Source organism: Zingiber officinale, chromosome 4A, assembly GCF_018446385.1.
Source record: "Zingiber officinale cultivar Zhangliang chromosome 4A, Zo_v1.1, whole genome shotgun sequence".
NCBI classification, from domain to species: Eukaryota; Viridiplantae; Streptophyta; class Magnoliopsida; order Zingiberales; family Zingiberaceae; genus Zingiber; species Zingiber officinale.
The window spans coordinates 4642077-4712813 of NC_055992.1; the positions used below are offsets into that span (position 1 = coordinate 4642077).

General features: G+C 38.5%; 4 protein-coding genes and 2 long non-coding RNA genes across 12 annotated transcripts; 5 read left to right on the plus strand and 1 right to left on the minus strand.

The window, feature by feature from the left end:
- The first annotated feature begins 18061 nt into the window (after positions 1–18061).
- LOC121973078 (NAC domain-containing protein 2-like) lies at positions 18062–19382 on the plus strand. Its single transcript, XM_042524669.1, has 3 exons — positions 18062–18376; positions 18492–18772; positions 18854–19382. Exons 1-3 carry the CDS (start codon positions 18199–18201, stop codon positions 19127–19129), a joined length of 735 nt encoding a protein of 244 aa, XP_042380603.1. The 5' UTR covers positions 18062–18198; the 3' UTR covers positions 19130–19382.
- A 1357-nt stretch (positions 19383–20739) lies between these two features.
- Positions 20740–25354, plus strand: LOC121969343 (leucine-rich repeat receptor protein kinase HPCA1-like). 4 transcript variants are annotated; one of them, XM_042519389.1, is made up of 20 exons: positions 20740–20875; positions 20970–21056; positions 21176–21299; positions 21373–21444; positions 21541–21615; positions 21717–21788; positions 21874–22035; positions 22118–22192; positions 22273–22344; positions 22413–22484; positions 22562–22630; positions 22712–22789; positions 22876–22947; positions 23017–23151; positions 23230–23663; positions 23757–23888; positions 24027–24166; positions 24237–24456; positions 24539–24774; positions 24854–25354. In XM_042519389.1, the coding sequence occupies exons 2-20, from the start codon at positions 20972–20974 to the stop codon at positions 25193–25195; spliced, it is 2667 nt and encodes an 888-aa protein (XP_042375323.1). In that variant the 5' UTR covers positions 20740–20875; positions 20970–20971; the 3' UTR covers positions 25196–25354. The 4 variants fall into 4 exon arrangements, with proteins under 4 accessions (XP_042375323.1, XP_042375325.1, XP_042375324.1 ...); XM_042519391.1 differs by having other exon boundaries at positions 20825–21056; positions 21189–21299; XM_042519390.1 differs by lacking the exon at positions 20740–20875 and having other exon boundaries at positions 20915–21056.
- On the minus strand, positions 21833–22836 carry LOC121969344. Its single transcript, XR_006108548.1, has 2 exons — positions 22696–22836; positions 21833–22628 (listed from the first exon to the last, which is right to left on the minus strand). It is a non-coding gene; the product is annotated as an uncharacterized LOC121969344 (long non-coding RNA).
- A 2679-nt stretch (positions 25355–28033) lies between the features above and the next one.
- LOC121969345 (protein PIN-LIKES 6-like) lies at positions 28034–37355 on the plus strand. Of its 2 annotated transcripts, XM_042519394.1 has the most exons (12): positions 28034–28160; positions 28656–28869; positions 30382–30461; positions 31547–31671; positions 32310–32431; positions 33195–33386; positions 34069–34143; positions 34647–34747; positions 35245–35297; positions 36305–36499; positions 36753–36899; positions 37011–37355. In XM_042519394.1, the coding sequence occupies exons 2-11, from the start codon at positions 28684–28686 to the stop codon at positions 36893–36895; spliced, it is 1272 nt and encodes a 423-aa protein (XP_042375328.1). In that variant the 5' UTR covers positions 28034–28160; positions 28656–28683; the 3' UTR covers positions 36896–36899; positions 37011–37355. The 2 variants fall into 2 exon arrangements, with proteins under 2 accessions (XP_042375328.1, XP_042375327.1); XM_042519393.1 differs by having other exon boundaries at positions 28040–28869.
- Positions 37356–38182: 827 nt separating this feature from the next.
- Positions 38183–39912, plus strand: LOC121969346. 2 transcript variants are annotated; one of them, XR_006108550.1, is made up of 4 exons: positions 38183–38413; positions 38783–38892; positions 39034–39096; positions 39351–39912. It is a non-coding gene; the product is annotated as an uncharacterized LOC121969346 (long non-coding RNA). The 2 variants fall into 2 exon arrangements; XR_006108549.1 differs by lacking the exons at positions 38783–38892; positions 39034–39096.
- A 7694-nt stretch (positions 39913–47606) lies between these two features.
- Positions 47607–70267, plus strand: LOC121969348 (ABC transporter B family member 25, mitochondrial-like). 2 transcript variants are annotated; one of them, XM_042519395.1, is made up of 20 exons: positions 47607–48163; positions 48674–48901; positions 50583–50769; positions 50927–50988; positions 54099–54142; positions 56304–56406; positions 56629–56736; positions 56885–56968; positions 57053–57113; positions 59314–59459; positions 59773–59889; positions 60382–60467; positions 63262–63350; positions 65148–65203; positions 65877–65957; positions 67943–68008; positions 68083–68175; positions 68633–68697; positions 69635–69770; positions 69858–70267. In XM_042519395.1, exons 1-20 carry the CDS (start codon positions 47885–47887, stop codon positions 69996–69998), a joined length of 2232 nt encoding a protein of 743 aa, XP_042375329.1. In that variant the 5' UTR covers positions 47607–47884; the 3' UTR covers positions 69999–70267. The 2 variants fall into 2 exon arrangements, with proteins under 2 accessions (XP_042375329.1, XP_042375330.1); XM_042519396.1 differs by having other exon boundaries at positions 48032–48163; positions 48596–48901.
- Positions 70268–70737: the final 470 nt, after the last annotated feature.

Here is a 70737-nt window from a genome sequence, read left to right on the forward strand (position 1 = left end):
CCTCTGGTCCTTAGAAGGTTCCACGCTTTGCAAGATTCGATCCGCGACATAAATAGAATTTTACAATTTTGATCCTATATTCCATAAAAGGAATGTACATGTATCTAGATCAAAAATAAAATCCTAATAAAACTAAATACAGCTCCTGCTATATTTTATAATACAATCATGCACACACATATAAATGCCCTTGACATGTCCAAGGGTCCAATCACACACATAAAACTATAAGCCATAATAGTTGGATCCTGCATCCACAAAGTTAGCACATCCTACTATTATCCTGCCTAAATTATGTATGGCATGTGCATAATTAAACTAATACCAAATACACAGAGGCAAAACCCTAGCTCTGATACCAATTGTTGGTTGCTACTCGGAAAGCCTAGAGGTTCCACTGTACAAAAATTTTGTATAAAGGTCTGAACCTTTTCCTAGCTACCATGTGTTCTTTTAAATTAAATTTTGGATCGCCTGCGGAACTTAACACGTTTGATCCAAAACTTAATCTATTTGTTCTTTTAGGTTTAGACTTGGATCTCCTGCGGAACTTAACACGTTTGATCCAAATCACCTAAGTTATTAATTCCATTAAATATTAATTTCCATAATTGGTTCCCAGTACTGACGTGGCGAGGCACATGGCCTTCTTGGATATGGGAACAACCACCACCGACTAGACAAAACCTTTTATGGAAAGCTAATATTTAATTTCCTAAAATAACTTTAGGTCAACCGAAAGGAACAATCAAATCACAAGGAAAAGAAAAATAAAAGAACACTATATCGAAAACATATTCGAAATACTCGAATCGTAAGCCTCTTGTATTTGGTATTATTTCCATAAATAACTAGTATGATGCGGAAAGAAAAATTACTAGTTATACCTTATAGAAAAACCTCTTGATCTTCTACCGTATTCCTCTTCTAACCTCGGACGTTGTGTGGGCAACGATCTTCCGAGATGAGAAACCACCAAAGCACCTTCTTCTCCTTTCTTCAAGTTTCGCCAAGCACTATGCTTCCAAGAGATGAAGATCTTTTTCCATCAATCAAGCTCCAAGGGATGTAAGCTTTCTCTCCTTCTTCTCCAAGCTAAAATCCGCCACCACTTGATCTTCAAGGAGGAAGAGAGGTCCGCCACAAGATGGAGAGAAGAGAAAGGAAGGAGGCGGCCACACCAAGGAAGAAAAGAGGGAGAAAATAATAGAGGTTGTTCACCTGAAGGCTCCTCTACCTCCTCTTTATAATCCTTGGTCTTGGCAAATAAGGAAATTTTAATAAAACTTCCTTAATTCTTTTGCCATGAAAAGGAAAATTTTATTTTAATTAAAATAATTTTCTTCTCACTAAAACATGGCCGGCCACTTATTTCCTCAAATCAAGGAGAGTTTTAATTAAACAAGAATTAAAACTTCCTACTATGATTCTGAAAATTTATAAAAATTTCTCCATTAATTTTTATCCCTTCATGATTGGTTTATAAAAAGTAAATTTAATAAATCAAAATTTTTCTTTTAAACATGTGGATAAAAAGAAAGTTATCTCTAAAATTAAAATCTCTTTCAATCTACAAATAAGGAAAGATATCAAATCTTTTCTTAATCTTTTGTAGAAACTTATAAAAGAGAATATTTAATTTTTAAACTCTCTTTAAATCATGAACATGTTTAAAAGGAAAGTTTTCTTAAAATTTAAAATCCTCCTTTAATCAATAAATAAGGAAAGATTTCAAATTTTAAACTCTCTTTAATCATGTAGATGATTTACAAATAAGGAAAGTTTTTACCAAAATTAAAACCATCCTTTTAAACTACAAATAAGGAAAGAGATTAATCTCTTTTCTTAATCTTTTGTAGAAAGTTATAAAAGGAAATTTTTAATTTTTAACTCTCTTTAAAAACATGATATCCACATAAGAAATAATTTTAATAAAAATCCTTTTAATATTCTAGTGGCGGCCACCTAAGCTTGGGACCCAAGCTTTGGCCACCTTCATGGCTCATCCACTTGGTCTTGGCCGGCCCTAGCTTGGGTTCCAAGCTAGCTTGGCGGCCCCATTGGATGGGTAAGAAGGTGGGTATGCGGTGGGTATAAATCTCTATATACTAGAGGCTACGATAGGGACCGAGAGGAGGAATTGGTTTTGGTCTCCCGATAAAATTAAGCATCCCGTGTTCGCCCCGAACACACAACTTAATTTTATCAATAATAATTCATTCCACTAGAGAACTATTATTGAACTACCGCACCAATCCCAAATTACATTTTTGGGCTCCTTCGTATTATGAGTGTGTTAGTCTCCCTGTGTTTAAGATAACCAATGTCCACTAATTAAGTAAGTTACTGACAACTCACTTAATTAATATCTTAGTCCAAGAGTAGTACCACTCAACCTTATCATCATGTCGGACTAGGTCCACCTGCAGGGTTTAACATGACAATCCTTATGAGCTCCTCTTGAGGACATTATCAACCTAGTATCTCTAGGACATAGTTTCCTTCTATAATCAACAACACACACTATAAGTGATACCATTTCCCAACTTATCGGGCTTATTGATTCATCGAACTAAATCTCACCCATTGATAAATTAAAGAAATAAATATCAAATATATGTGCTTGTTATTATATTAGGATTAAGAGCACACACTTCCATAATAACCGAGGTCTTTGTTTCTTTATAAAATCAGTATAAAAGAAACGACCTCAAATGGTCCTACTCAATACACTCTAAGTGTACTAGTGTAAATATACAGTCAAGATAAACTGATACCTAATTACACTACGACCTTCTAATGGTTTGTTCCTTTCCATTTTGGTCGTGAGCTACTGTTTATAATTTATAAGGTACTGATAACATGATCCTCTGTGTGTGACACCACACACCATGTTATCTACAATATAAATTAATTGAACAACTACATTTATCACAAATGTAGACATTTGACCAATGTGATTCTTATTTCTAGATAAATGTTTATACCAAAAGCTAGGCTTTTAGTATACACTCTAACACCTAAAGAATTCCCCTTCTATTAGACCATGAGAGAAAGCGCTCATGAGTATTTCCGATGTGATCGAGGGAACATCCTGAGCCACTTGATTGAAGTGTTTGATATAGCTTCTTAACAGCTTGGAGGGCCCTTGCTTGAGAGCAAACAAGCAATGGTCCATCTTTTGATACTTCCTGCTACTGGCAAAGTGGCTGGCGCCGTCTGTGGGAACGCTCCTGCATCCGAGCGGAAGCAATGGACGAAGCTGGATGACAACACACGGTGACGCTTTCCATGGAGGAACTCGACGCTCTGATCGAGTTGAGGGCCGCCAAGCTTGTGGAGCAAAAACAGAAAGCAACAGCCGAGCGGCCTGAGCAGCAAGCAATGTCAGCATCTGGTGGCCGAGCGGAAGCACCACAGGCCACCGTTGCTTTCCATCGGGCCTTATTCCGCACCCCTGAAGCCACAGCAACTAATCGAGATCGGGGATCATCTTCGGATGAAATGCCGAGACGAGATGACAGAAAAGGGAAAGCCCCCCGAGCGGACGCATCGCCCGAGCGGATTAATCGCCAATTTTCAGAGGCTATTCTACGAGACCCTCTGCCTAAGCACTACGTGCCTCCGACGATCGGCGAATACAATGGAACCACAGATCCGGATGATCATTTGGGCAAGTTTGATAACACGGCAACCCTGCATCAATATACAGATGGGGTGAAGTGTCGGGTTTTCCTCACCACCCTCTCTGGATCGGCTCAACGGTGGTTTCGGAGGTTACCGGACGGATCCATCGCCAGCTTCAAAGACTTCCGAACGGCCTTCCTCCACCACTTCGCCAGCAGTCGGCGCTACCAGAAGACTAGCGTGAGTCTATTCGCCATCAAGCAAGAAGCTCGCGAGTCGCTCCGAGCCTATATCCAGCGGTTCAACAGAGTGGCCATGGATATTCCAACGGCCACCTCGGAGACCATGATGAATGCCTTCACACAAGGCCTTGTGGATGGGAATTTCTTCCGATCACTCATTCGGAAGCCGCCCCGAGATTACGACCACATGCTACACCGGGCCAACGAATACATCAACGTGGAGGAAGCGCAAGCGGCCCGGAAAAAAGAAACTCCAGCCGAGCGGGCTCCTCCTGCCGAACGAAAGCCTCACGCTGCTCATCAGCCGCCCAGAGGACCACGGGCCGAAGCGATTCGTGCTCATCCAAGACCTCATGTCCAAGAAGTAGCAGCCGAGCGGCCCAGGACAAAGAAGAGATGGACCCCAATGTTCTGCTCCTTCCACCGGACGGACACACATAACACCAAGGATTGCCACAGTCTTCCTCTAATCGCCCACCCCGTTCCCAGAAGCGGTGGTCGTTGGTCGCCATCGGCCGACAGGCGGCAGAGGCCCCATGCAGCCGATCGGACGGTAGTGGACAGACGACAACAACATACTCCCGAACGGCATCGCTCTCCGAGGCGGGAGAATCTCCGAATGTCTAGGGAACATCCTCGACCGTCCACTCGGGAAGAAGAAAATAGGAGCAATACTTCCCGAGGCGAGATCGACATCATAGCTGGTGGGCCGACCGGAGGAGATTCCAATCGAGCAAGAAAGGCGAGCGTCCGGCAGCTCCAGATCCATGCAATCGGCTGCAGCCGAAAGCGGGCGAGTGGACACGAAATCAGTTTTGGGTCCGGGGACTTGGAAGGAGTTGAAGTGCCCCACGACGACGCTCTGCTCATCAAAGCGGTAATAGCCAACTACACTATTCACCGCGTTTTTATTGACACAGGAAGCTCGGTCAACATCATATTCAAAAAGGCGTTCGATCAACTACAAATTAACCGAGCCGAGCTGCTGCCCATGACAACCCCCCTCTACGGGTTTACGGGCAATGAAGTCCTACCGGTCGGACAAATCTGGCTGGCTATCTCATTGGGAGAAGAGCCGCTCAGGAGGATGCGGACAGCAAACTTTGTGGTGGTCGACTCTCCCTCATCATACAACGTCATTTTGGGACGACTAGCGCTCAGCGAGTTCCGGGCGGCCGTCTCCACCTTCCACCAGAAGATCAAGTTCCCCGTCGAAGACAAAGTGGGAGAAGTACGGGGAGATCAACTGGCAGCTCGGCGATGCTACGTCGAGATGGTCCGAGCAGAAGCAAATTCCACTCGGAAGTCGCCACGGATCGAGGTGAATACTATAACTGAAAAGCCTCCCTCTTTAGTTTATGAAGAAAAAGAGGAAGTGCAGATACACCCGACCCGATCGGAGGCCACGACATTCATCGCGTCCGATCTGTAGGCGAATCAGAAAGAGGAGGTGATCCTATGCCTCCGGAGAAACCATGATGTCTTCGTCTGGTCGACCCATGAGCTGCCCGGAATTTCGCCAAGTATAGCGCAGCATGTGCTCCACGTCCGACCGGACGCTCGGCCAGTAAAGCAAAGAAAAAGGGACTTCAGCGCCGAGCAGAATGCTATCATCCGAGCGGATGTGGAGAAACTCTTGGAGGCCGGCCATATACGCGAGGTCCAGTTCCCGAGCTGGCTGGCGAATGTGGTGCTAGTTTCCAAACCCGGCAACAAGTGGAGAGTGTGCATCGATTTCCGGGACCTCAACAAGGCGTGCCCAAAGGACTTTTACCCCTTGCCCCGAATCGATCAACTGGTGGATTCTACGGCCGGCTGTGAGTTGATGCCTATCAGGGATATCATCAAGTGCCGCTCGCCCGGGAAGATCAAGAAAAAGTTAGCTTCGTGACGGCCGACGGCACCTACTGCTATAATGTGATGCCGTTCAGATTGAAGAACGCGGGAGCCACTTATCAACGCTTGATGAACAAAGTGTTCAAGGAGCAGATCGGGCGGAATTTGGAAGTTTATGTGGACGACATTCTTATCAAGTCCGTCCGAGCGGTCGATCTCTTCAAAGACATGGAGGAAACCTTCCGAACACTGCGGAAATATGGAGTCAAGCTAAATCCCCAGAAGTGCTTGTTCGGAGCAAAAGGAGGGCGTTTCTTAGGTTACATAGTGACCGAGCGGGGTATCGAAGCAAATCCCAGCAAGGTGAAAGCTCTACAAGACATGCCGCCTCCAAGAAATATGAGGGAAGTGCAGCGTTTGACCGGTCGGATAACTGCTCTGTCCAGGTTCATTTCCAAAACTGCCGACCGGAGCCTTCCTTTTTTCAAGATCTTGCGCAAGGCCACTAAGTTTCACTGGGACGAAGAATGCGATCGGGCGTTCGAAGATTTGAAGGCATATTTGAACTCTCTCCCGGTATTAGCCAAGCCGGCTGCGGGTGAGCCACTTTGTATCTACTTGTCTTCAACCGAGCAAGCAATCGGCTCGGCACTGGTGAGGGCGAGCGGAGAAGAGCCTGTGTATTTTCTTAGTCATATTTTAAAAGATGCTGAATCTCGCTACACTGTGCTCGAGAAGCTAGCTTTCGCTCTGGTCCTCGCCGCTCGGCGCCTTCATCCATACTTCATGGCGCATACAATCATTGTCAAAACCAATAGCCCGCTCAGGCGTGTATTACTGAATCCAGAAGCGTCCGGGCGGCTCATCAAATGGACGACGGAGTTAAGTGAATTTGACATCCAATACCAGTCCCGCTCGGCAATCAAAGCGCAATCCTTGGCAGACTTTGTGACTGAGGTGCAGAATTCAGAGCCGGAAGCTATGTGGAAAATATTTGTGGACGGATCATCCACTCGCCTCGGAAGCGGGATTGGAATACTGTTGCTCTCCCCTCAAGAAGAAAAGATGCACTTATCCGTCCGGCTGGATTATAAAGCTACAAACAACGAAGCAGAGTATGAGGCCCTCATAGCCGGATTGCAGACAGCACGGCATGTGGGAGCCGGTCGGGTAACGCTCCATTCGGATTCGCAGTTGGCCGCTCAGCAGCTCTCTGGCACCTTTGAAATCAACAGCGCTCGGGTCAAGCTCTACGCTGAAGCCTTTGAGAAGCTCAAAGCCAATTTTAGAGAAGTCATTGTTCAGAAGATACCCCGAGCGGAGAACCAAGCGGCCGATGAGTTAGTCAAACTCGTAAGCTCAATAACGCCGGTCGCCATCCAGCAGCCAATTGAACAAGTTTCGCTGGTGGCTCACGTCGACCGGATGGAGGGCCTCTCGTTTCCGAGTGACTGGCGGACACCCATCATGGAGTTCCTCCGCTCGGGTTCTACGTCGTCCGATCGGGATGAGTCCCAGCTACTAAGGAGGAGAGTCGGTCGGTTCACGCTCATTGGAGATCAACTATACAAGAAGGCTTTCTCCCGCCCGCTTCTGAAATGCGCGAGTTCAGAAGATGCAGCATACATCCTCCAAGAAGTGCATCAAGGGTCGTGCGGGGGACATCCGGGCGAGCGATCACTAGCTAAAAAGATACTGCTGGCCGGATACTTCTGGCCAACTTTACAAGCAGACGCCGCTCGGACCGTCGCGACGTGCCTTTCTTGTCAAAAGTATCATAATTTCTCTCACCGACCGGCGGAAGAAATGAAGGCCGCTACTGTCTCTTGTCCGTTCGACCAATGGGGAATGAATATTGTGGGTCTGTTTCCCATGGCGACCGGGCAGCGGAAATTTTTACTAGTAGCAGTCGATTATTTTTCCAAATGGGTGGAGGCCGAGCCGCTAGCCAAGATCACCGAGCAGATGGTCAAGAAGTTTATCTGGCAGAACATCATCTGTCGGTTCGGCATCCCCCGACGACTTATTTCCGATAACGGGCGGCAGTTCACAGGAAAATTGCTTGAAGATTGGTGCAAAAGTTATGGCATCGAGCAACACTTCACATCTGTAGCCTATCCCCAAAGCAACGGTCAAGCTGAAGTAGCCAATCGGGAAATTCTTCGCATTCTGCGCGCTCGGCTCGACCATTTGGGAGGAAGTTGGGTGGATGAAGTGTCGGGCGTCCTATGGGCCATCCGAACGACCCCAAAGGAAGGAACGGGCGTCACGCCTTTTCATCTGGTATACGGCGGCGAAGCGGTGATTCCCGTCGAAGTTGGTGTCGAATCCGTCCGGATCCAGAATTACGATGAGGGCAACACCGAGCGGAGGAACATGGAGCTGGATTTGGTTGATGAAGAGCGAGCCAAGGCGTCCGTCCGGCTGATGGCGTGCCGTCAACGGATGAAGCAAAACTACAACAGACGCGTAATCCCCAGATCATTCCAGGTCGGCGACCTTGTCTGGAAGAAAGTCAAGCCGGTCGGCGACGTCGGCAAGCTGGAAGCTCCCTGGGCGGGCCCCTTCAAGGTTATCGAAAAGCTCCGCTCGGGCGCTTACTATTTGGAGGATGAAGACGGACGGCAGCTGGATCGGCCATGGAGCGCGAATCATCTCCAGCCTTATCGAGCCGGATGAGAGGTGCACTGATGTAACTCATTTTTGTGTATATTCTAGCCGCCCATGTCCTTGTAATGCAGGAAGCAGAAATGAATTAAAGGATGGCTAGTGTGTCCGCCGAGCGGCTGTGTTAAAGATTAGCCTGTAAGGCCGTCGAGCTCCGACGTTAAAAATCGAGAGACGAACCGGCGTCTATAAACCTTCCGAGCGGAAGACCGTCGAGCTCCGACGTTAAATATCGAGAGACGAGCCGGCGTCTATAAACCTTCCGAGCGGAAGACCGTCGAGCTCCGACGTTAAAAATCGAGAGACGAGCCGGCGTCTATAAACCTTCCGAGTGGAAGACCGTTGAGCTTCGACGTTAAATATCGAGAGACAAGCCGACGTCTATAAACCTTCCGAGCGGAAGACCGTCGAGCTCCGACGTTAAATATCGAGAGACGAGCCGGCGTCTATAAACCTTCCGAGCGGAAGACCGTCGAGCTCCGACGTTAAAAATCGAGAGACGAGCCGGCGTCTATAAACCTTCCGAGCGGAAGACCGTCGAGCTCCGACGTTAAAAATCGAGAGACGCACCGATCTAAACCTTCCGGCGGAAGACCGTCGAGCTCCGATGTTAAATATCGAGACGAGCAGGCGTCTATAAACCTTCAGCGGAAGACCGTCGAGCTCCGGCGTTAAATATCGAGAGCCGGCGTCTATAAACCTTCCGAGTGGAAGACCGTCGAGCTTCGACGTTAAATATCGAGAAACGAGCCGGCGTCTATAAACCTTCCGAGCGGAAGACCGTCGAGCTCCGACGTTAAATATCGAGAGACGAGCCGACGTCTATAAACCTTCCGAGCGGAAGACCGTTGAGATCTGACATTAAATATCGAGAGACAAGCCGGCGTCTATAAACCTTCCGAGCGGAAGACCGTCGAGCTCCGACGTTAAATATCGAGAGACGAGTCGGCGTCTATAAACCTTCCGAGCGGAAGGCCGTCGAGCTCCGACGTTAAATATCGAGAGACGAGCCGGCGTTTATAAACCTTCCGAGCGGAAGGCCGTCGAGCTCCGACGTTAAATATCGAGAGATGAGCCAGCGTCCATAAATCCTTTGAGCGGAAGATGCCCATAAAAAGGATGCAATTGCCCCAGAAACTCGCCTTCAATATCGTTAGATCGTCTCTACATTCCGCTCGGCCCAACACCCAAAGGTACTTCATCGGTATTTAGCGAGCGATCTCTGCTATCAACGCGGAATATTAAGTAGTCGAAATATTACATATTAAGCCGAGCGGAAGGGCAATGCCAAATACTTAGTAACCTTTCGAATACCAGAGAGGTGATAATAGGCGAGCGGGCAACACACATATTCACCAGCAAAAGGACAGAGTACATGAAAGAAAAACATTGCATTAAAATTAAAATTTTAGGTCGAGCGGCCTAAGTACAGAAAAGATCATTTTTTGGCCTAGCGGCCCAACTACATCTACCGACGTCTACTCAATATAATCATAAAGGGTCTTGGGGATGTTATCCAGAAGCGCCACCTGATCGCCGGCCGGAATAGCAGTGGACTCCAGAAGAAGACCCTTAGACTTCAGATATGTCATGGTGGCGGTCATAGCCAAGTCGAAGGCTGTGTACATCCGCTCGCAGATTTTCTCCGAGAATTCGGGCGAGCGGATATAGCCCTGTCTCAGAGTAGCAACCCGACTCGGCTCGGCCTCTTGATACTCTTTGAAGGCCAATTGAGATGCAGCGAGGGATTCCTGCAAAGTGGTCAGCTCGTCCTTATGCTTGGTGGCGTTGGCCGAGCGGCCCACTTTCTCTCTGTCAAGCTGCTCCGTCAGCTCCTTTACCTTCAGCTCCAGGCCCCGAGCCTCCACGTTCTTCTTTTCTAAGTCGGAAATGGCCGTGTTTTTCCGAGTGGTGGCCAAGGTTATTTTTGTGTCGAGCGACTTGACTTGTCGCTCGGACTCGGCCAGGGCGTGGGCCTGATCGGCCGTCTTTTTCTGCTCGACCGCCAGCAAATCTTGAGCCTTCTTAAGCTTCTTCTGCAACTCGGAGTACGACGGGCCTTGAGAGCCGGACGGACCGCACGCCGCCTTCAGTTGCCTTAACTCCTCATCCACCATGGCTAGGCGGTTGGAGACTGCAATCTCCTCTACCCATCTCTGACAAAAGAAAATTAGAATTGTTAGTGGCCGATCGGAAAGAATGCATACAAAACTTCGGAGAAAGCGAACTTACCCCCATGGCCTCCTGCATGTGGCTATTGGCCAAGTTTCGGAGGGGGATCAGCGCGATGCGCGCCCGAGCATCAGCCCACATCTCGGCTAGGGGCCCTTTCAAGGTAATGGTGTGCTCGGGCGCGGTTGGTCGGTCGGCCTCTGGCAGCAGCTCTTCAGTCGGGAGATGAAGAGTGACCCGAATCGTGCGGCCATGACCGGGGGTCGTCCGATCGACGGTCGGAAGGGGATTAGAAGTCGGCGCAGAAAACTGGGAATGAATGGTTGAGCGCTGGACCGAGTGACGAGCGGGGCGGAAGGGTGCTGACCGGAGTAGCCTCAATTGGAGCAGCCGGCTCGTCCCATTCAGAAGGCGTCCGGTCAGACGAAATGGCTTCGACCTCTGGCGCCTTGCCCCGAGCAGTCGTGTGACCCGCTCGGATGGTTGGACCGCGGAGGTAGCCGACCGAAGGGGAGTCTCCACTCGGCGCCTCTTTTGTAGAGGTTGTCCCTCTTCCCGAGCGGAACCTTCTTCAAGGGCAGCTTGTCCTCCGCTGGGAGTGGCTACGCTTGCCACGTTCTGTTGAGAAGCCGGAGCGGTTGACTCAGCCTGAGTCTCGCTTTCTCCTTCATGGGATCCGACCGACTGGATACCCAGCGCTTCCATTTCTTTGGCCGCCGCGGCTTCTAGCGCTGCCGCATTTCTCTTCAAAACGCCGGCCATCACCGAATCCATGACGATGTCCGCTGCAAAGGAAAGAAAAGAAATCAGTTAGCAATCAAAGCAAATGCCCAAGTAAAATTCTTACCGAAGCCGGTCGGAAGAGGAGTCCGTATGGGACTCAGGCCGAAGATGTACATCACTCCTTCGTTAAGAAGCTTATTGATGTCAAGTTGCAGACCGGCTAGCATATTTGCAGCATGGAGGTAGTCCGGTCGGATCTTGAATTTCTTCAGCTCGGGAGTCGGGGGTAGGTTGACCTGCCACTTGGTTGGGAAGTTGGCCTGATCGGGCATACGGATGTAGAAAAAATAATCCTTCCAATGTTTATTGGAAGAAGGTAGTTTGTTGAAGAAGACTAAGCCGGGCCGAGCTTGAAACATGAAGGTGCCCAGCTCGGCTTGCTTGGGATAATAGAAATAAAAAAAGACCTCCGGTCGGAGGGGAATGTTGTGAATCTTGAACAAAACAACAACACCACAGAGGAGACGAAAGGTGTTGGGTACCATACTGCCGAGCGGAACACCGAAAAAATTAAAAACATCTATGATGAACGGATGTACAGGGAAACGCAGATCGGCGGTAAACTGGTCGCGGAAGACACAGAAAGCTCCACGCGGCGGCCTGTGCGGCCGGGCGGAAGGACCGGCTAAAAGAAGTTCAAAATCTTCGGGGATTTCAAAATTATCGGTTAGAGTGTCAAAGTCACGCTGATCAAATCGTGACTGCATGGTAGTGTACCAAGGGTCAAGGGACTGGTCTTCGGGATGGGAAGAGCTAGCCATGGGTCGATCGGAAGAAATCAAAAAGGCAAAAAGGTAGGAGAAAAACAACAGCAAGCGAAACTGGGGAGACAAATACGGAGTAAACACCGGAAACAAGAAAGAAAAGGTATAGAGCCTTACTGTGAGGAAAAAGGATCAAGGAAGAGGCGCCGGAAAGCGTCGGAAAGCAGGAATGGAATCGCCGGAGCACCGAAACACCAGAGATAAAGGTAGAAATCGCGAAAGCAAGTGAGGGGAATAGGAGAAAGCGAAGATTTTATATAGCGGGGGACGGGCGGCCTCCGCCGTTGGATCCAGGTCACGGGAATCAAAGTGCACATCGCACCATCCATTTCGAACCGCCTCGATCCCATCAAAGCACCACACCGCCGCCGACGTACGATGACGACAGTTCGCCACGTGGCGTTCGGTCATTCGATGCATTTAATGAGCGCATGCTCAGCCTTAATGTCGAAGATTGGCACGGGTTACGAGGAGATCCGAGGAAGGTTGCTGTTGACTAACCTTAAAGGCCATCCCTGTGAAAAGCTGAGCGGATTAGGTGTGCCTGAAGGCACCGCCCGGCTAGGCTAACAGTCCAGTCAGTCGGACTAATCACCTCCTTCGACTAGACTTGAAGGGGAGGCAAGTGATCCGGTTGTAAGAACAGGGGCCCCCCGTCCGGTGGAGTCAACGCCACGTGGAAGTCAAAGTGGCAGGTGGCCGGCCGGAGAGGGGTGGGTTCGACTGGCCGGGCGGCCGGCCGGTGTCTAGTTGATGGTTAAAGGCGCCCTGTCGAAAGTCAGGGTTCCGGCGCTCAGCGGACAAGATCGCAGGGCCGATCGGACTGCACGCTCGGCCAAAGCCATCAGGTAGCATACTGCTAATAGTCTCCACAAAGCACGTGATTGAGAATCTCCCTAAGTAAACCACCGTATACGTCCGGCCGGATGTTGCGGAAGCTGGCCGGTCGGACGCTCTCCAGGGAGTAAGGGCAAAAGGACAAGTGACATCTTTTTCTGACAGCGGGTATGTTCCACATGTAGGCCATACTCCAAATCTTATGACAGGGGGTTCCGCTGTCCCATCGAGGACATGCTTGGACTGTAGCAGTATGGGTCAGGTAAGCTCACTGACAAGCCCTTACTGGGGTATGGGCCGCGGACACGTGTACACCTCGATATGTGTACACTCGCTTCTCCGCTGCCCTATATAAGAACCCTCATCCTTCGCCGGAGGTACGCATTCTAATATTTTGAGAGCCACTTTTTCTGTTTTTCACTGCTTGCTTACCTGACTTGAGCGTCAGAGGGTCGTCGCCGGGAACCCTTTCCCGGCCCGACTTTTGTGCAGGCTCGCCGGAGATTCGTGCGACCAGACGGAGGCCTACGTCATCGACTAGGAGAGCGCCACGTGCCCAGCGTCCGTTGGTTCAGCGATTCGGGCAGGATCAGTGGCACAGGAATGCGATCTTGAAATCGGAGAAGCAGGTGATGGACCCATGCGGTAGTCCATCGAACCACTTCTGGGCATAGCCCGATAAGGTATTCAGGAATAGCCGACATTTAACGGCATCGCTATACTGGTGTAACAGAGCCGCGTTCCTGAACTTGCGAAGGTGGTCTTCAGGATCTTTGATCCCATCATATTCCTTGATAGCAGGGGATCGGTATCCTTTGGATAACCTTTCCTCCAATACTTTCTCCTCCAACTCTACACGACGTTCTTCTCAAGGGACAGTAGTCTTTCCCCTTTTCGAATCCTTGGTCTGAGAACTTTCTGCCACAGAAACTTACGGTTGCTCCTTGTGGCTGTAGCAACCAGGATCTGGCTGGTAATAACCCTGGTCGGGCTCTCTATAAAAGGCAGGAGGAAATTGCATGGGTTGTTTTCTCTTGGAACCTCGATCCGAGGCGTGAGCCGGTTCTATAGAAATCTCAGGTAACTTTCGCGGTCTGGAGGCAGTAGTTTGTTGCTTTTCAGAGGTCGCCCGCCTTTTGGCTTCTTTGAAGAGTTCGTACTCTCCCGCTGTCATGGTTACATTGATTCTGCCAGAATCCTCCATCTTCACGTTCTGGAGCAGGTAGCTGTGTTCCCACAGACGACGTCAAATTTGATCCTGTCCGGAAGTTGAGTCGGATAGAGGTTGGCTGCGTTGTCCTTGGTGTTGATGGAAAATCGTGGAAGCGCCTGGTTGATCTAACACCTACCGGAAGGGTTCTCACGAGCGGATGACAGGGGGTGATGACGGGGACGACGACGTGAGGGCTCTGTGCACACTCAGACAAGCTGCCTCTACGTTAGAGACCAAGAACCAGGGAAAAAGTCCCCGGGTCAGGCGCTCAAGTCAAGTACATTTTTCCCAGAATCACAGTGAAAGGACGAAAAGTAAAAGACAAGTGCGAAAAGATGAGTGAGCGTACCTGCATAGAGACAAAGCTCCCATTTTTATATGGCTATGCGTACTTCCGGAGTCTGACGGGTGTCAGGGAATGTCGGGTGTCAGGATTTGTCTAGCGGTGAATGACACATGACATCTTCCTATAGGTTTAAGGAGGAATCGGTGGCCGATGAACCCTAGACCGTTAGCATATTCCCTGACATGCAGTGATTATTCTCTGACGGATTGTTACGATTCCCTAGCTTGCTTGTCGTATAGCGTAAGCTCGCCCTGGTCTGTTAACTCTCGACTAGGTCCTCATACCTGCAAGTCTCGACCTGTATGCACAGACCTGCCTTTTCTTTGTGCATTCCCTGGCTTGTTTGTTGTCCCGTAAATCCAGATCTGTATGTCCCGCCCTGCATTTGTCATTTGGTCTATCCCGGTAGATCCAGACCTGCGCCTACCACCCTGCTATTCGAGGCCTTCGCTTATCGTTCCTCAAGTCTCATCCCGTATGCACGGTCTTGTTCTGTATCTTATCCTGACATGTAATCCTTGGTTTGTATATCCTGACTTGTATGTCTTGATCCGTGTTTCCTGTCATGTCCGTCTTGACCTGTGTCTCCTGTTTTACCTGTCGTATCCTGTGAGTTCCTGACCTGCAAACCTTAAGCCGTCTATCCTATCATGTCCGTCCTGATCTGTATATCCCGACTTGTACGTCCTGATCAGCGTATCCTGTGCCGCAAGTCCTATAAGTCCTGACCTGTAATCCTTGGTTTGCATATTCCGATCTGCACGTTTTGGTCCGTGTATCCTGTGTCGCAAGTCTATAAGTCCTGACCTGTATGTCTACCTTCCGAGTTCTTACTTGACATGTAGGCCTAACTCTGGAATGTCACTTGTGTCCGACCAGGACCATCCTGTAAATTGACCCTTTGAACCCCACGTAGACCGGACTTTTGACCTCCACGTAGGCCGGACTTTTGACCACCACGTAGACTTGACTTCTGGCCGCCACGTGAGCTTGACTTTTGACTGCCTCGTAGGCTTGACTTTTGGTCGCCCCGTGGATTTGACTTCTGGCCACCCCATGGGCTTGACTTTCGATCACGTCCGTTGTCCGACCCCACTATCATGCACCGTATCATTATTCTTTATACAATTAACATATTTGTTTATTTGATAAAGTTACAATATTAACCATAGCTTTAAGTTTCCTTCTAAGATTCCTTCCTCATCTTTTAGGTAGATTTGATCTCCCCCTCTTCTTTTTAATTCATCACCTCAACCCTCTAAAATAGCTCTATCTTTTTCTCTTTTATTCGGTTAACTTTGAAAAAAAAAAAAAGTAATATAGAAGGTAGATGTTGGTCAACAATATCTCTGTATCAATCAAGCCAACAGTTACATATGAATTTTTTTGTTGTTCAGCTGTATGAATCTCTCCTCTTTCCTGTGCCATGGCTACCAATTGTGCCAATCTTTCTGCACCTCGTGCTGGAGAATTCCATCCCCATTCAACAGCAGTTCAAGGTCCCTTGCTGTCATTTTCCATGCAGCAAAACAGCATGCACGCAAGTCTCTCATTCCCACGCGAACATGCATGCATGTCTTGCAGGTGATTGGATTGGCGGCAGAATTTCTGTCAATTGACCGTCCTTGCCTCCGTCGTATGGTGGACAATATCCACGCATGTCGACTGAAATGGCGCGTCCGGCGCGTCATGAATCAGAGCATCATTGCACGCTTGCCTCGCGTCTTTGACCATTCACCGCAAGTTTCATTGGCATTTATTTCTCTGTTTAATGAATTATATTTATGAATAATATTAATGATAAATTTATCTGATCAAAATTAAATTATAATATATGTATATAATTAATATATAAAGATGATATTAAATAATTAAAATTTATTCGGTTAAAATTATCTCTTTTTTTTCATATTAATAATTAATTATAATTTAAAATAATATGTAAAGTCATTATTAAAGGTACTTCTATATTAATAAGTAATTATAATTCAAAATTACATGTAATGCAATCCAATTTTTTAACTGGCCATATTTAGTCAATAAAATTTATATGTTAAGATTATATTGTAATATACAACGTTATCATTTAATATGTTTTTTATATATATAATTCTAATAATCAGCTTTGATATTATTAATGAACTAGTATATATATATTAGGGGTGAATAGTCAATTCGTCAAACCGACCAACACGTTTATACCGACCCGAATCGAATCGAAAAAAAATCGCCCGATATAGGACCGGATGTAGGGTCCTGATATTACATTATTCGATCTAGTAGGGTCGGATAGTTTTTTATCCCAATAACCGAACCAACCCGATTCGTGATCACCCCTACTTGTAGCAATTACTGTTGATAAGTTACTACACGGTATAGTAGCTACTGCAGATAAGTTGCTACACATTATAGTAGCTACTGTCGATAAGTTGTTACACGTTGTAGCAGCTATTAACAATTAGCTACTACGACGTGTAATGAGTAATGTCTATTATCATTTTAAAATATTTTATTTTTTATTATTTTATATTTATATTTTATATTTCATTGGATATAGGGTCGGATATCCAAATAACTGACAATCCGTCAGATATCTGATACATAATAACCGCCGAATATAGGGTCGAATGTAGGTCTTGATATTGTATTATCTGATCTAGTAGGGCCGGATAATTTTTTATCCTAATAATCGAACCAACCCGATCTACGATCACCCTTAATATAGATACTAGATAATCGTTTGACGACTCACTGAGTTCGAGTTCCCAAGCTGAATTTCAGTTACTCAGGCTTTCGAAAGTGGTCTAGATGTCCCGACTCAATGAGACTAGCTCGTCCAATAGTCATCCACAAATAAGATGTAGAATATATGATCACTATATATATATATAACGGATTAAAAAAAAATAGATCCGCTACCTTAGTGGTCCCTTAGTATCGACCTCACGGATATAGAAGAAGGTACATATAGATACACAAATCATAATAATCTTAATTTCACTAATAGCGTCATAGGATATAACGGAATTGATTATCATATAATAGATTTATAGAATTATTTTCTAATTTACTCATTTCTAATGGCATGAGATCACCATAGGAGGCTACTAAGGTGATAGATTTCATGTCCCCAGAGGTATAGTGTCATGGTAAGATATCCAAATTGTCATCTAGACACCCGTAGTTTAATCCCCAACTATGATGTATTTGTAAAAATTTTTCCTCCAAATGAAAAGCGTAATCAAGAATACTGAAGTTTTTAGCTGACCGATGCCTACATTTCTCGGATCAGGTCAGTCATCTTTAATCAATGAAGTTAATTGAATTATTATTATTATTATTATTATTATTATTATTGTTGAGATGCTAGATTTCAGAGTTAATTTCACTAATAGCTCAAGCTATAGCAACTATAGAAATTCAGCCTGACTATTTGAAAATACCTTCCTATCGTCCCACCAAAAATTGATGATTAGTAAAAGCATCGGTAAAAGTTATATTTTGAGAAAGGAGAATGATCAGATTAATCAAAAAAAAACGCTACGGATTCATGCACGTAGTCAAGTCGTTTGTATAAATTCTCTCAAGTCCAACACTACGGCGAGCCTCGGTGGCGGCGCCGCCGAGAGTTGGACCTTTCAGAGCCACCATCTCACTGTCGCCACAGGGCATTTAAACTGCGCTGGTTGTCTGTTTGCTGTAAACCAGGCCATGGCGAGGAAGAGAGACGCCGAGGCCGAGCTGAACCTGCCGCCCGGCTTTCGGTTCCACCCCACGGACGAGGAGCTCGTCGTCCACTACCTCTGCCCCAAGGCCGCCGGCCAACGCCTCCAGGTACCCATTATCGCCGAGATCGACCTCTACAAGTTTGACCCCTGGGACCTTCCAGGTACCCTTCAAATCAAACGCCTCATCGCTCTACTTCTAAACTACTTCAATCGAGCAAAATACTTCTAAACTGAAGTGTGTAATCTGAGGATTTCGAATGGGTTCTGTGAGGGCAGAGATGGCGTTGTTCGGGAGCAAGGAGTGGTACTTTTTCACGCCTAGAGACCGCAAGTACCCCAACGGCTGCCGGCCAAACAGAGCCACCGGAAGTGGGCACTGGAAAGCCACAGGCGCCGATAAACCGATCACACCGCTGGGCAGTGCCCAGCCGCTGGGGATCAAGAAAGCGCTCGTGTTCTACCATGGAAAGGCGCCGAAGGAAGTCAAGACGGATTGGATCATGCACGAGTACCGCCTCGCTAACAGTGATAGATCGCCCAGCAAGGGCAGCCTAAGAGTTCGTCTCCAGCTCCACAGTTCAACTTTCTCTCTCCTTTTTTTTTCCCCACTGACAAGACTTTGCTTTGCTTTGCTTCAGCTGGATGATTGGGTCTTATGCCATTTGTACCACAAGAAGAACGTCTGGGAGAAGTTGCAGCATGAAAAAGAGGCAGCATCAGCTACGAAAACTACGAAATTTTCAGGGATTCAAACAATTTCCGAGAAGCTTCAGCAGATTGATTGCTACATGAACTTGAATCAAGATGGTTTTCGGGGTGCTTTAGCAGCAGATGGACTTGCTTCAATTTTCAATGTATCAAATACAGATCGCAGCTACTTCAGACAGAGCCAACCCTGCTTACCGCCATACTAGAGTTAAACGATGAACTAAAGAGGAATTCAGTAATATGAGATTCCTTTCTTTGTTGATCAATTTTAAGAAACTGATTAGTTTGGCCACTGAACTACTTTCTTATTTTCTGCTAAAATAAGCACGCGTTTTGCAGTTTATTATTATCTGCAAATATCTGAGTTATGCAATGGGCACACTGTTGGCCAACAACAATTGTAGCATGCTTGTAATCAGCAAATGCAATCGATAGGCATCAAAGTGCCAGTCTAAATCATTGGAACATGAACTTTGGCTTACTTCTGAAAGGTTTTATCTGAGGTCTTTATTTCAAACCTCAGGAATATTGGTACAAAAACAAAGGGTATCGAATTCAACTTGAAATTGGATCCTCTAACTCAAGTGATGACTCTCAATTTGTACTGTTTCTTTGAAAGCAGCAGTAAAGACTGAACATACCTTTTGATTCAGCTAGAGGACTTGCTTGATCTGATCATTCAGGTGGTTTCTGATTATTCAGCTCTGATAATGCAATTTGTTATCTTTTCGATGAAACCAGATAAAGTTTTTTTTCCCTATATAACTAATTGATAAGGGACATGAGACTAATATAAAAACTATTTCCTAAGTTTAGCCTGTAATTGAACTAATTATGCTAATACAGTAATCTATAATTACACCAATAAATGACAAGCATGAAATAAATGTTAATAATAGTAAGGGTTAAGAAATTGTGTATCTCCGGTCGAAGCGTCGGACGTGCCGACTGTCTTTAGAGAATTTATTGCCGCCCACGGTGCAGAGGTTCTCCGGTAAAATCCTCCCAAAATCCGACAACCGCTCGCGTCGCTCGTAGGTGCACTCCAAAACGAGCACCGCACTCGGACTCAGAACAACTCGGAAAGAAGGAAGAAGAAGTAGAAAGCAAGGAAAAAGGAATGCTTTGCTTTCTGGAGTGAGTTGAGAAGCAGTGCAGAGGAAGAGACGCACACTTTGCTTCCTCTTCTCACGCGTGCGGATGCGTTGCTTCGCATCCTCACGCGACGACTGGCAAAAACAAACTGGGCCGCCCGTAAGCGCGAGACCCACGAGCTGTGGATTTGCACCCCCCCTTGCGCGCGATGATGGCGTGTGTCGCGTCCGGTTTTTGGATTTCCAATTCGAACCCCCTGAAACCACCTGATTTGGACTTAGTCCGCGCATGCGTGTAGGTCCTCCTTAACTTGACTAAGCTAATATGGAAGTCTTCCATATATAAAGACTTCTAAACTTCTTTAGCTTAACAATGTAGGACTAAAGGGAATTGAATTAAAAATCCCAACATATGCTAAATTGATAAGGGAAATAAAGTTGAGTTAGACAGACTAAAGCTAGACAAAATGAATAAGTTAAATAGTTACTTGAGCCAATCAAACAAATCCAACTTCTTCAAGTTTCATTCTTTACATGTTGGCTGGATTTCATTATCAGCAAAGAAACTAACGTAAATACGGTACCTTAACTATCATTTTTTATGTATTTAAGAAAGACCAACTAATTGTACGTATGTGGGAATACCTGTAAGATACAATATCGTGTTTGACGAGTATTTAGTGCTGTCCTTATGTTGGCTAGCTGGCTCGAGAAAGATCTTTGACTTATTAAAGTCTTCGCCAATCATATGGTGTCTTCAGTATTCACGATTGGACAAGTTTTGTGTCTCCATGCTTCTTCGAGCCCCTAAAATCTTTCTTCACCTCATGCTCAAGAAGTACTGCCGGCTCTAGAGAGGTTTGAGAGATCTTAACGGGCTTATGTTTTATGATTGCTTGCAGAATCTAAAAAGGAAAGAAGTAAACAAAAACTTGGTCTCTCTTTGTTGCAGTCATGGCTTGTACAAAATTCTTGCCTCTGCTGTTCATGTGGCTGCTTGATCAGCAACTTGGCTCCTGTAGCACGGATCCACAGGATGGTACTGATCTTTTTTCTTTTCCTGATTCTACGAAACAAATTAGCACAGTTTAAGGAGAAGAAAAGAGTGGCTGCCATGAATCTGCTGATGAACTAACTATCAACCCTAAAATATGGCAGTCTATGCTCTCAGATCTCTTTCTGGTGAATGGAAAAATGGGCCTTCGAGTTGGAGGCACTCAGATGATCCGTGTGGTAATTGGGATGGAGTCAATTGTAGCAACTCAATAAGGGTCACAGAGCTGTGAGTTTATCTCAAACTGTGCTGAAATTTTAATAAACTGGTAGAATTTCAATTCATTTGTTTTCTCTTTCAGGAAGCTATTCAACATGGGCATTAAGGGTACACTAAGCAATGCTATAGGAGATCTTACTGAATTGCAGCTCATGTAAGTTTAGTATACTAAATCCAATCCTTCAAACACTTGCCATAAGTTTTAGTTTCTGAACCTCAAGTTTGTGGATTGTGCCACCAATTTATTCAGAGACTTTTCCAATAACAAATATCTCAACGGCCAACTTCCACCTAGTATTGGAAATTTGAAGAAGCTCAAGACTCTGTGAGTCCATCAGCAACTTCTCCATCTCATCATTCTGCATTTCTTGAATTATAGTGCTCAACTACAAACATAACCTAGATGCTCTCTGAACTGCTTCTCAGGATACTGATTGGTTGCAAGTTCAGTGGTACTATTCCTGTTGAACTAGGCAATCTATCCCAGCTCCAGACCTTGTAAGGATGTAATTTCCACTGTCTTACTATTTTTGCTAGCTGAGGAACAAGAGTCTGATGATTCCCACCTAAACCTGTGTCACAGATCATTAAATGCAAACCATTTTACTGGTAGAATACCTGCATCCCTGGGTAGGCTCGCCGACCTCGTATGGCTAGACCTGGCAAACAATCAATTAAATGGAAGCATCCCGATTTCAGCAACTGAAGGTTCAGGTTTAGATCAGCTGGCTCACGCTCAGCACTTGTAAGCCTCAGTTTTCCATGCATGATCAAATAAAAAACTTACGCGGTGAAGAATTAACGATGATGAAATATGTTCTTATCAGCCACTTGAACAAGAATTATCTCTCAGGTCCAATTCCACTGAGCCTTTTCAGCTCTAGCATGAATGTTAAACATATGTAAGATGTATCAGCTCTATTGCCACCTGAAGCTTCCTTGTAATAGGCTCTCTGCATACTAACTTGTTGTTTGCATTCAGACTGCTTGACAGCAATAATCTTTCTGGGGTTATTCCAGAATCAATTGGACTTCTTCAGAAACTCGAAGTTTTGTGAGTGCTTGCTATTAATTTCCTTTGCATCAAACTATTTGTTTATATCTTTCTTGCGCTTTTCTTAGACGGCTAGACCGCAATAATTTGATTGGACCAGTTCCTCAAAGTATCAGCAATCTGACAAGACTCAAAGTGCTGTAAGTGATTTCTGGAATCAATGAGATCAAATAACTTCTGAGCTTGAGAAACTGATCCTTGCTTGCCTTTGTCCTAGAAACTTTGCAAACAACGAGCTAACAGGAATGATACCAAATATGACTGGAATGCATGCCCTCTACAATCTGTGAGAATAAGCCATTTCAGGACTAGCTTGATTTTCCATTTGGTGAAATGGGAGATTATGCATACCTGATTTCATTTACAGGGACTTGAGCAACAACTCATTTGATCCTTCAGAGGCTCCATCTTGGTTCTCATCTGGACTTCAAAATCTCACAACTCTGTAAGTGTGCCAAATATTCAAATGAATCTTGAATTGTAGCTTTCCTTCAAGATATGCAGTGCTTAATCTAAGAATCACTTCATCAGAACTATTGAGGCAGGAAAGCTTCATGGGGAAGTGCCGGAAAAGCTGTTTAGCTTCCCGAACCTGCAAGAAGTGTAAGTATTTCATGCACAAGAGAAGGTCTAAGAAATCAAGAAAAGTACCTCATTTCAAGTGACTGACAGGAAGTTGAGTAGGAACTCATTTAGCGGCGCCCTCAATATGGGAGCCAACATCAGCAAGCAATTGAAGGTGGTAAATTTTCAAAACAATTTACTTACCTCAGTTATGGTCTCTTCCAACTACAATGACAAACTAATGTGAGCACAGTTAAGATATCTCCTCATTTCTAAGGTAATTTTCCCCTGCATGTTCTTAATCCAATCACATATCTGCAGACTTGTGGGGAATCCGGTTTGCAGTAACATGCACATATACCAAACAGAATACTGCCAAGTTCCAGGACAAGGTTTCACAATCAAATTGTCTGACAGTATCGTCTGTTCGAATCCTTACGAAGCAACATCAATGTTCCGGGCGCCGTACTTCAGTTATCTAAATGATTCAATATATTACCCACAATTGAGGGAAAACATTTCAAATAAACTTGGAGTAGCTCAACGATTCTCGATCGACAATTACTCCTTTGATAGTGATGAGTACTTGCAAGTGCACATGAAGTTTTGCCCTTCAGGTTCAGGTTCAGGTTCAAAGTGCTTCACAAGTAAAGAAATATTGATGAATCTGGATCTGAACAGCAAAATTGATAGCCTCCCAGATGTGTTTGGGCCATTTTACTTCATGATGTCTGAATATCAGTGCCAAGAAAGGGGTAACTGTTCTGAATTCTCACAGTGATAATATGTATTTTCATTTAGTAACTTCACAAAATCTTACCTATTTTTCTGCCATTGGTGATTCTCAGGGAGCAAAATCTTGATAATTGGACTAGTGATCAGTTTTTCTGCTGCATCTTTAGCTGTTATCTGTATCGGAAGCTACGCGATACGGAAAAAGAAGCAAGCTGAAAGGGCTATCAGTAAAAGTGATCCTTTTGGTACTGTATATTGCCAAAACATTACTCATCCAATCAAGCTTTTTTATTTGCAAACATTTAATTTAAGAAACTTTCTTATTGATGCGAAAAACAATTACAAATTCATAGTATGCTCTGCACTAATGTCTATGATTTCAGCCTCATGGGGATCAAATGGTGAAGATATTGGCGCTGCGCCAAACCAACAATCAGTGAGGTTCTTTTTGTACAATGAGCTCAGGAAATGCACTAAGAATTTCTCCAACTCCCAAGTAATTGGAACAGGAGGCTACGGCAAGGTCCTGATGAAATTCAACACACAATTGCATGCATCCCTTGTATTCTTCATCTGTTCCTCCTTCTCTACAGGTCTATAAAGGAATTCTCCCAGATGGACAAATAGTGGCCATCAAGAGGTTGCAGAAGGACTCCTTGCAAGGTGGACTCGAGTTCAAGACAGAAATCGAGTCGCTTTCGAGAGTTCACCATAAGAATCTCATACAGCTCTGTGGCTTTTGCTATGAAAAGGAGGAAAGGATACTTGTATATGAATACATCTGCAATGGAACCTTGAGCGAGAACCTGTCAGGTACAATCTCCACTGCTATGGGGTTCCTGATTCTCTAGGCTTGTCTTTTACATTGATACAAACCAACTCCAATATGCTGCAGGATCAAAATCTACACAATTGGACTGGAAAAGGAGAATACAGATCGCATGGGACTCAGCCACTGGCTTAGCGTATCTTCATGAGCATGCTAATCCACCATTAATCCACAGGGATATCAAGTCGACCAATATCCTTCTGGATGATAACTGGAATGCAAAAGTAGCAGATTTCGGTCTTTCCAAGTTAGTGAAAGAAGTTGAAACAGGCAATGCCTCTTCTTTTGTCAAGGGAACATGGGTAAGCACACATTCCTAAGTATTTCATTATCATAAACAAGACAAAGTAATTCATTACTGATCATATCGAACATTCACAGGGCTATCTGGACCCTGAGTATTTCAGGACCAACCAGTTGACTGCGAAAAGTGATGTTTTCAGTTTTGGCGTCGTGATGCTGGAGCTTGTGACGGCCAGGAGCCCCTTAAAGGGAGGTGAGCACATTGTTGGCGTGGTGGAGAAGGCAGTGAACAGATATGATAGGGAGTTCTATGGACTGAAGCATGTAATGGACGAGGTTCTAGTGGAGGAAGGAAATCTAATTGGTTTCAAGCAGTTTGTGGACTTGGCACTGGTATGCACACAAATGTCAGCTGAAGAACGTCCAGCTATGAGTGAAGTTGCAATGGAGATCAGTATGATTATGAAAAATCTAGACTGAGCAAGAAACTCCAAGAAATCCAAAGGATGCTTCCATCTATTAAACTTTAATTTGTATGATAACAAGCGATTTGTTGATGAATTGTCAATACGAATGCGAGAAGATTCTTGTGAACTCTGACACTTGGCTTTTGACTAAAGAACAATAAATTTTTGTCCACACAGCTACACGTCACACTTCACATGGCTTCTGTGAAAGAAGACACGATATGCATGATTCGGTGCGATCAGCGTTTAAGTTTTTATGATCTTGACAATATTTAATGATACTGATAATATTAAATTTAAACCTCTCTCTTTAAAATATAGCACCATGAACTATAATCATACTCTTGAAAAGAAAATAAACGAGAGTTTTAAGATATATTAGTTGATTTATATTGATTCATATGTATTGATGATTTGAATAAATATATAGGAAGAGATTATCGTTTACATGTGGATGTGTAGGAATGTAAATTTAGGACTCAGATTATACTGAATCAAGTTGACTCGTGTACAAGTACGATCTGCACGGTGTCGGACCGGTCAAGGTAAAATTTACCTAAGTGGAACAACTAATATTTTGTCACATGGATTCTTTTTATTTGCTGCTCAAGAATGACAATTTCGTATGGCCGCCGGTTACCATTAATCCTTGAGCATTTAATGGTCATTATTCGATGTTCAATACAGGTGGGGGATGATACTACTACATAAATAGAAATCATGGTCTTGAGCAGTGCACACACAAGAAGAAAGTTATAGCTCTCCACCTACGTTCTCCCTCCTTATTTGTCGTGATAGCAATTCGGTACCTCTCAGTTTATCGTGATCATCAATACTTGGTGGGAATCACGGTTGTCCGTTATATCTTTAGAAATAGACGACCCGAGAAAATCTGCATGGTGGAGGTGGGGTGAATATGTTTTAAGGAAACTGTGTTTATCGCAGGTCTCGGTCTGCTTTGCCTTTAGGCCGTCCTATCTCTAGTCCGCTCTATCGCTCGATCGACTCTACCTGATTTGCTACTCAGCCCAGTCAACCACTTTGCGACTCGACCGATCTACACTACCAGATTGGTTGCTTTGCTCGATCGAGCACTAGATTTGCTCTGTGACTTGGTCGTCCCGCCCACTCGGCTACTCTGCCACTTAGTCGTTCGCCTCAATCAGCCGTTCTACTGCTCTGTCCACTCGGCTTGATCTGCTGCTTTGTCCGCTCGGTCGATCTGTCTGCTCGGTCGCTTTGCCCGCTCAAGCGATCTGTCCACTCGGTTGCTCTGTCGATCTGCCCGCTCAACTGCTTTGCCAATCTATCTACTTGGCCGCTCTGTCGCTCAACTGCTTTGCCCGCTCGACCTCTTTATCTACTCAACTACTATACAATCTACACTCAATACTTAGCATAAATGAGCCCTATTGACAATATAAGAATATCAGATCACATCATCTCGTTAGATAAATTAAATTAAATTTAATATAATTTAAATTCAACTCATCTTTTAAAATCTCTCACAGATTATCTGACAGTTGCCAAATAACATCCATCTTTTTTAATACACAAAATGTCAAATTCATCCCCACAAATAATATGACTCATTGCCTGGTTGATGTGACCGTACGATAAACGACACAGTGGTCTTTGTCAACTGTAGTTTTCATCTATTTTAATCAGTGATGAACAAACGAAGCTAACTACGCAATCGAATCTCTTTCACCATGAAAAAAAGAAGATGAAGAACATTTAAATAGGATGAAATTGATGAGTTTTTATCCAATCCAATGATTATATAAGAGAATAATATTTATTTGTGAAGAATCCAATTCCCTTACGTCTAGGTTCCAGCAAACATTATTGCTTTCCTCGGAATATGCTTTAATTCCAGTAACTCGAAGACTATAAAATTTATTAGAGTTTTTATTTGATTTTTTGTTCTTAAAAACTTTTCATTGCTGCCAAGAATTTAATTTTCTTTATTTTTAGATTTCCAATATGTTGAAAAAAATACCATATCTAATTTTATTTTATAAAAGTATATCTCAATAAAAATGACGACTTTTCAGTTCAGAAGTAAGATCTCTTAAATTATTTTTTATGGTCAAGAGGATGTGTCACTTATATTTACGGTCAGATCATAATCGTGATATGGTCGCAAGTGGTTGTGATCCTTGCCTGGGTTCATCGTCCCCACCAGGTTATAATTTTTATTCGGAGTAGACGGGCAGAGACCGCCCGGAGGATTCCTTCACTTGGCGCCTAGTAATCTGACCACTTATCCACCACCGGAGGTCTTCGGTCGTCCGCTCCCAATAAAAACTATAATTTGATGGGGACGATGAATTCAAGAAAAGATCGTAATTATTTGCGATCGAATCATGATCATGAATCTAATTATAAATATGAGTGACATATTTCTTAGATAAAAAAAAACGATCCAAGACACCTGTGCTCTTTCAGTTCGACCTTTTAATTAATTAGTTAATTAATTCAGTTATTTTTCAAAGAAAAAAAAAATCAAAATCGTAGGACAACTTCCTGTTTTGAAGTTTCCGTTTATTTCGATATTCCGGGACCATTTTGGTAGTTTTGCCCTTAGGACTTAATTGTGAATAATTTATTTTAAATGGTTATTTTAGATAACTGACATGGACGATCTGGCCTCTTATTTCCCTTTGCGATCGCTGGCTGTCCTTTTCAAAATAAAAATATTAAAAAAATAAATATTTTTTGTTCCTAATTTTTCTATATTTTTATATTCCCAGTCATAAGTTTTGAATTTTTGTTTGCATAATTCCAGGGATCAATTGGTAAGATTCCATCTGAAATTATAAAAGGAGGTGTGTGCCACGGAAGGAACGCGGTTCACAGTCAGTCGTCTCTGCGATTTAGGAGCGCGAGGGAGTAGAGACGCCGGAGCGTTCTTGGAGGCTTTGTATCTAAAGGAAAGGTCAGGAGACAACTTGATTTTTCTTGACGGAGAACCGGTAAGAGCGAGAAGCTTTCTTCACTGTTCGGTTGATTCTGGTTTATTCTAGGATGATAAAGAGAGCAAGTATTGATCAATATTCGGTCTCGACGTTCTAGTTTAATTAGGGTTTTGTACTTTTGTTTACTTCTGCACATTTGGATTGCATCAGCAATACAAGATCTTGATCTGAATAGTAAAGTTGGAATTTTTCTCCTGATATCAGCGTACCTTTTTTGGTTTCTTCGCCTGCATTCTTCTTATTTGTGGAATATTGTCGACCTTGTTGCCGCTTCCATCTTGTAATCTTCTCGAGTCTATACGTGAGAATTTGCGTGATTCTTTCTCATTTGATTTTTTGCTGGGCTACTAGTTTTTGGGTCTTTGTGAATGTAAGTTTCATGAGTATGTGTTAACCTTGTATCTCGAAGTTATCTTTTCTCCATATATATATGTTTCCAACTATTTACCTCAGAGGACAACCTGGTAAAAATTTTGCTTGTGGATTCTGTAGGCATTATCGTAATTTAAACACTATCAATATGGAGCGTTCTCTTTTGGAGATTATAATCAACAATCAGGCCGGAAGTGACGAATCCATCTTTGCTTTGATGAAATTTGCTGTTCTACCAATAGCAAAAGTGTTTACCATGTGCTTTATGGGTGTGCTAATGGCCTCCAAGTACGTCAACATTCTTCCTGCAAATGGACGAAAGCTTCTCAATGGCGTATGTGGTTAACTATTTTTGTGTTAAATATATATGGATTTCATACTTATAATAAACTTACGTTAAACAATTGTTTACGGATAATCCTTCTCTGTCATTTTCTTTGCTTTACTTTGACATTCTTCCATAACAATTGTGAATTTGAACAATCATAAGATGATCTTAGGGTTTATTTACAAGCAATTAGTTTATTTCATACTTCAGAGTCTTGGAGAAAACGTCACAACAACTTGATATGCATTTTTGAATTTCAGTTGCATGGCTATTTTTCTTGAGCTCTAAGTACATTTTTGTGGAAGACAAGTGAAGTGGACTCACTAGGCTGAATCAATATGATCATAGGATGCAATAAAACAGTCTTAGATAATATCTATGAGTCAAGTGAGACAGATAGATCCACCTTTTATCCTTGGCCTGGTCTCATCACTCTAGGGAATTCTTGCCTTTCTAATGTGGTGTGATTTTTCACCTTCTAGTCAGTTCCAGCTATCAGTTATTTCAATGCACACTAGTATCTAGTAGTCAGGTACGAACTAGTGCCATATCAGTTCGAGCAAGGCCCTTATAGTACTTTTTTGAGCCATAAATGGAGCCAGTATTTAACTTTTTATACCTGGACCATGTGTTGAAATTGTTGTCGGACCATTGTTGAATCTGATCTGAGGGACAAGTTGTTACATTATTCTCTGTGAGTGCATGTGATGAGTTGGTAAACTTTTTTCCTTGAGAGCGTGTGGCTGTTAGATGAGGGAATTCCTTTCTCCATAATAAGGATTAATGATGTACGATATCCTTGTCTATTATAGCATGAACATTCTGCATTGAACATTCATGATAGATTATATTTTATTATAATGATTTGCTCTTTGGAACTTTGCTATATCAAGTTACCTTAGTTAACTTGTATAATGTTGTATTTGTAATTTACTTAGTCTGTTTATCATCATGGATTTTGTAATAACACCTGAAATTTTGCAAATCTACTATGAATATCCTCCATTTAATATTCTTGTCACATGAGATATTTATATTCTGCAAAAAGCAAACAGATGACTGGATTGTAAGTTCCATAAATGAATTATAAGTTATAACATAGAAATATATTCATGCTTCTACTTGTGAGACTACATAAATACAATAGACAACGACCATCTTTAAAGATAATATTACATCATACCATGAATATCATTGAAATTCAGGTATGTCCTGAATATGCTTCTAGTTCACTCATCTATTAAAGATGAGAGAAAAGTGGTTGATTTTTAATCTCTAAGGAAATACAAGGTTTATTTCTTTAATAGTGAACTAAACAGGAATTGAAGAAAAATTTTGATACATGCCAATAAAAAGGAAAGTGATTTTATGTAAGGTATCTTGATTCCATAGTAAGCAAAAGAAAAAAAAGAAGGTCGTGTATTAATCGTTTTGTCAATTTTAGTTCTTGTAAATTATTTGTTTTTTCTTTGGTTAGACAGACACAAATTTTTACATGGTATCTAATACATGTTGCAGCTTGTCTTTTCTCTTCTCCTTCCATGCTTAATTTTTTCTCAACTTGGGCGTGCAATCACTTGGCAAAAGCTACTAGAGTGGTAAGACTCATTGATGGCTCTCTCATTATTCATTTGTTATTTTTTTTTTCTTATGGATCTTTATAAATGTGCTTTGTGATCCTTCCTTATTGTAGTTAAATAACTTATATTGTGGTATTATTGCTAATTATTGTCTTACAGTAGCATTGTTGAATGTACTTGGTGTGTGTTGTAACTGAATGTGGGCATTTAGAAAATTGAAAATGACAATTTAACAGTGAAAACTTCTTTTCATGTTTAATGGAGGATTTTGTTAGTCTTCAACAAAGATCATCTTTATATGTGCTACTGTTTCATGACAATGATACATCAGTTTATTAGATTGTAGTTGTGCCACTCTTCTTTAATTCTGGAATATTTTATATAACACTAAGTTTGATCACTGTAAATTTGTTCATTTGATTCTAAATGACCTCAGTTGGTCTATGATTAAATTAAGAAATGTGTTTCTCTAACCCAATTTTCCCCAAATTGCTACTGGTGTTAAAATATTGGATGCTAACAGGCACATAACATGAGCTCCATGATGCTCATATGATGCAGAAACACAAAAACTTATGTGATATACACATTCCTATGGACATGAAACTTGATATAAAGAGGATTCATGATGTTGAACTTCTAATAGCTCGAGGATCTTTTGTTTTTAAGAAAGGTTATTTAACAAAGCACCTTCAATTTAATGCTCAATTGGTTGTGTAGATTGATTACTGTCTTGTCAAATTTTGAGATTGTTAGGAATTTTGATGAATGAGTATTAGATTGAAATAAATGTCACTATAATAGATTAAATTAGAGGATCCAAAACTTCAGGGTTCGATTGTTTTAAACTTTTACGTGGTAATTTCTGAATTTCCCTTTCCTTTTGAGCTAATGCATCCGTGTCGGATTACTACTTATTGTTTGGGTTGCTATTTAGTGCCAAAATCTTTTATGCTCTCACTCTTTCACTAACACTTGCATTCCAAGAGACACAAAGATTTTTTGCTCTGTGTTGATAAAGAAGAATACTATCCTCATGTTCCAACTCAGCAAACAATATGTCTAGCAACAAATCAAGATATCAATATTTCTGTCATCTGCAGGTGGTTCATTCCTTTTAATATAATTCTATCTACCATATTTGGATCTCTTGTGGGTTTCATTGTTGCTTCCATTGTTCAGCCACCATATCCTTACTTCAAGTTCACCATCATTCACATTGGAATTGGTAAGATGTCCAATCTTAATCAGCATTTCCTGTTAGGGTACAATTGTTTCCTTTTTTAGGACTTAGTGTATATGTATGCTCAATTTCTAGCTCATCTTACTTAAGTTTATTTTTCTTTTAGCTGAATCGTGTTTTTGATTTTGTATTTATGTGCTTTACTCCCTAATTTTTATCTTAAGTATTTAAAAGCAAGTGGTGCCTAACATCCTACCTAATTAAATATCTTGAGACATGTTTTCTACTTTGCCATCACTTATTTAGACTTTTCAATGTGCAATCTGTTTAGATAGATTGTTGTTGCTACTTGTGCTTACACTTCTGTAGCAATATCCAAGTTAAAGGTTAGAACTCATTGTTTTTCTAAAAAAAAAGATTCAAATTCATTTCATCAATGAAATTCAAAGGAACTCATATTATACTGCATAAATTTTGCAATAAATATTTAAGCAGAGAGAGACATGTACTTTCTTCCCACCTTAAAGTGATGAGTTTGTCTAGTTGTTTTACAAATTTAACTTTTTTTTATATGCGATGTAGAAGAAAGGCCTAAATTTTACTAAGAATATGTATCTTTGTGACCTGCATCAAATTGCTATCATCAGTTTTTTTCTTGTATTTTTCTATGATCTTGTGTACAGGAAACATAGGGAATATACCTCTTGTTTTGATTGCTGCTCTATGTCAGGACAAATCAAATCCATTTGGTGATTCTGCCAAATGTAGCCAAGATGGAAATGCATACATATCATTTGGCCAGTGGGTAAGTAGTGTTCTACTTTAAGCTTTAATTCAAGCAACATTCATTTCATTTATTCAGGGAACTTTTAATCACATTTTAAAGTTATCCATGTGCCTATTTTCTTTGATTACAACATCAACAACAACACGCCATTAATTCCAACCATTCAGGTCTGTCTACGTGGAATTTATTTGCTTTTCCCCTTGACTAATGAATGATTTCCTAGCAGATTAATTTTAGATATGAGTCACAAAATTTACTATTGTTATAATTATTTGGTGGGGGTGTATTGACCTCAATTTTCCTTTGCATCACATCTAATTGCTTGGGTTCTAACTCTCATTTAAGCTGCACTTTGCTAATTTTATAAAGAAAGTAGGATTTAGGTTTACTACTTGAACTTGGATATACTTAATGTCATGTGTGTCAGGTAGATAATTGGTCCATTAATTTGTGAAACTAGAATGTGGTTAAAATTAATTTAGTTCTATGACATTGGTCAATTGAATTTCAATAATTGAAAAGATATTTTCTGCTATGTTTATATATGGAAGAATTCATACTTGATGGTGAAGAATTTGAAAGTTGTTTCTTCTTTGAGCCTGAGTTGGGAGAAGTATAAAGTATATTTATTTATAAAAATAAAGCTTCCATCTCCTTTCCATTTTTTTTCAAGATTAGATTTGTTTGGTTTATGCTCTGGACATTCCAAGATATGCATTTTGGCACCAGTAGACTCTATGTTCAGAGAGACCTTATAAGCTTTTATTTTGCAAATTGACAGGTTGGTGCAATAGTCTTGTATACCTATGTTTTTCAGATGCTTGCACCGCCACCGGGTCAAACCTTTGATGGGGCAGAAGAGGCAAAGCTTCCAACTAACCATCCTTTGGAGAACTCTGAAACTGAGAAAGTTCCATTGCTAACTTCAAGAGAGGCCGAATCTACTGGACTTGAATCTCCAAAACAAGGAAAAGTATGAAAAAATATATCTATATGCTTATTTAAATTAATTTGAACCAAATCATATTGACTTAAAACATTATACTACCCTATTTAGTAGCGACTGGATTGTAAGTATTAAACACTTGGTTTTGCAAGTGATAAATAATGGATATCAATTATATATTTTTAATATTTTAATACTAATTGCATATGTCCCTACAGTTGCCCATAAACTATGCAGTCAATCAATTTCATATTGTTTACATTTTTTTTTTTGAAAATTGCATAGCATGCAATATATGACATGTAATAGTTGTTAACCAAAAGTTACAATGCATATAACAAAAAATTTATTCTTGGCCTAAGTAATACATATAACTTGCTTTTTTTTGTCTGTCAATTTGGCAAAATTGGTTTAGTGCAATGAATAATTAACTTGAACATGGCTTTGAATTTAACAAGCCAAGGATTGTTTAGCATGTATCCTCCTAATGTGGCCACAAGACTTATTTAGTTGCATAAGCAACTTAAGCAATGACAATCTGTGGTTGTCATTACCTGTTAACTTATGTTAATTGGTAACTGAGTATTAGTTTGAAAAATGAAGGAACCTTGTTTAATGTTCTTGGAGTTGATTTATAAATTCCAACTTCTTATGTGAATATCCGAGCTTAGATTATTGTATATCTGACTGGGATTGGACGGTTATGCAGATAATTGTCACTCTATGCTATCTTGTGGAAAAGCTAAAGCTCAAGCAAGTTTTTCAGCCTCCCATTATTGCTTCAGTGAGTATTTGAAGTCACTAGGATGTTCAATATATGAAACTTAAAGCATTTTCTATAATTTCTTGTCTCATGGATATGTGATGTTATTTATTTATTTATTTATTTTGAGAATATAGAAAATGATATTGGCATGCCTAGTATAATGCACCATTTTTTTGTTTTAATATAAAAATGAGTATTTGTTTACAGCATCATATTTGTTTAAACTTCTCTAATGCATGTTTTAGTTTAGTTTTACAAACTCTAATCAAGTTGAATTTGCAACTTGACTAAAGTATTGTAATGAAACTTTGAGGACATTTTGCAAAAGGGGCAGACATTTGGGGAAAAACATGGAATTCTTTCGAATTTTGGTGGTGGTTATTTGCATTCATTGAATGATACTTTTTAAAAATGATTTTGTCTTTAAAGTGTTATATAGAAGCAATCATTTTACATGATTACTTTATATGAATCATGTTTTATGTGGTATCAGGTATGACTAATGTTTTATGTTGCATCAGGCTCTGGCAATTCTCATTGGCACTATACCATTTTTGAAGAACTTCATCCTGACTGATGATGCCCCGCTATTCTTCTTCACCGACAGTTGTCTTATTCTTGGGTATTGATCTGTTCTCTTTTCGTCTGCAAATTTTATCTTGTTATTAAATTTAAGAACTTTGCCATTTAGTTACACTTTGTGGTTCCAATCAGATCAGGAAACAGAATCTTAAAACAAAAAAAAAATGTAGTTACCTTGTTATGGTCAAAATAGCATGAATGATTTCTATGAATCATAATACTACAAAGACGCCATACTCAAGCTGACAGTAAAGCTTGTTAGTATGAGTATTTGAACTGTTTAGGAAATATCAAGTTGCTACTGCAGTTTTTCTTTAGTAAATTTGAGTCGAAGAATTAAGTTAACTTATTGGCTATCCGTTTTGTGTTAATTGAATTATGATGAACTGATGAGATGAGCCTAAAGCTGTTGTCTGGTGGCTAGTTAATGACTTAGTTATTTGCATGGTTGATATTTGAGGACCTCTATTTTTGTAGTTGCATTGGAAGAACAAAATCTCTATTAAGTGGCTCATATTGATGTACTTTGCTTTGTAGCGAAGCAATGATACCGTGTATTTTGCTTGCTTTGGGTGGAAATCTCGTGGAGGGTAAGTCATCTGCTATTTCTCAAGTAGCATTTCTTAATGAAACAAACATATATGATATCCTATGTTTCTTAGCCTAAAGTTCTTCCAGTCATTTTCACTATACAAATGACAATTCTTTCATCTAGTCTTCACTCCTCACCAACGAACCTCCCACTCATTTTGAATCTGATACTGGAATGTGAGGATCTCTTAAGCTCTCCAATTCTACTCCTCAGTGCTCTTCAGGGTTATTAATTTTTACACTCAATCGATGGATAGACTGATAAGCTTATTTTGCTATGGCAATTTGGTAAATTTCAAGTGTTTTTCTGTCTCATAGCCTCGACGTGTAGCGTCATAACCATGCATCTCATTCTCTGGGTTCACGGGAGGTTATGGAACTTTCATGCAGAGGAGAACCACGACTTTTTTTGATGGGTACTTTTTTAAAGAATATTGAATTGCATAGTCATAAAAATAAGCATATGAAAATGTTTAGAAATGCTTGTTGTTAGAATCTAGTGCATTTTTGAATGGTAGAAGCTTAGTGCATTTGATAGGGTATTAGCATTTAGTTGTTCTCATTAGCTTCAACCATGGGAAAATGCCAAAAGTGGGAATAAGGTTTAGTTTCATTATAAGCAGTCATATAACTATATAAGAAAGCAAAACATGGTGTACAACTTGCTCATAAGGTATTAGATACAACTCTGTAGTTACCTACTTTAGTAGACAACTAACACATAGTCTCGATATCGGAAAGGTGACTTTTAAATGCTCGATATAATTTTCCTAAAGATGTTTTCGACTAACAATTTACTTTAACTGTAGGTAAGAGTAGTAATAATAAATTTGTTTACATTTTGTGGCCAAGCTTATAGGATATTGCTGGTAAAAGTTGAACAGCTATATTAAGAGTGATTGCTGCAATAATTAACCTAAACACTAACAATTGGATTTGCATCTTGGATGTAGAAAATCCATAATGTTAGAAGCTATTGGTTTTAATGACACTTGTTATATACCAGGCCCTGGTGCAGGCAGTAAAAGACTGGGTTTACGAACAATCGCCGCTATCATATTCGGAAGATTGGTTTTGGTTCCTTCTACAGGACTCGGCATCATCACTATTGCAGACAAGCTTGGTCTTTTTCCCAAGGGTGACAAAATGTTCAAATTTGTTCTGCTGCTGCAGCACACAATGCCCACGTCTGTCCTTTCTGGTATTAATTTTTTTACCATTACCGTCCCACTTAACCCTCTATGCAAAGCAAATCTAGTGTAACCTTTTTTTTTGCTAATATCCTTTCTTTTTTCGTGCGCATTATATTTGATCCCGTCTTCCACATTCTTCTTTTTCTATCCCTTGAAATAGCTACATTGCTTTAAATTGAAGTTCCAGCCTCCCTTATATTTCATTTTCTAGATCCTATCATCTAATGATTTATAAAATTATATTACCAATTATGCAAACAGGTGCAGTTGCTAGTTTAAGAGGCTGCGGGAAGGAAGCAGCTTCTATTCTATTTTGGGTTCACATCTTCGCTGTCTTTTCCATGGCTGGATGGATTGCTTTTTATGTTCATATGCTTTTTGGAAATCAGACAGTGTCCCTTTAATGTGGTATGCAACTCTTACCTTCAATGCTTCCTTCACAAAATCGGAGAAGAGATGTACATTCTGGCAAACGATTAAACCAACTTTAACGCACACCCTTCTTTTCTTTTTCTTCAGACTGATGTAAATATTTGCTCGTCTGAGTGACTATCAATAACTCATCATCTGCAAAAAAAAAAAAACTGGTCTTCGATGCCATTGCCACTGTATCAAAAAGCTTTCTTAGCTGTTTATTCTTCTTCTTTAGCTGATAGTCCCATAGTCACTGGGATCTCGCCGCCTCTGGCGAAGAGTCAGCCTGCCCCTCATGAGAGTTTCAGATCAAGCACCTGCTCGCCCAGTGACCAATTCCATTTTTCAGTTATACTATGAACAAAGTCTGTACATCTGTGTCAGTCAACCATTGTTAATCTTTGTAACAATTAAATTATTTTAGATTAAGTTGGAACAATTTCACTTTCATTATTCAATTTGTTTGTTGTCGTTGTTAATTTTATTTACACTCTTGTTTTGCCATAATGATATCGAATGTTCAAGTCTGCTGTTGCTGCACAAAATCATTCCAGTAGATTCAAATGACTGTGGTGTGTTTATTTGAGTGGGCAAATGAGTATGAGTAAATTTTACATAACGGCTTTTGATCTAAAAGAGTCACGTTCTTTATTTATCCAAAAAGAACATCCTAATTTTAAAACTACCAAAAAGAGTATTAAACATAATGTTATTCCCTTTCTATTCCTCCTATCAATCTCCTAAATCTCCTTTCTCATCGTTTTTCAATATATCCTCTATCTCCGGGATTAAAAAGGGCATGATATGTTTCCATATTAGGTTTACCGTTGGATTCGATATGATCTCATATTAGGCTCATGTTGCACTTGATATTTCCCATATCAGACTTAGCATGGGTATGATATTTTCCATATCAGACCCAACCCGAGCTTGATATTTTCCTATATCATGCATGTTGGGCCTGATATGATCCAATATCAGGCTCAATGTAGACATGATATTTTTTTTATATCAGACTTACTTATTGAAAAATAGTGTAAGATTTAGGAGATTGGCGGGAGGGATATGAACGAAATAATATTATTTTTGATATTCTTTTTGATAATTTTGAAATTAGGATGTTTCTTTTGATAAATAAGAAAAGAGAAATGATATGCATCTCGAAATGCTTTCTCGAATTCATATCTCGACTGATGTGGATTCCTGCATGGGCATGACACGTTAGCACTAATTTTGGGGTTTTTTCTCTTTGCGTCGCTCGATTCGCGCTCATTTCTCGCCGCTTCCCTTCCTCCTTGCCCTAAAACACGCTCTTTCTCGTCGCCTCCTTGCCGTCGCTCTTTCTCTCCGCTCTCCGCCCCCATCGAACTCCCGGTGATGCTCTCTGCGCCCTCTGCTCTCTGCTCTCTATGGTCCTAACTCTCGACGCTCTCCCTTCCCATCGAACGTCCGACGACCCAAGATTCTTCCCCTAGCCCTCGCCTGCCCTAAATCTGTCCTGAATCCAGGTATGAAGTATTTTCCTTAGCTGATTTTGTTGGATCTTAAGATTTTTTTTGTTGGATCTAAACATCGCTTAGTTTTCTTCTGTTTAGCTGCTCGCCTCACACTTCCATTGTGTAGATCAAAATAGGGTCGATCAAATTTCATTGTGATGGAGATTCTTGCTTTGTACATTCATTAGTTTGATTGTGTATGGAAGCTCTCCTTCCATCAATTTTTCCTTGTGCGGCATCATCAAGTGTTTAAATTAGGTTGGGATTGATTGGAAATATTGAAGAGATGGAGATTCTTCTGAATGAGATGATTAAGTTACAACTCGACAATACAAATCAAGTGTTTGGTTCCATGATTGATTCTTTTTGTGTAAATTGCAGGGAAGTTGAAGCTTTACTGGTATTCAGATATTCAATTTGTGATATCTGCCGTGATATGATCATTACATTTGCTTAATGTCTGTGGAGGAGTTTATATTGAAAATTGTTATGTAAGTTGCATTTTATCTGAGAATAAGTTATCTAAGTTGCAGCCTGTCTTAACAGCTGTAGTTCTCTATTGTTATCAGGTTGTAATCACCTTTATAGTTTCTTATCTATTTACTATGAAATATGGTCATTGCAATTTGCAGATTTGATTAAAAATCCACAATTTTAGCAATCATAGCATGGAGGAAAGTCGTTGTTTCGGATAGGTTAGTGTTTATAAAGACCAATGTTTAGAGTTTTGTGTGTTTGGTTTAGTAAAATTTTAAAATAAAACATGAGAGAGACCAGTACTGCGCTGACAGACATCTCTTATAACTTTAGTGTTTTGATGTATGTTCTTTACCATCTGGATGTATGGTCATCGCAAAATAGCTTATTTCCTATTTTTGAATTGATTTAGCATACAATCTATGAGCATTAAAAAATATTTGAATCTAAGTAATTCTTGTTTGCTTAATAGGTTGTTATTTGATGGCATCATCAAGTTACAGCTCCATCGACAATACAAAATTTGAACATGTACCATATAGAGATTACGGACGAAGAACATTGGTATGTGTTTCTAGATTGAGCAAAAATCCCGGAAGGAGGTATTATGGATGTGTGCAACATGGCTGGCAAACGTGGGTGATAGCTAGCTAATACTTTGTCTAATGAAGACAGAAGTGAAATATGTCGTGGAAGGTTAGGAAGAATATAGTCAAGGTTAGGCAGTGAATACATTGCTTCTCGTGGGCATAATCTAGGAAATTGGAATGTACCATCAGTGGTCTGGATATTAGTTATAGTGAATTTAACTCTTTTGAATGTATATTTTATTACTTTGTTAGTTCGGTCTTGTTAATTAGTGTTCAGTAATGTTGTTGTTGTAATATGACAGATTAAATGTTTGTAATAACCAGCTTAAGACTAATTGGTTTATTAGTTTAGGTGGTTAGTTAGTGTTGACTAATGTTGGTACTGTAATGTGATAGGATAATTTGTTTTTAGTTAAGATGGATAATGCAGAACATGTTATATAATGGTTTGATCATTTTATAATGATTTATTATGCGTTCTTCTTCTTCTGGACTTGTTCTTACTAGTACCCATTTTGTAATGGTTTGATCATTTTGTAATGATATATAGCTGCCTCTTGATATCTACCAGCATTGCAGAGACCCTTGAACAAGGCATTGTAAGGTTCAACTTGCACAACGCCCTCCCTATCTAAGAAGGTCATAGCCTCATTCAACTTCCCAAATTTGCAAAACCCATTGACAACATCTGTGTATGTAATAGTTAGAGGAGTAAATCCTCAGTTTTTTATTTCTTGAAGAAATTCTATTGCAGTCTCAAGTTGCCGGTTGTTACATAAGCATTGGATTAAATGTTTATACAAATATAAATCTTGATCACCCTTTATATTTTCCTTCATCCTTAACACTTTAATGCCTTCCTCAAATCTGTTGATGCTGCAAAAAAGAGGCATAACATTATAATAAAAGTCTGGAAGATGAGTGCAACCAGACTCGAGCATCTGCTGAAATACATTATGTGAAATTGGGCCCTTTATAAGGTAAATTAATGTGACAACATCTGGAAGAATCCCCGATTTTACCATTTCTTTATATACAAACATTACAATGATGAAAAGAAATTTTCACTATAAGGAAAAAGTATCTAAAAGTCTATTGCATGTTGAGATGGATGACTGCTGTTTTGCTAAAATTGAATATCTGAATACCAGTAAAGCTTCAACTTCCCTGCAATTTACACAAAAATAATCAATCATGGAACCAAACACTTGATTTGTATTGTCGAGTTGTAACTTAATCATCTCATTCAGAAGAATCTCCATCTCTTCAATATTTCCAACCAATCCCAACCTCAAGATCATACATGCATAAGTCTCAGTAGTGTGTTGGAATCTTCTTTGAGTAGAAGCCCATTTGAATGCTTTAAGAGCTGAGGTCACATCCAACATAGAACCAACACATGAACTAACCTCTGAGGATGAAGGTCACCTTTAAGGGCCTGCACTACATATATAAACTCCGCAGAATCTGGATAATTCTTGTTATCTCCAAAATGAGTTTGACCATGTGCAGCAGTTGCCTATGAAAATGTACGATAATTTAGAGAAATCCAGACAAAGGCAGGCTTGGGAATGGTTAAATTATAAAACTTGGTTATCATTTCATCAAACAATGGATATGCAAAGAGTCCTTCCCTCTTAAACAATGGATATGCAAAGCTACAATTAAGTCTCATCAGTTTGTTAAAATGGCATGCATAGCTACAATTAACCATCACACAACATTGAACAAGCTTAGAAACACAAGAAACAAGTATCATATAGACATATAAAGATCCATATATTGTGTTTCAAGGAAAAAAATTTGAGACATCATGATCTTGCTTAAACTTCTTGACTTCCAAAGCTTTGGCTTGGCACATTGCCTTCTTAGCCCCTAACAAGCCTGTACATGAATCTATGGCCACGCCAAAAGTGATCGCGAAGTAGAGATAGATGGTGCATAGGATTGCCAAGAGCGTTAGCATCGTCAGGAGAAACCTGTGGTGCTGGAGCAGAATGGACCAACTATCATGTAAACCAAACATATTATCTTTGACAGATGAAGTAAATCATACTACTTTAATTTGGACAAATTATGTTAGAACTAACCTTTGCTTTGACATCAAATTTTAAGAAAAGCATATTATGTTGTTGATTGGCTGGTTGTCACAAAATAAATGACCTGACATTGTATTCAACAAAGAACCCTATAAATAGTAAATAGAGATATTTGGCTACAAAAAAGTATATAACGCAAAAGTTATCTCATAGGTACCGAACAATAATCCTCTATCGCTTAAAACATAATAAATCATACCTTTCTTCTGGCCTTTGCAACTGATTTCTTCATAATTTGTTCAATCTTAGATTGTTTCCTCTTTGTGGGTGGACGACCTTGAGATCTTACTTTTAATGGAGAATGTATTGTTTTTGAACTCGATGTAGATGCTTCTTTCAGTTGATCCACTCTTGAATGATCTATCTGAATAGCAATCAATTTTTCCTTCGCATCTTTCAAGATTTCCACCAAAACAGAACAACCGTCGTCATTATTTGCCCCAAGTTGTTGAACCTCTTGTATCAATGGAGTGAGAATATTATACTGATGTCTTTCTCCATCACAAATGTAACGCCCGAAAATTCTCAAACTTGCATTAGAATTATTCTATGATTTTTCTGGAATGTTTAGATATTTTTCCGGAATTTTCCGAGTAGCGGAAGTAGCAAAAGTAATTAGATAAGCAAAATGGTTTAAGCGGGAATCGAACCCGGGACCTCTCGGGTCCGCTAAACCTTTAGTTAGCCTTAGTAACCGGTGAACCCAGCAGGGTCGTGCTGAAAGAAAGAGGAACCAATTATATTTATATTAGAGTTGGGTTCAATAATCCACTTAATATAAATTAAGAACTTGAGTTGGGTTTGGTTTAATTTGGTTCGGCAGCCCTCTCCTCACAAAACCTCACGCCACTTTCTTTCTCCAAACCCTCACGCCGAACACCTCTCTTCTCTTCCTCCTTCTCTCGGCGCCACACCAAGAAGACCTAGGGTTCTCTCCCTAGGACCCCAAGGTCACTTTCCGGCGACGATTTCAGCACACGGACGTTCCCCTCTGCGAGTAGAACACGTGGACGCGAGCGAATCGTCGAGAAGTCGTCTCCGCCGGAATTTCTAGCGATTAGATTTGTAAGAAATCTAGCACACAATGTAAGAAACCCCTCACCTGCAGTATAATAGCTTCCGTTTGAGTTTTTACGCTTTAGTTAGGATGTATGTGGATTTTTATCGATATCTAGAGTGTATTTAACTCTCTTCGCAGATTAGGGATTTAGTTGAGCACCTCTAGATGGGCCGGGCACGTCTTCCCTCTTCAGATAGGAGGTTAGACGTTGTCAGGTGCCTAGAGATGGTCTCCCTAATAGGGAGAAGAGTTAGAGCATCCTAGCGGCTCGATTAAATGTCTAGCTCGGTAATAGACAGTTTAAATAACTTATTAAATGCACTAGAAGCATTTAAAACAGAAAATTAGTATTTCAACTTATGTAGGACTACATTCCAATGGGTGGGCTCCCACAGTCGCCTCTAGGTTCAGACAACCTAGTTCTAGGTTCAGATAACCTAGATTCAGCAAAATAAGTATATAGCATTCAGTATTTTACTTTCAGCAGTGGCACTGTACTGGATTAGATATCCACTGGGCTGGACTCCCATAGTCGTCCCTAGGTTTAGCTAACCTAGTAAACCCTACTAGATTCGGAACTTGCAATCCCGGGTTTGGATAGGGATGCGCGCATAGCAAGTACAGTTGCCAGGGCCCATCAGCAGCATGTTTAGTATTTTCACTTATTATATGTATAGCTTTTCAAATTCACAATCAGTTATGTGAGTTCAGCTTAGTTTCAGTACCAGCTTAGTTAGTTTAGTACAGATCATGATCAGTTTAGTTCAGTTCCATGCTTTGTTTTCAGTTTCAGTTTCATTTTGCAAGTATGATAGCTTATGTTCAGTTCTTGATTGCTATGCTTGTATGATCACATGTCATGCCATGTTTAGCCTAGTCAGTATATTTCAAATAGCATGCTTTAAAAATCATATCAGCATCGTATGCATGTTTTTGTGAGGTAGATGGTTTCTTACTAAGTTTTTTAGCTTACAGATGCTACTTTTCTTATACTGCAGATACAGGTAAAAGAAAAGTGGACTAGTGGAGGCTGGAGGGCAATGCAGATCAAGATGTGTGTGGGAGGAATCTGGAATAAAGATCTGAGATCTAGCAAGTTTATCTTACGTTTTAGAATATTTAGCAAGTTAACTGCCTTACAACTTTAGAGAGTTATCTATCAGAACATTGTTAGTTGTTTTTCTGCACTTAGCGTGGTTACTTGTCATGAAGTAATGAATCATATCTCACATCATGTTTAGTATGTTAGCCATTACCTAGTAGAATGTTCATTTAGCTTTTATAGTGTTGTATAATGATTTTGGCACGCATCAGTGCTTATGTCAGAGTTTCTGATACGAAATCAGAAACCCCTGATCGGTCAGCAGATCGATCAGGGGGTCTCGGATCGGTCGGTAGACCGATCAGGGAGCTGGTTTCGGCAGTCCTAACTCTCTGTTCGCAGCTGGATCGTTCGGCAGATCGATCCAGCCGCAAACAGAAAGAATCCCGATAGTTGGATCGCGAACAGCACACCACTGATCGGTCAGCTGACTGATCAGTGAGCCACTGGATCGATCAGTCCGACCGATCAGTGAGGTCCTGGATCGGTCGGCAGACCGATCCAGGTGCGTACAGAAACTCCAGTGAATCATGGATCGGTCAGTCGACCGATCCAAAGGTTCTTCCCCGTGTCAGTGTCAGTGGACCGGTCCGTGGACCGATCAGAAGTCCGGTATCAGTGGTAAATACCTCCCCTAGCATGTGTACAATTATTAGGTACATGTAGAATATTCAGTTTCAGCGTTCCCAGCAATTAGATTAGCAAAATTTTAATAAACCCAGTTTTCCGCACAGTATATAGACAGCAAAAATTGTAACGACCGGCCTTACAACCAGTACCCAGAAGGTGGGTCGTTACAGAGTGGTATTCATCATAAATGTTAGTGATACTTTGATAACCACGCTTAATATCTTTGCGCCATCGATCCATAATATAATTCATAGGAACCTTAATCATCTTCATTCGTATCAACACAGAGATCACATGCCTACATAAAATTCCCCGAAACTCAAAAAGATGGCATAGACACTTAACTTGACAATCTAACTCAGTATAATGTACCTTGAAGGAAGCATCTCTTATACGGTCTCCATTTTTTCCCAACAAAGTTTCTACCACTTCAAATATAAAAGCAACCCCTTCTTGCCTCACTAGTAAGGTATTGCAAAACATCAACCCTCTTATCTCATCTTGGAACAACTTAAATAAGTTGTTAGTGTAAAAATTTTGAAATTATCTTTCAATAGGATAACCAGAAATTACTGGTATCATAGAATTAAAAGAACCAAAATCCAATTTTTTTTTTTTTCAATCTTCTTCTTCAGAGTATTATCAAACTGTTCAACAAATTACTTTAAAGAAGTTTTTGATGAACATATTCATCAAAAAAAGCATTCATACTTTCACTCCTTTAAGATGTGGACATACCTGCCCAAAACTTATCCTTGACGTACACAGGTATTCATCTATTCTGCTGTTCATACAAAGATTTCAACCAGTCATTATTCTCTAAATTAAAATCCTCAATCATTTTCATCCAATTCTCATCACATTCATCAATAGTAAGTGAGTTGTAAACAATATTCTTCATTTGTTTCTTTATCAGCTTATATTGAGCATGCCCACATAATTTTGCTGGTAATTTTTTCATTATATGTCAAAGACACAAACGATGATGAGAATATGGAAATATCTCTTCAATAGCAATTGCCATGGCGCGACACTAGTATGTGATTATGGCCTTCGGAGCACGCCCGAGCATACATGTCAGCCAAGATTTGAACAACCATTTGAATGTTTCTAAATCTTCACTGGATAATAAACCACATCCAAGCAAAATGGATTAACCATGATGATTCACCCCAATAAAAGGAGCAAATGACATAATATAACTATTAGTCAAATAAGTAGTATCAAAAGTCACAACATCAGAAAAGTAATCATATGCAGCCCTACATCTTACATCTGCCCAAAAAACATTTCTTATTCGAGACTCTTCATTTAAATCAAGCACATAAAGAAGTTAGAGTTCCGACTTTGCATGCGACAAAAATAATTACTCAAGGCTTCAGCATCTCCATCCCCTAACCTCAACCTTCTAGCTTCTAAAATATAATTCCTACACTTTCTCTCATCAAATATCAAATTCTCATAGCAGTCTCAACTACCAATGAATGAAAACTTTTACTTAAAGTTATTCCTGCTTGATCATTTAATTCAAGTTTCCTTTTTGTATTTGAATCTAATAATTTATTACATCTACAATGTCATGACTTTCCAGGGCTCAAGACGTGATTATGTTCAAGAGATACACTACTTATCACAAAGTTATCATCATTCCGAATAACAACATTAATCTTAGCTTTGCAATTTGTCTTAGTAGAAGGTCTAGGGTACAAAACATTTTTGACTTGAGATACTGTTTTACCACTTTTGGCACTTCCAAAATAAAAATATTTTTGCTTTCCATCATCTCCCTTTTTACCATCTAATTTGGAAATACCAAAACCAACATTCTGAGCATAGGATTTATAAAAATTACGAACTTCATCTTCAGATATAAAGTCATTCCAATCTTAGGAATCATGACTTCATTTAAATTAGATGGAGATAGATCTGTGCTCACATGGTCGTTGTTATCGTTTACCTCATTTGAATCACTTTTTCCTTGTTCCATGATTATTTTTCACCTACATTTATTCAATAATGGAAGGCAGGTAAGTATTCAACTACATTTATTTGTTTAAAAATTAGAAAACATATCCAAAAAAAATGTAACCGGTAAGCAAATAGCAACAAAGTTAGTACCAAATTTACTAAACCAAACAAACAAAACTCTAAAATAAAAACTAAAACCCAAATAGCAAATAGCAACCGGTAAGCAAATGTAATGGTCATATCATGACAGATAGCTTATGAGCTTAGGAAGCACTAATGTTATTGCTTCCATACTAATGTTATCATGGCAGATAGCTAAAAATGAAATTTGATCACTAATGTTATCACGGCAGATACCCGCTACACTAATGAATGTACAAAGCAAGAATCTCCATCACAATGAAATTTGATCGACCCTATTTTGATCTACACAATGGAAGTGTGAGGCGAGTAGCTAAACAGAAGAAAATCGAGCGATGTTTAGATTCAACAAAAAAAATCTTAAGATCCAACAAAATCAGCTAAGGAAAATACCTTATACCTGGATTCAGGGCATATTTAGGGCAGGGGAGGGCTAGGGGAAGAATCTTGGGCCGCCGGACGTTCGATGGGAAGGGAGAGCGGCGAGCAGAGAGCGTCGAGAGTTAGGACCACAGAGAGCAGAGAGCAGAGAGCAGAGGGCGTAGAGAGCATCGTTGGGAGTTCGATGGGGGCGGAGAGTGGAGAGAAAGAGCGACAGCAAGGAGGCGACAAGAAAGAACGTGTTTTAGGGCAAGGAGGAAGGGAAGCGGCGAGAAATGAGCGCGAATTGAGCGACGCAGAGAGAAAAAATCCCAAAATTGGTGCTGACGTGCCATGCCCACGCAGGAATCCACATCAGTCGAGATATAAATTCGAGAAGGCATTTCGAGATGCATATCATCTCTCTTTTCTTATGAGACAAAATGGCAACCCTTTGATAGAAAGTAATGGAATAAGAATAAAAAATGATATCAATTAATTATTTTGGAATGCCATACTTGATAACTATTTTTTAATTTTTTATAAATACAATAAAAATTATTTAAAATTAAAGAAAAATAAATATTTTCTATATCTCTCCTCTAATAAATTTAAATGTTTATTTTTTAAACGATAGTCAGTAAATTATATATATTTTTATTTTTTTATTATTTCTTTTTTTTCATCCCATTTTTTTTCTCCTCTATTATTATTTTATTTTTTATTTTAAAAAAGAAATAATAAAAGACTTCCTACTTCCTTGTTTGTAATCGAATGGCAGCGATAGAAGGGACATCTTCCATTGCGCCGCCTCTTTAGGCCATCGTCAAGAACAACAAAGCTTTTAGTTTTGGAAGTTGCTCTGGTTAACTATCCGCCGACATCTCGATCAATCGACCTTCCTTCCCCTTTCTATCTTATTCCCTTCCTCCTCGGTGCTAGGGTTTGCTTCACCTCCATCCCGGATCGTAGCTCCCTCACTGTCTAAGCTCGGCGTTCGGATTCGCCACCTCCGAGCTGCTGGCTGCTGCGGCGGTCATAAGAACGGTCTCCAGGATGTTCCACTGCGGCAGGGCGTTGCGCGCCGGTCAATTCGGGCGCTGCCTGCTCCCCGCCCGTGCCCTCGCTGCAACAAGATGGGGCGGTCTTCGCGACGAACGAGTCGAGAAGGATTTGGGATTTCTGACGAGCTCAAATTCTCTTGGCGCTAGTAGATTTCCGCTTGTCGGTGCTGGGAGAGTCGATGCGGCCATGAAAGGCAGTTGCTTTGGTCAATGGAGGTGCTTCTTGTCAGACACTTCTCCGTCTGTTGGCAGCAGACCTTGGAGAGACTCGGTATTGTTTCTCATGCTTCCTTTTGGCCTTGTCTTATTCTCTAGTCTATTCCAGCGCTTGAGAGGTATAGGTTTTTATTTTTTTTTTCAGAAGAAATAGGTTTAACTGTTATATAAATTTATTTCAATATTATGCACATCTGCCGGAATATATTTACCAATCATACGACAGGTAACTTAATGAAAATAAGAAGATAAAAAATATATTTTAATTCACTAATGAAGTGTTTCTAGTATTAAATCAGTCCAAACAAGTAACCGTGTAGAAATAGTTCTATAAATGGATTTCAATGACCGAGGATCTGGGCTCATTGAACACATTGTTATGCATCCAGGTTAATAGTTTTGTTGAATTGAATTTTTAATTATTCTAATTGCCATAATTAAAAGGAGATGCTTTTCAGAAATCTTGACCTTGCTTTTTACTTGTCAGTTATATGTCTATTTAGTTGAAGACTGAAGCAAAGGACATCTGTATGCTTATTGAATATTATTTACTCTCTCTTCCTAGAGATATTTGCTTAAGGGGCATGCTTCATTGTCCACGTCTGCTAATGAGATTGTGTCTAAAGTGCCTGTCAATGGATCTGGAACTAAGAAACCAGCACAATATCCAGCAGATGAGCAAATTGCTGACATGAAAATTCTTCGTACTCTTGCAAAGTATTTATGGCTGAAAGATAACCTTGAGTTCCGTCTCAGGGTGCTTCTATCATTGGGACTTCTGGTTGGTGCAAAGGTATGGATTATGTGAGAATCCACAAGTTTGAAGCTTCACTTTTAATTATCATTTTCCAATTGTTTTATTCCTATCTTTGTAGTCGAGCTAAAGATTATTCATAATTTCCTTGCATAGGAATATAGGTGTGGTACAAGTATAGTATCATTTCCTTCCCTTTGCGTATAACATATGACTTAAAGGATTTGGCTGTTTGTATATGTAATCGACATGGTTGGGAGAAGAAACATTTAATATTACTGATATTTTATACAACAACAACAACAACCAAGCCTTTTTCCACTAGGTGGGGTTGGCTGTATGAATCCTTTTACGCCATTGAGCTCTATCTCCTATTATATCATCATCTATATTTAAATAAATTTTATCTTGTTTTATTGTTACTAACCAAGTCTTTTTTGGTCTTCCTCTTCCTCGTTTTATATGCATGTTTATCATAGTTTCACATCGCCTAACTAGAGCATTTATTGGTCGTCTAATACATGTCCGTACCATCTTAAACGTGTCTCTCTGAGTTTTTCCTCAATAGATGCAACTCCTACTTTCTCTCTAATGCTCTCATTTCTTATTTTGTCCATCCTCGTATGTCCACACATCCACCTTAACATCCTCATCTATGCAACTCTCATCTTCTGCTCATGTGCTCGAGTCATAGCCCAACATTCAGCTCCATATAACATAGCAGGTCTAACTGCGGTTTTATAGAACTTACCTTTAAGTTTAAGAGGTACTTTACGGTCACATAAAACACTCGACGCTCCCCTCCATTTCACCCATCCTGCTTGTATTCTATGTAAGACATCTCTCTCAATTCCTCCATCATTTTGTAAAAATGATCCTAAATATTTAAATCTCTCGGTTCCAGGCAACTCGTCCTCTCCTATCTTAACAATTGTTTCATTACTTCTAATATTGCTAAACTTAAATTCCATATATTCCGTCTTTAATCTACTAAGCTTAAAACCTTTCCCTTCTAGTGTTTCCCTCCAAGATTCTAGCTTAGCATTTACTCCTTCACGTGTCTCATCTACCAAAATAATATCATCTGCAAACAACATGCACCACGGTACTGTGTCTTGAATGTGTGCAGTGAGTTCGTCCATAATTAATGTATTTTATGAACTAACAAAATTATTGCTTAATTATATTATTAGAATTTAATAACTATTAGTAAATTAATATATATATATGTAAAGCAATGCCATTAAATTTCTTTATAATATTTATAGTAGTTAAAATATTCTTTTTTGACTTTATAAATTCAATAATAATAAAATTTATTTAAAATTTTAGGATATTATATGCATAAATTAATTTACTATTTTTTTTACATATATAGTAATTTACTAATAATTATTAAGAGCTATAATGTTATTTAAATGGCTAATTTTACTATTTTTAATATTATAAAAATGTTTCCCTTATAGATGATATCCTTATTTATTATTGTTACATGCTATAATAAAATATAAGTTATACTAAAAAAGATAATTTCTGTCTTAGAATATTATTAAATTCTATAATAAAATATCATATATGCTACAGATTGAATGTACTTTGAATATTGTGCTGCCTGTATCAATTATAATAATTGTGCTAAATTTATTATCGCAGAATCATGATGTATGCTTTATTCAAATAATGTAGTTTGCCTGACCTATCTTCTTGAAATTTACACTAGGTGATCAATGTTCAAGTACCTTTCTTGTTCAAGCTTGCTGTGGATTGGCTTTCTACTGCAACTGGATCTGTTAGTGCATTAGCATCTTTCACTGAGTCTAATGCCACTCTTCTGGCTCTATTTGGCAGTCCTGCTGCTGTGCTACTTGGATATGGAATAGCACGTACTGGGGCCTCAGCTTGCAATGGTATTCTTTTAGGAACATTTTTTCTGTTTTTTTTTGTGATTAATTCTTCGTTATTTCATTTTTTTCTTTATTTTGTACATTTATGGTGCTGACATTTGGTTTGGTTATTATGCAATCACATTAATTATTAAATTTGTTCTTGGTTTGTTTAAATCAGAGTTGCGAAATGCTGTATTTTCCAAGGTAGCGCTGAGAACTATCCGTGTTGTTTCCAGGAAGGTAATTCATTTTTTCCCTCTTTTTGTTTTGGTAACCTTAGTATCATTTTGGATTTATCAATGTATGATATTTTATAGCGTAATCTTGGATATAATTATGTATGCCTACAAGATCATAGTGTTGTAATGTTGAAAATCTTGGTCTCGTGTGATATCTTACATCAAATGCTATTTATATGTTGGTCAGAAGGATCAACACTACCTGTGCTAGTGCTGTTTGGTTGTAGGTTGGGTTAGCTCCTAGCATTTGTTCAACACCAAAAATTATTATTTATAGAATTCTTCCACTGACATTTGATGATAGGAGACAAAATGACAAGGAACCAAATAAAACTTTTCTACAAACATATGTAAACTGCATATATGATATGGGGTCATATGTAGCCACTATGTGGTACCCTTCAAAACCTATTCAGGGAGCCACATAAATAGTCCAAGCACGGGCTTTCTACCACCATGATAAAATCATCACTTCCCTACTTGCTTAAGCTTTTTGAATAAGCTGTCATCACATCAAATTTAAGCATTAATCCCATCACTTGTAATTGGCTATTTGTGTGCATGTGGGTTTGAATGATGGGATTGTAATTGATGACATTTTCGTTTCAAAAAACAATATCAAACCAACACAGAAAAACAAAAGTACAATCACATTTGTTAGTTGTTGGAAAAGATAGCAAGGTAAAATAAGTGTGCCAGTGTTGCTTGTTGGATATCAGATGGAGTATTCTTTGCCTAGCATCATACATATGGTAAAGGTGGCTTATGCAATGGGCCACTGCTACCATAGTCTTCTACCCCACCCAATGAGTGAACATGTCTGTTAACTTGTTAGGCTTAATCGTTGGTCCAAAATGCTTATGATTAATTTAATGGTAGTTCACTTGTCTAAGTTTGTATATCTACTATACTAGTTCACAATTCTCAATATGAGACTAAACTAGGGTGTGGTAGTCAAGACCCAAAATCCAACTTACTCGGAATCATTCTTAGTCAGTGACATGTGAACTACAATTATGGCTCTCTGTCATCAAGGAGAGAGCACTTTCCAGAAACCTCACTATTCCTAAGATTGGGTTAGTTACCAAAATGTCACAACCCGCCGAAATAAGAAAACTTCTCCATTACCCATTGATTTGTTAAGTTCAGTTATTGGTCTGAAATGCTCAAACCCAGGTTAGCAGTATTTTACTTATTAAATCTCTAGACTCTATATTGGCCCACACCTTTCCATATGAGAGTAAAATAAAGAATGACTAATTCTAATTCTTTGTACCAAAGCCATCATTTTAATCTGTTGAGATTTGCCAGCTTGTGTGTGCCTTGGCCTGTTTAAGGAAATAGGAGTCTCCACTTGACTAACTAGGTATGTTGGTATGAATTGTTTTGTTCTTGAACCTTAACATGCTATCATAGTCAATTATCTTAGTTAAAGGATGTGTTGAAAAGAACATAGTTTGCTGAGTTGGGCAGATATCAGAACCTGTCTTATTTCAGGGTTTAGGCTTTTAAGTACTGGTTGCACCATCATCTAAATTATTAACCCTCTTGAGCTAGTGATTTTGATTCGTATCGGCCTACTTTCAGCCCTTAACTTTGTCCTGACCTTTAAAAAGTTGCGACATAGGAGGGGAATATTGAGATTACTTATTCTATGTTGCTGGTTTGTATTCAGATTCTTCACTTGTGATGATGCAGGCAAATGGGTGGGCAATCTAAGTTGATACTTCAGAGTGGTCTGGGTCATCCCCAGGCTTGAACATTGTTCAAGTTGCATCATAGTTCTTTCATGGAATTTTCTTTGTAAACTATACAGAAATAAATTCTAAATAATATTTCCAAATCTACTGTCTCATGCTCTATCATTATTGCACGAGTACCAGAAAAAGTGAATATGCCACTATGAATAGAACAACTTTGTGCCACCATGTTGTCATTTTGATTTCGATCCATATATAATTGTGAGGTGTGCAAATATTAGTATCTAATTGCCAAATTTAGCAGTTTTTCTATGCTGCATATCCATATGTCTTAAGTGTTTATTTGAAAATCTACAATTGATAAAGGTGAAAAAGTCAATGATTTGTCAAACAATGTGTCCGTTTGCCATATCTTTATCCAACATTGAGACAGTAATATATACTAGGTACCCTAAACATGTCTGTAAGACTCCTTACTTGCAGCACATTACTGTGGATGATGGCAAACTCACACTGCATCTTTGATTTGAGAGGCATCATTTTCTGTAATGTAAGTACTTGTGTCATATTTAATGAAAAAACAGTCCTTCAAAGTTCTTAACAAAAAAGTTAAACATCATTTAATATTAAGACATCTCTGCAGACTATTTGCAGATCAAATTCCATTGACATGGATCGTTTTGGTTGGTCATATGTTGTGGCTACTAGTGGCATGACTATGTATGGCTACACAAGAACTAAAAGAAAAATATGAGAAACGATGGGAATACAATAACTGAAACTGTTGGAGCAACAAATATACTTGCTTAGTCTCTCTAGTTGTTCAAGCACTCATTCTGCAAAAGGAGGCAGTTTTTGTTCTGACATTATCAGAATTATTTATTGTCTTCATTAATCAACCCATGAAGGTTTAAATAAAAGATTAAATGATGATTGATTTTGACTTTTGGCTGGTAAGACAAAAAGGCGTTGAAGCATCCTGGTTTATAACTTCTAGTTTGACCGCTTGTTCCTTATAACATGTTCTTGGCCTGGTTTAATGAGTGGCTTTGCTATAAGAAAGGTAAAAAAAAAGACCCTAAAAAGATGAAAAAACAAAGGAATACAAAATAAAAAAAGAGATAAACAAACACTGTGATAACATTTACAGAAGAGTGATTATTTACTAGCCAGAGTAGATTCTGTTAGTAACATTGGCTCACTATTAATTTTAATGATACACTGCCACATTCTTGAGATCTTTATGCTGTAATTTTCTAAAATATCTTGTTTGTAGCTGTTAAAAATGCATTAAATTTGATAATTGTCTGCTATTTGTCATCCTTTTTTCACGTTCAGTCTTTTTATTTCTGGTTTTAAATTTGGTTAGCCTTCTTAATTTGTTCAAATTGTTTTTACTTCTTTTTTTCAGGTATTTTCACATTTGCACGAGCTTGATCTTCGCTATCACCTTAAGTACTGTTCACAACCAGAATTATTGCTTATCTAAAAAAAATAATTAACACCTGACATTTCTGTCCTTAGCTTAATTTGCTTCTACATTTCAATCAAGATACAGCAAGTTGAGTTCCATCATTCATGCTCTGGCACCCTAATTTAATCCCTCATGCTGAAATGTTGTCTAATACACTAACTTTAGCTTAAGATAAGGTGGCTACTATTAACTTGTGATTAACAGTTTTGGGCGATGATTGTGTCTGACAAATTAATAGGTCAGTTCTGTCATCTAAGCGGGTTGTACTTATTGGTATTAGGGTGGTCCTAACTCCTAATCGTAGGATTGCCTATGTTATGGTGTAGCCAACATTGGGTATCACATGCTTCTGATTAGGATAGATTCTTAGCTCTAAGTTGAGAATTTTGGTTTTGACGGGAATGCCAAGCCTTAGTGTGGAATATTAACACCCAATTTACTCTCATATTTTGAGTTAATAGAAGAGTTGTAGTTAAATAAGATAGGAATTATTGACTTGGGCTTAAGCATTTTGGGTGACAATTAAATATGTCGGATCTCTTATCAAAGTGGGGTATGACACATATACACCTTGTAAATTATCTACTGGTTCATTGTCTGAATTTCAAACTTGTACTCATATATTAGCATATGTTCTATTCGTGGGCATGAGCCATTAAATTTCTGAGAAATGCATTGTGCATTATTGCTTCTGTTCTATGTCTTCTAATGATCAAAAAATTAGGTTTTATTAATTTCTAACACAGAATTATATCAGCATTTTGGTTTGGGATATCTGCTGGCCATTGTTCATGGAACTGTTATTTTGTTGGTCAGTCAAATTTTTGACAATATCAGACTGGCATATAAAATTTGTGGAAAAAAGATTAAAATGAATGAAGAAATAAACTAAAATCATTTAATGCATTAGAAAAAATATGCAATTATTATGAAGTACATTAATATTATTAATAGAATTTACTAGTCAATAATTATAATGCCTATAATGAATTTGGATCATAAATTATTCTATTTCTAACTAATAAATATATGGTTACTAATGGTATTAGCATAATAGAATTTAGTAGGACATATTGACTTGTGAAGGGGAGCTTTGACGTAACGGTAAAGTTGTTGCCATGTGACCAAAAGGTCACGGGTTCAAATCTTGAAACAGTCTCTTGCAAAAAGCAGGGTAAGACTGCGTACAATGGATCCTTCCCCGGGATCTCGCATGGCGGGAACTTTGTACACTGGGCTGCATTTTTTTCTTTATATTGACTTGTTAACAACTATAACATTAAATATAAGCTCAATACATATAATTAATAATTAGATTATTGTTATAATTGTACTACTACAACAACAAAACCTTAGCGAACTAGGTGGGTCAGCTATATGGATCCTTTTACGCCCTTAGACTCTATCCCCTATTATGTCATCATCTATACTTAAACAAATTTACCGTTATAATTATACATAATTTAATTGATCAATTAATTTCTTGTCTCTCTTCCATAATATCAGATTTTCTTTATCAATAATATATTAATTTCGACTATCAATTATATTAAAATATTAATATAATTAAATATTGTTATTCATTAAATTAAATTGTCATTGTAACTAGATCGTATTCTTAATATAATTAAATGAGACTATTAATATTAAATGGTGTAGTATATATATGTTATTAACTTTATAATTAGTAAAATAATTTCATTTAATTTTAAATAATATGTAATATATATTTTTTACTTAAACGTAATTGTTTTTTGAATTAATAATATCAAGAAACTATCAATATCTGTCTAAGTTTCTAATCATGTAAAATTCTACTCTATTTAGCTATTATATTTATTATGAAATAAATTTTGAAGTCCTTGTAGAAATGATCATTATTGAGTTTAGAATTACATTGTAGTTACTAAAATCTTTGTCGATTTAACCCTAGTTAATTCCTTGTCAAGAATGGGCTGATTGGAAATCCATTGTGTTCCATTTTGTTCCTAAGGGTATTGAACTCTCATTAGACACCCCTTTGACTTTACTCTTTTGTTTTCTAAATAAATAAACTTAGTAATACAATCTTTTTTTCTGAAGCTTGTAAGTTAATGCTAGGCTGCTAATCTTTTGATTTTTACAATTTATGTTGTTTTCCAGTCGGCAAACTGGCGCTTTGAGTCGTATAATTGATAGAGGTAGCCGTGCTATTAACTTTATTCTGTCTTCAATGGTGTTCAATGTTGCACCAACGATACTAGAGGTATGAATTAGGTGTTGTTTAGATTTGATCTATTTCATTTTATTATGATAATTTTGTCATATAAGGAAGCTTGATTCTGAGGTTTTTGCTCTTTGTCTCAGCTGATTTATATTGTCTTAAATAATCAAACTGCTAAGAAAAGCCTAGTTTTATAGCTACACTTTCTGCTTAAGCATCCTGTGCTTGTTGACTAAACAATTTGACTGCTTATTGCCTTTCCAGATTGCAATGGTGTCTGGTATTCTCGCATACAAATTTGGAGCTACCTTTGCTTGGATCACTTCTGTTTCTGTCGCTGCATACATTGCTTTTACTCTGATTGTGACACAGGTATTCAGCTTCAACATATGACACTTTTGCCCCCTCCCCCCCAATGGAAATCTGTTATGTTGTTTTGTATTTAAATCTATTTGTCTCAACTGTTGCGTTTGGAGAAACTTTAACTTTTTGTTTGAATGAAACTTTTTTTTGTCTTTAGTGGCGAACAAAGTTTAGACAAGCTATGAATAAAGCTGATAATGATGCAAGTACACGAGCAATTGACTCATTGTTGAATTATGAGGTAATCCTTTAGTTTGTATTTTTGCTCATGTATTTACTGTTATCCTTTTTTTGGTACTAAAATGTTTTTTTTTTGACTTCACAGACTGTCAAGTATTTCACCAATGAACCATATGAAGTGGCAAAATATGATACTTATTTAAAGAGTGAGCTTAATTCTTCATTTTTATACAAAGCATATTGTTGAGGATACATTGTTCTTGGTTCTATAATTAGGATTTGTGGCTTGTCATTTTAAAAATAATTGTGTGTACAATTTCATTCATATTTGTTCGTATGATTAAGAATGTTGGAATTTGCATAGGGACAGAGAATGTGAATATCCTGGCAAAATATTTTTCTTCGTTTTGCACTAGTTTGTTTCTTTGCTTGCTTTTTTTTTTCTTTAACAAAAATTGAATGTGTGGTATGGATTGTAACTGAGACCGATAGGTTAGTGGTCTGTGAATCAGGCACATAAGCCATTATGGTAATTATTAAGCCCTCTAGACAAGTAAAAATAAATGGCTACTTTTATACAAAGCCAATTTGATTTTTGCCTTTATTAGTATTTAAACTTTATTAATGATTTGAATCAATTGGCCATGTTGGTGGATAAATCGAATGAAAAGATTTACCTGCGGAAAGTCATAATTTAGTTGAAGCTTTCAAACTGTTCATTGTGGTTTCTGATTCTCCTTCTGGTGCTTAATAGACACCTTAGCAAGGTAAACTAATTCATCAAGTTCACTGTTATTTTCCTAATGATACAGATGATGTTTTCTGAATAGTAGAAATTTGCATATTGTTGGTGAATGGTGATGCAGATGACTGTTCTGTTCTAGTTTATGTGAGTCTATTAACTAGCTTTCTGCTCCATGAACTACCCAACGTGATCAGACGTACAATAGATCCTTCCCCGGGATCCCGCATGACGGGAGCTTCGTGCACCGGACTGCCCTTTTTTATTTTCTCTCTTCTCTCCTTTGTGTTTTGATTTGTTTCTCTTAATCTCATGTTTCCCCCTACTCTCTTTCTTCTTGTCTTTTCTTTTGTTCTACATTCTCTTTAATTATTATTCGTCCTCTGCCATTGCCCTTTATTCTTAACTTCATGTAGGGCCTACTCTCCTCTCTTTGGTTCAGTCCCTTACCAACTTATACAGTACATCTATTCCTTAGTTTCTGGTGGTATATGACAAATCTGATGAGTATCCAAAATGAGGAGGTACTCATAAACTGTGGGTCTGTGCTTAAGCATTTGCAAGCGTATATCTGAATGGTATCCTTGAGTATGTTTTCCGGTTGCTTTTAGAATCCGGTGAAATTATTTTATCTTTGACCATGCTTATGTAATTTACCATCAGCAAGAAGGATACTCCTTACTGTCAGCTGAAATATGAAGGTTTTCCTTCCAAATTGTTTGAGCATAAGTGGGAACAATCATGTAACCTGGTAGTTGGTTTATTATTTGCAACTGACAACTATTTTGAATTATGGTTTTTGTTTGTTTTCTTTTAGGGTGGCGAGTTCATCAATCTAATTGTGCTAATCATATGGTGCATTTTGAAAAGCAATCAAAGTATAATGTCTTTGATATTGATGTGATTTGCATGCAAATCAGTGGAAATTTTGTCAGTTAGGGAAAATATCCTTCTACAGTTATACAATTTTCTGGATTAACTATTATTTTGTTCATGATTACAACAACAACAACCAAGCCTTATCCCATTAGGTGGAGTCGGCTATATAGATTCTTTTACGCCATTGAGCTTTATCTTCTAATATATCATCATCTATACTTAAATAAATTTTATCTTGTTTTATTGTTGCTAACCAAATCTTTTTTGATTTTTCTCGTTTGATATGCGTGTTTGTTATAGTTTCACATCGCCTAATTGGAATATTTATTAGTCATCTAAGTACATGCTCGTACCATTTTAAACATGTCTCTCGGAATTTTTCCTCAATATATGCAACTCCGACTTTTTCTCTAATGCTCTCATTTCTTATTCTGCCCATCCTCGTATGTCCACACATCCATCTTAACATTCTCATCTCTACAACTCTCATCTTCTGCTCATGTGTTCGAGTCATAGCTCAACATTTAGCTCCATATAACATAGCAGGTCTAACCATAAACCGTAGAACTTTAAGTTTTAGAGGTACTCACATAAAACACCTGACACTTTCCTTTAAGTTTTGTTCATGATTGACATTTGAAAATGGTGTATTTCCTGTCATTGTAGTTTGTTTTTTCCCTACAGCTTAATCCTTCAATTTTCACAATCTTTTAATTTATAATCTTCTGTACCTTTTTAATTTGATTTATATTGAAGCTAATTTGTTTGATCTATGCGCTCTCCAGGATATGAGGATGCTGCATTAAAAACACAATCTAGCCTAGCTTTTTTGAACTTTGGCCAAAATATCATATTTAGCACAGCTTTGTCAGCAGCAATGATCTTATCTTCATATGGGATTATGAGTGGTGCAATGACTGTTGGTGACCTGGTAATTAGTTTCTTTGTTACCACTGTACCAAACTCTTCTGCCAGTTTTATCTCACAAATCAAACAAAAACATTAACTTACTTCTAAAGTTAATATACTCTTCTATTTAATAAGGTTGCTACTTGCTGTAATAGACAAATACATGTTAGAAATTGCCCTCTGATTTCTTAGAATTAGCTAATTGGTTTTTTGTATTTAGTCATTTATATATTTATTTGGAATTTTAGACTCCTTCCTGTGACTGTATAATTCATTTCACTTTCATGTGTTCTCCATTTAGAAATTTTATTTTGATTTTTTCTGTTACTTTTCAGGTTATGGTAAATGGGCTTCTCTTCCAGCTTTCTTTGCCTCTTAATTTCCTTGGTAGTGTGTACCGAGAGACAAGGCAGAGTCTTATTGACATGAAGTCAATGTTTCAGTTGCTTGAGGTACAATTTCTTTTTATCTGAAGTGCGGATTTGAAATTCAGTTACTGGTTTCTTTGTAACTGGTTGTTGACTAAATAAGTTTTCTACTTTTATTGAGAGTACAATTTATAGGCTGAATGCAAATTGTTCCTTTGGTCTATGTTTTACATCAATTCTTGGGGAACATAATTGATGAATGAATGAGAATAGTGATCAAGTTGTTTGCTTATGTGTGTTCGGCAATATAGCTATAGAATGACTGCATATATATATCCTGGGTAGCTGGAGCAATTTTGCATATAAGGTGATATTTTTGTACATTTGCTGTGGTGCTTATGATTATAGGATGATGTTTGTGCCATGAAAGATACATAATTTTAGGCTTAAGGAGATAGTGCATTCTTGATATCTCAGAAGTGTATATTCTTTCATTCTAATATCATGTAGTAACCTGCATTTGTCATGCAGGTCGAATTCTTGTTATTGATCTCTCTTTCTATATGAATCTTACAGGAGGAACCTGAAATTAAAGATGCACCCAATGCAAAACCGTTACATTTCAAAGGAGGAACTATCGAGTTCAAAAATGTTCACTTCGGGTAAAGTTTGACCTTTTAATAAGTTAGATATTCAAATAAAACTTTAGAATCCTTATTTGTTTTTTTTCTTCTAGGTGTTATCAGTATAATAATTTCTGGGCATAATGATATCCTTTGTAGCTAATATTGATTCCCAAATTGTCACAAATTCTGGCATTGATGAATCTTGTACTCACAAACACACAATAATCAATTAATTAATGCAACATAAGTGTTAAGATTGTCGAAGAACGGTTGGAATTTTTTTCATAATAGCTGTCATCCAATCAACTTGACATGATATAAAGTTCTGTATTTGATTCATGCAAGCATTAGTAAATATTGTGTGCGCGTCATCAGGTCTCACTAGATGGCGTCAATGCACTATATGGGTGCACATACAATCTATTAAAAATTTCTCAATGCTAATTTACTTGTAACATCATATTCCAAATATTTTAACAGCTTGAACAAAATAAGTAGTTCATAATAGTAATCCTACCTACATATAATGATTAACATGCTTAAGTTAAGCTTGCACCTATAGTGAAACATAATGTCATTATATCCAAGTAATGGACCAATTATGATTCATTAGTTTTATTGCTAAATGTAAAGGAATCTGATTGTTATATGATGGGGAGAGGTCTCATAGGGTCCAAACCTCTACAACTAAATCGGTTTCTTTGCTCACTTTCTTGATTCTTTCCATTTGTATTAAATTCGACAAACTAGATTTGTAGTATGAATGTATGATTTCCATCTATTTGGCTAATTTGGTGAGTCTAATTTATTATAATAATATGCTCATGAAATTTAACTTAGGAATCATCTTCAAGATGAACTTCTTAGGGTCTGATATTTGTAGATGAGATTTATTAATTGATCAAAGTATAATTCTATCAAACATGAAGGCAGAATTGTAGAGAAACTTTAGCAACTAATGGTTTAAGCATAGTTATCAAGATCCATCTGATCACCCAAGTTGGATTGGTATTCATAAAGCTTGGTCTGATCTTTACTTAGGAATCAGTTATCAAAAAAGAATGTGGGAGAAGTTTCAAAAGACAAGATTCAAAGACACTAGCTATAAGTAAAGCTAGATTCCACTAGAAAACAGATGGAAATGATGAAAATTTGCCACATCAAGAGACAAAATAGATGAGATCGGGTGGAAATTCGCTAAAATAGGTGTAGTAAGAAAACTTAGGGATTTAGCAATTATGTTGCAGATCCATCTTGATACTAGTAAAAGCAGACACAAAAAGGCAAGAGACTTTTTCAATATATGCTATCTTGAATTTCAACTTAAATTTAACAATCTCACTATCACATGAGATTGTCACTAGATTGATAGTCCAACCTTGCTAAACCATCCACTAAACCAAATGTCTAGTCTATATCTCATAGAATCAATTGACAGAGATTAGTGTAGTTTTAGGTCCGCTAAGCCCTATAATATGACATATTATATAAGAAACTAATTTTATCAAGTAGTAATAATATTATTCGATTTTATAGAATACATTTTTGTATTATTTATTATAATGCAATTTTGTTATTTATTGCTTCCATGCTACTAGATAGAAAAGGGTAATGTACAAAGCTCCTGCCAATGCAAGGTCCCGAAGAAGGATCGGAGCATATTGGGTCTATTGTATGCAGTCTTACCCTACATTGCTATTAGATATGATTTATTATTTACTAATGATACTACTAAGTTAATGTCATATTTAAGATAGATGAACATGAAATTTTGAAAGAGCTTTAGGTATCTTGGTTTGATTGTTTATTGTTTAACAAGGGAATATTGATGAAGATATAATTAATTGGATAAAGAATGAGTGGTCAAAATAAGAAGCATTTTTTAGAGTTTTGTGTGATTGTCATGCCTCTTCAATTGAAAGGGAAATTTTATAAGCATGTAATATGATCAGTCATACTTTATGAATTAGAGAGTTGAACTTTTAAAAACCAACATGTATAAAGGTTTAATATGATCAAGTTGGGCGCATGACATCTCTGGCGTAATGGTCAGGGGTCGATTCTCAGAAACTGACGACCTAGAGTTTATCTCACCATGCGTCTGACGCCTATGTACCTGCATGTACCTCCCTCCATATCCGTGGGGTCGTCACAAGGGGGGCCGTTAATGTAGCGGATCTACATTTTTAATATGATCAAGTTGGGGAATGCTAAGATGGTTGTCTAATAAAATAAAAAGAATATATTAAAAAATTGCTAATATTCAAGAAAAATTAGGCGTGATTTTAATAGATTATAAAATGATAGAGAATAGGTTGAGTTGGTATGAGTATGTTCTTAGACACCAATGGATTTTATAGTTGGAAGAGTTGAATCTTTTAGAGTGGAAGGTGTAAGGGGGTGGTGGAAGTGAAAAAAACATTAATCAATATAATTTTATAATTTAATTAATTTGAACAATATTATTTTGCATAGAGTTGTACAGTCGATAAGCTTCATGTAGCTAATTTCAAATTGGCTGGACAAACACAACTTTATAATGATGAGTAATATGCTCTTGAGCATGCATGTATAGTTAGATACAATGTGTTGATGCTTGCATTGTCATATATTCTTAAGCTGATCTTTAAAGTTATAATTCTATGACACTGGAAACTTGGACAAGCCAAGGGGTGATTAGCAAACCCAGACAGATAGGATTTTATTGCATAATAAGATGATGAATATTGTTACTCCTGATTTCAGAAGATTTTTCCTTTCTGTAATCCTGCTAATCTTAGTTCTATTGGTATTGCATTGACATTTTTTGTTACTTTCATTTTTGTTTCAGATATCTGTCAGATCGAAAGATTCTTGATGGAGTATCCTTTGTTGTACCTGCTGGAACAAGCACAGCTATCGTTGGTACCAGTGGTAGCGGTAAGCTTCACCAATGTGCTTTGAATTTACAAGTTACGTTGGCTTATGAATGTAAATATTTGTTAAGCAGAAGAGTTTCTTAAATATACATAGCTTTATGTAATTTATTTTTTCTGTTTGCAATGTGAAAACTAGAAATGAACAAAATTCTGGCAGACAAATTAAAAGTTAAGCTGAGAAAATAATTGTCCTAGCTCCTGTACCTTTACTTTGTAGAATGTTTCCATGCTTAACTAATTAGTCACAATTTACCTCACCTTGTGTTGAACTATAATTTAAGAGGAAAGAGATCAATTGAGTTAACCCTCCCCACCCACCCACCCACCCACCTGCTACCCTTCCTCTCTCCCTCCAATTAATTATAACTGTTGTTTTACTCCCTTATCCCATTTTTAAAGTTCATATTGGAGGCAGAACCATCTAGTTGGCTTGTGTCAGTTAATAGTATTATATAGTCTATATATGAAGGGTTTAGGGCCATGGCTTTGATCTTGTTGGCTTTGATCTCAGGATTCAAAACTACAAAGGTCCTTGCCAATTGAGCTAGCCGGCACATTAGCAAGTGATTTTGTTGGGGCATGGCAATTTTGCACATTCTTGAGTATAAAATTAATCAATTCAATCTTTTTGTTTTACAGTTGCAAGTGATTTGTTTTTTTTTTGGCACTGCTAGTTTGGCACATAATTGAGTCTATTTGATTTTATGAACCACATGTCAATTGAAATAGTGAAACCTGAGATTCCAAAGGCCTGCAATACTATCCTACAAATACAAAATCTAGCCTAGGTGGCAGTGAAGGATAGGGAGCAGTGTATCATTCCGGTTTGGAAAAATCTTCTAGGATGATCTATAGGTAAGAGAACCTAGCTAATTCATTATGATTTTCTATTTTACTCCCTTATGTTATAGAAGACATCATGACGTCTTCTCCCAAGCACGTCTCTCCCACGCTCTCAAGCAAAGTACCTGCATACCAATACATTCTCTGTCAATTTAGTGGTTCCCCTCCAATTTTTATTCTTGCATTTGAAAATCAAAAACAGCCTTGGTGCAACGGTAAAATTGTTGCTATGTGACCAAAAGGTCACGGGTTCAAATCCTGAAAACAGTCTCTTGCAAAAAAACAGGATAAGGTCGCGTACAATGGATCCTTCCCCGGGACCTCGCATGGCGGGAGCTTTGTGCACGGGCTGCCCTTTTTTTTATTTGAAAAACAACTATTGCAATCAAATCTTTTTGGTTAGGAGTAAGAGAAGCATGTTATGTCAATGCTCCCATCATGTTGTATTTGTCTCAACTATTTAAGGTTGGTGATATGGATCTTAACTCTTAACTGAGTCCAATATCATATTTAAATCAGTCGAATCATTGTATATTCTGTTAACCAAAGTTATTTTCACATTTTTTTTCACCCTTCTAATTGATTCAACTCTTTGAACTACTGAACCTATAAATTACCTTTGAACATATATTTGTATCATCCCAATCTTTTTTTTAATCTTATTTTATGATCTACCAAAGCTACTTCAAGTTGCTCTTAAATATTAATAATTTTTTATTTTATTCCAGTAACTCCATCCATCCAATTTTTTGCACTTTTCATATTTACTAGATTAATATTTTATACATGCTGTTTCCTAATAGTCCAAGACTGTAAGTGTTGCTAGCATTTTCTTACATGAAATCACATAAAATTCTAAAAGCTCTAGCAAATTTATTAAGCATTCTTAGAGTTTGTCTGGTCAATAACTTTGTTTCAAAATTTTGACTTGTTATTTGTTACGTTGCATCTGCAGGTAAATCCACAATACTCAGAATGCTATACAGGTTTTTTGATTCAGATTCTGGATCAGTTAGACTTCTTATCCTTCTTTCTCTATATTTGTCCTTTTCTCTTTATCATAGTTTTCCTTGTCAGTTGTAATTTTGTATGTTCAGGGAGTATTGCATTGTAAGCATGGTTGGTGGGCGCCAAACATTATTGAATGTGATTACTTAAATAGCGTACCAACTTTCATGGATAATTATAGAAGTATTACTCCTAAGCTCCAGAAAATGCATGTCTAATTTGTGGTAGGAAGAGTTGGTCTCGTAGTCCTTGTAAATCCGTATCTCATCATTTTTGTTTATTATAGTTGTCTTTAGCATGGACATTTCTCTTATTTGCTTTCTCCAACTCTCAGTTGCCTTGCATGTGCTAATCAATCATTTTGTGATATGGAAGGACACTTTTACAACCTCAGGACATAACCTTAATTATTTAGTGAAATGGCCTATACAAAAAAATCTTGAGATCGATTAACTTCAAAATTCCATTAACTATGATTATATTGTGATCATAAAGCATTGATTTGCGGACAATTTTAAGTATTCTTAAATACATTTGTAAAGATTGTTGTTTGTGCCTTGTAGTTGAAATAGACCATTGTGGACTAAATTTGCAACCGTGTATACCAAGTATCGTGGGGTGTTTGTAATTTTTTTTTGTGTCTGTCAGTTATTTAACCTTGATAAAACATTTACAGATATTTGTAGATGGTCAAGACATACGAGAAGTCACGTTAAAAAGTCTTCGTGAGTGCATAGGTGTAGTGCCACAAGACACAGTAAGTGTTATCACGTAATATTTCTCTTGTTTCATTGTTTGTCTTGTGAATTAAACGTAGTCATTTTTCTATCTGTAAAAACATGTATTCGAATATGATTTAAAAATTATGTAAAAAATATGGATCCATGGATTCATAATCAATACCATTTTCTTTATTCACTAAATTTCTCAATTGATATATTGCTTAGTATATCGCTTCTATACTAGACTGATATGCCATATTGGACTGAGATAAAAATCAATGGCTTAAATTTCTTGCTTGCTGTTCCTCGTTCAAGGTTTGCTATGTGGCTGTAATATGTCATCGGTCAAACTGTTATCTTGCTTTGGTTCATATCATTGGCCCACTTTAAAGCTTAAGCTAATGCATGCCTGTCCTTATGCATTGTATTTTTTGTTTTTTTTTAAACATATTTTGCTATATCTCATAGCTGCATCTAATCATCAGGATGGCTTTGCATATGCTATATCAGTGCTAGTAGTGTGTAGTTTTTTTATTTTACACTTAATAGTAAGGGAAAGGAAGTGAAAGGTAGGAGGGGAAGTGGAATAAAATCCTCAATTTGGGGAATTAAGTATGCAGTGTACCCATGGTGGACGGAAGGGAAGTGAGGAACATTGAGGACAAGGTCTTATTTCCCTAAACCGCTAAAACCAGTTTGGACTGGCTCAATGGGTCAGGTGGGCCGACTGGAAAAGGGAGAGGGAGTAGTCGGGTTGGGTGGGTTGGTCAAATCGAGTGGGCAAGTTAGACCTGTTGGGCTTGTTGAGCTGGTCATGCAAGTTAGACAAATCAAATAAAGTATCACTTGTGTATTCCTTGTATTGCTACCAACCAAACAAAAAAGGAATTAATCTATGTCTATTCCATTCCGTGAACTAACTAGTGAATACTTATTCCTTGTGTATGCTTTGTCTATTCTAATTTTTCTATTTCTTGTTGATTCCATTCCTTGAGCCACATGCATCATAAACGACTAATTCAGCCATATTCTAATTTTCTAACACAATTTGCAACATGTTATATGTCAGTTTTTTTTCCATTTAATCATTATAAGGTCAGATAATATTTTTTAGTGTGAAGATCTCACTTACCTCAACATTGCTATTAAATGGAAGTAATTTAGATGCCCCTTGAGTATATCAGTCCCAGTAGTGTGTAGTTTATTATTTTACACTTATTAGTAAGGGAAAGGAAGTGAAAGGTGGGAGGGGAAGTGGAATAAAATCCTCAATTTGGGGAATTAAGTATGCAGTGTACCCATGGTGGACGGAAGGGAAGTGAGGAACATTGAGGACAAGGTCTTATTTCCCTAAACCCCTAAAACCAGTTTGGACTGGCTCAATGGGTCAGGTGGGTCGACTGGAAAAGGGGGAGGGAGTAGTCGGGTTGGGTGGGTTGGTCAAATCGAGTGGGAAAGTTAGACCGGTTGGGTTTGTTGAGCTGGTCATGCAAGTTAGACGAATCAAATAAATTATCACTTGTGTATTCCATATATCATTACCAACCAAACAAACAAAAAAGGCATTAATCTATGTCTATTCCATTCCGTGAACTAACTAATGAATACTTAGTCCTTGTGTATGCTTTGTCTATTCAATTTTTTCTATTTCTTGTTGATTCCATTCCTTGAGCCACATGCATCATAAACGACTAATTCAGCCATATTATAATTTTCTAACACAATTTGCAACATGTTATATGTCAGTTTTTTTCCATTTAGTCATTATAAGGTCAGATAATATTTTTTAGTGTGAAGATCTCACTTACCTCAACATTGCTATTAAATGGAAGTAATTTAGATGCCCCTTGATATTAAGACACTGTCTTTCATAATGTTTCAGAATTATGAAAAGATTCCAATCAAATGATATGAGATATATACGGGTCATTGTAAAGTGTATCATGATAATGCTGCTAAGTGTTCACAATCAGAATTGTTTAAAGAGTGAAGTTTAGGTACTCAGATTTCATCTTTTCAGGTACTATTCAATGATACTATATTTCACAATATACATTATGGTCGGTTGTCTGCAACAGAGGAGGAGGTTGGTTCTTGCTGACTACCAAAGTAACTACCATCAAAGTGGAAATACTAGAGATTCATCCCTTGTTCTTTCAGGTTTATGATGCTGCTCGGCGTGCTGCAATTCACGAGACAATCTTGAATTTTCCTGAGAAGTATTCAACCGTTGTTGGAGAGCGAGGCTTAAAGGTGAGAAATCAGAGTTCTATGTTTTAAATAGTTGATTTGTTCAACTGTGAATAAACAAGATGATTTCTACTAGAAAGTAGAGTTTTTTTTTGTCTTTACTCACTACCTTATTCAGTAAAATACTTGGTTAGTATGCACTGGGCGTTAAACTGTAAATATGACATAATATAAGCAACAGTTTCAAAGGATACTTCTTCTCATTGCTGTTTTAATTTCTTGTTGCAACCTTATCAATTATCCTAATATGAGTAATCACTTACTCTTGCAATCCATGAATGACTAAAATAGCATCTGTAGGTTCTGCTTTCCTGTACCTTTTGTATATACATAATCAACTACTCCTAGGCATCACGCCCTTACCTGTTGACTTTCAATTGAATAGATTACAGGAATTCTTAGTGTTTATGTTTTTCTTAATATTTAACATTTGACCTAGTGACTCTCATTCCAATCACAGTTGAGTGGTGGGGAAAAGCAGAGGGTATCGCTTGCCCGTGCATTCTTGAAGGCGCCTTCAATTCTGTAGGTTTATCAGTTTTATTTTCATCTTTTCTACTTTTTCTTGAAAATAGTTCTGTCTGAAGCAATGTCTGTTTTAGAATTATAATTTTTTGCTAATTACTTCTTTTATATCTAACTTATTGACAATTCAAATGGACTCCTTTTTCTTTTCAAGGCCAATAGATATATGTCAAACCCCAATTAATTTGCATTGCAAATGGATGATCACTGTCATATGCATTTCAAATTAATTTGTACAAAGTTTTAATATACCCATTATTAGGAATAAAAGTACGAGGGGGCCTTCATGGTGTGGGATTAGGCCTCTTTCACAGCCATTGGTCATAGCTGAATGGATCTCAGCCATTGATAGATCAACACAATTCCCCCCAAATCTCCTTTGAGATCTAATGTCTATGAAAGGTACCTTGATGGAAAAGAACAGTGAAGGCTGCCCCTTTATAGTAATTTGGTTTTCATTGTTAGCATGTAGTTAACATACCTTGACACATTCTCGTCACCTTTCATCAAGATGGAGAAAATATACACTTTTCATGTTTGTTGGCTTAACATCTTATAAGGCACATCATTAAATGCATGTGTAGAGCCAAAATGTATCTTGCAGCAGTGAACCGAGTACAGAGTACCTAACCACGCCGGTTCGGCTGTTCCAGTAACAGATAGAACTAGTACAACATCGACGTTGACTTTGAAGAACACAAAAGGGATGGAAACTAGTAGATGAGTTTCTATTATATAGAGTTTAATGAATTCTCTGGAAGTTAATGCGCCAAATTATCATCATTTTTCATTTCACTTTCGTTTAGTTATACAAGAAAGAGCTCACCTCCATAGCTAGTAGCTATTGCTAGATTAAAATCGCTAAACACTTGCTATATCAGTGAATTACCCGTTATTTAATTATGTGATTACCTCACTAATTATGTTGTGATTCTAGATTGTGTGACGAAGCTACAAGTTCCCTTGATAGCACTACTGAAGCTGAAATATTGAGTGCGCTAAAGAATCTATCAAATAATCGCACATCAATCTTCATTGCTCATCGACTAACAACTGCTATGCAATGCAATGAGGTACGCACTTGTCTGCGTACTTTGATCTATCATCCGTAAGACTATTAAGTGTACGTTTTCTTGTTACCATTTACATTTGCAATTCAGATCATCGTTCTCGAAAATGGCAAAGTGGCGGAACGAGGACCGCACGATGTTTTGCTGTCAAGGGCGGGAAGATACGCGCAGCTTTGGGCCCAGCAGAACAACAACGATGCTTCGGATGCTGCAGTGAAGGTAGAAGCCTGAACTACTACTTGAGCAGTGACTGGCCAGTCGAACCGGATTTTCTTGGAAAAAAATGATAATCTCAGTTAGTCTCATTGAACCGGACTCTCTTGAAGCCAAGATTATTTGTAGTATGCTCTTGTATCTGCCATTTCAATTAGTGTAAGTTATGTTGTAGAAAAAACATTTATTTTACTGGTTGAATGCTGGTATGCAGCCACAGGCTTGTAATTGAGATGTATAACAATAAAAATGCTGGTCTTATTAAAGCAGGAATTTATATTGCCTTACGATCCATATTTTGTCAGGGCTTATTTCTTTACTCTGATTATAAAACAATAAATCAATTATAAAACATTATGCAAGTTGATTTATGATTTTTTATATATATGCTAAATGTTGATCTGTGAATTTTTTTAATGTGTAAAATTAAAATGTTATTGACTCTTTAATGATTTCAAAAGAAATTAAATTTTTTATCATTTAAAAATATAAATTGATTTGTGAAAAAAAATGATAGTCCGTAAAATGCCACTAAAATATATTTTTTTGTTAAACTCGAAAAAGAATTAAGCACCTCAGCGACTCAGAAGTCGAAGGGATTCTGGATCTTCTCCAACTCTTGGAAGAATGGAAAGTTACAGCTCTCATTGCTGGATCTGATCTATCAAAGAGTCGACTGATCTACGGTTACTTGTATTCGTGGACGATTCCATTGCCGCATGAGCATTGTAAAGGATAGCACGTCGCTGAGATCTTC

Excerpts from the sequence above, each read along its gene's own strand:
- LOC121969348 (XM_042519395.1), top strand. The coding sequence starts at position 47,885 with ATGTTCCACTGCGGCAGGGCGTTGCGCGCCGGTCAATTCGGGCGCTGC. Across the intron at positions 50,989-54,098 it reads TCCGTGTTGTTTCCAGGAAG|GTATTTTCACATTTGCACGA; the intron begins GTAATTCATTTT and ends TCTTTTTTTCAG. Across the intron at positions 69,771-69,857 it reads CTGCTATGCAATGCAATGAG|ATCATCGTTCTCGAAAATGG; the intron begins GTACGCACTTGT and ends TTTGCAATTCAG.
- LOC121969343 (XM_042519389.1), top strand. The coding sequence starts at position 20,972 with ATGGCTTGTACAAAATTCTTGCCTCTGCTGTTCATGTGGCTGCTTGAT. Across the intron at positions 21,057-21,175 it reads TAGCACGGATCCACAGGATG|TCTATGCTCTCAGATCTCTT; the intron begins GTACTGATCTTT and ends AAAATATGGCAG. Across the intron at positions 21,789-21,873 it reads CTATCCCAGCTCCAGACCTT|ATCATTAAATGCAAACCATT; the intron begins GTAAGGATGTAA and ends CCTGTGTCACAG.
- LOC121973078 (XM_042524669.1), top strand. The coding sequence starts at position 18,199 with ATGGCGAGGAAGAGAGACGCCGAGGCCGAGCTGAACCTGCCGCCCGGC. Across the intron at positions 18,377-18,491 it reads TGACCCCTGGGACCTTCCAG|AGATGGCGTTGTTCGGGAGC; the intron begins GTACCCTTCAAA and ends CTGTGAGGGCAG. Across the intron at positions 18,773-18,853 it reads CCAGCAAGGGCAGCCTAAGA|CTGGATGATTGGGTCTTATG; the intron begins GTTCGTCTCCAG and ends GCTTTGCTTCAG.
- LOC121969345 (XM_042519393.1), top strand. The coding sequence starts at position 28,594 with ATGTTTCCAACTATTTACCTCAGAGGACAACCTGGTAAAAATTTTGCT. Across the intron at positions 30,462-31,546 it reads TGGCAAAAGCTACTAGAGTG|GTGGTTCATTCCTTTTAATA; the intron begins GTAAGACTCATT and ends TGTCATCTGCAG. Across the intron at positions 35,298-36,304 it reads GGGTGGAAATCTCGTGGAGG|GCCCTGGTGCAGGCAGTAAA; the intron begins GTAAGTCATCTG and ends GTTATATACCAG.